We start from the raw sequence: 66,968 nt of genomic DNA on the forward strand, positions 1-66,968 counted from the left end.
GAGATGATTCAGAGCGCGGGCCGCTGCCCTGCCGGGTGCCTGCGGCAGGGACGCAATTAGATTTAATGGGACAGAGCCCTTTCTCCTGCGCGACTCGGCTCCCGCCCACCGCCTCCCTCAGGCGGCAGGAGGGGAGGCGAGGAGGTGGGAGGTGGGGGGCCCACAGGGGCCTTGACGTCAGCTCGGCCTATAAGAGGCCGCCTGGCGGAGGGCCGTGGAGGTGAGCCCCGGACGGACGCCCGCACCATGCCCACTCCCAACGCCGCCTCGCCGCAGGCCAAGGGCTTCCGCAGGGCCGTCTCCGAGCTGGACGCCAAGCAGGCCGAAGCCATCATGGTAAGAGGCCAGAACGGGCCGGAAGCGCAGGGGTGTCCCCCGAAGACCGGCAGGGGCCGCAGACTCAGGGTGCCCGCAACGCCGTGGCCCCGGGCGTGGTGCGCGTGTGACCGCGTCCCGGGCCCTGGCGGTGGCTTGTGGTGGGAGGTGCTGGGCCAACAGGCACGGACCCCGGTTCCGAGCCCCAGGGCGGTCGGGGCTCCAGGGCGATTTCCATCTGCCATGTCACCCGTCCCCCAGCCACGCGTCTGTGCCCGCGTGTGACCTCCTGTCTCGAATCCCACCTCCCCTGCCAGCAACCCCGGGCCCCCCTGGCCACCAGGACGGTCCCCAAGGCGTCAGCCACCACCCGAGGGCCCCCTGAGTTTGAGAGGTCTGTACTGGGGATTCTCACCGGGCCAGTACCTCCAGGACCCTCTCGGCCCGGAAGAGGGGCCTTCAGGGATGTCTCGGAACAGTCAGCTCCCCCAACGTTTCAAATAGGCTTTCGTGTTTCGACCTTCAAGGAAAATGGGCTTTGGGTTCTGGAAACGTGATTTGCAGGCGGCCACTGCACCCCCTCCCCCCGCCCCCTGCCCGGGTTCTCAGTGAGATGGCCTCCCCACCCAGGGAGGCCCGGGGACACCCCCAGCCCCCCCAGTTCTGTCCATCCCCCCGAGGTCAAGTGGGGACTCTCGAGGGGCTTCTCCTGCACCCTTACCATCACCATCCAAGACCCGATGGTACCAGAACCTTCCTGGAAGTTCAGCTCCAAGGGATGAGCCCCAGACATGCAGCCCCTCCCCCCCACAGGCCTGGGGGCTCTGGTCTTGGGGACAGGCTGCGGCCCCGGGCATCTGGGTCCAGACGAAGGGCTAACTTTGGCCACGTGTCCCCGTGCTGTGGGGAAGGGCCAGGAGGGGACCCTAAGGAGAGGTCATTCCGAGGGGCTGGCCTGGGGGGGGCCTCCCAGGAGCCAGACGTCCCTTCCCTGCCCTCCCCAGCGCTCTGGCCGCTGTCTACCTGAGTCACACCTCAGGTAGACACCTCCTGTCGCCTCATCCCGTTAGGGCCTGGGGACAGACGCAAGGCTGCCTGGGGGTGCCGTGGGCCCATCCTCCCGCCACTCTGTGGCCGCTCATCTTCCCGGCTGCCCCCCACTCCCCCCCTCCACCATCCGGTGGGGACATAGGCGAGGCCTGGCCTGCCGGTCCCTCCCAAGTGCACAGCCTGTGCTGTGGCACCAGCGGGTCAGAGCCTGGGACCGGGGGTGGCCCGAGGGCAGGGGGGTGGCCCGAGGGCAGGGGGAGCTGGCGCGCTCTCTGCCCGTAGTCCCCGCGCTTCATCGGGCGACGGCAGAGCCTCATCGAGGACGCTCGCAAGGAGCGAGAGAAGGCAGAGGCCGCGGGGGCCGCCTCCTCGGAGCCCGGGGACCCCCTGGAGACCGCAGTGTTCAAGGAGAAGGACGGAAAGGCCACGCTCAACTTGATCTTCACCCTGCGGGGCGCCAAAGCCTCACTGTCCCGGGCCGTGAAGGCGTTCGAGGTGAGGGCAGCAGGTGACTGGTGTGACCAGTGTGGCTGGTGTGGACCTGGCTGTTTCAGAGGCCAGCCCCGGCTGCCCAGGCCACTGAGGGCAGGGGGGAGAGGGGGCTTTGCTCCCCCAGAGCTCCGGGGACCCCGTGGCCCTCACGGTACCCACCGTGATCTCAGGAACTCCCTGAGCCTGAGCGCTTGGGCTGAGGCCACCAAGCCCCGCTGCCCCTCCCAGCCCCGCCCCCACCCCATCACACATGGGGTGAGCGGGTGTGGCTCCTGGCAGGGCGGCCTGGACAGTAGGGTCCCCTCATAGCCTGCCCCTGATGGGCTCTGGCTAACGTGACGGCCGATTGCATCAGGTGATGTGACCACAGCAGGCCGGGCGGGACGCTGGCCCTTGGCAGAAATGCCCAAATGATATTACAGCTGGCCTGTTCCAGCTCCTGGACGCCGTGTGGCCTGAGGGCCCGTCGAGACCCGTGTGCCCTCGTTGCTGGGCAACGGGAGGTGGCGGTGGTGAGCAAGCCTTCCTGCCAGACCCCCAAGCTCTCAGCGGGCTTAGTCTGAGAGGGGGGCTGAGCCTCCTGGTCCGGTCACAGTGGGATCTAGGCACCCCCACCCCCCCAGCCCCTGGGTGCGGCCGGTGGCCAGTGGGCCCAGATGAGACCACCAGGGATGGCGGGACCTTCTGACCAGCGGCTGGGGACTCAGGCTGCTTGGGTGTGGCCGAGGGACACATCACGTCACCCACAACACTGGGTTAAGGGGCCGCGGTGACGACTCCCATTACACACACTGGTCAAAATGCAATTCCCCAGCCACAAGCTCGGCCCAGGCCGCGGGTCCGACCTCAGTGTGGAGCACAGCATGGGCATCCCTGGTGGCAAAGGTCTAGGCGGGGCCTCCGGGCAGAGCCCGGGGCGGTTCCTCCTTCCCCTCTCCGCCTTCCTCTCCCTTCCTGCGTCCGTCTCTCCCCGTCTCTCTCTCGGTCTCTCTCCATATCTCTGTCTCTCCCCGTCTCTGTCTCTCTCTCCATCTCTCTCTCTCTTGTTCCCTAAGACGTTTGAGGCCCAAATCCGGCACCTGGAGACCCGGCCGGCCCAGAGGCCGCGCGCAGGGGGCCCCCACCTGGAATACTTTGTGTGCTGTGAGGTGCCCAGCGCGGACCTGCCCGCCCTGCTCAGCTCCGTGCGCCGGGTGGCTGAGGACGTGCGGGGCGCCAGGGAGAACAAGGGTAAGGCTGCTTCCACTGCCCTCGAGGGCTACCCGTGACCTCGAGGTGGGGGCAGAGAAGCTCCCGCAGGGGACCCCTGAGGTGACCGCACGTGCGGCCTGGGGGACCCCCTCCCCGCTGGCTCGGGCCTCCTGCCCCTCTGGGACCCCCGAGAAAGCCCCGAGGGAGGCCCGACGCTCACACAGGCCTGTGTCCCTTCCGTCCTCCTCGAAGTCTTCTGGTTCCCAAGGAAAGTTTCCGAGCTGGACAAGTGCCACCACCTGGTCACCAAGTTTGACCCTGACCTGGACTTGGGTCACCCGGTGAGCTGCCGCCTCCCGGGGCCTCCTGTGTCCCCATACTCGTGGCCAGGGTGGTGGGTGTGGGCCCCAGGCCGACCCTGGATGGGGAGTCTGTCTGCTGCCCAGCTCCTGGCCAAACCACCGAGGCCTGGCTAAGGGCGGCCGCCAGGCACCTCCCGGTGCCTCGGCCATAGCGGGGCTGGTGGGCAGGGAGGGGTGGTGAGCAGGGAAGGGGGCCAGCGAGCTGGGGGTGGTCGGTGGGCGGGGAGAGGGGTGACTGGTGGGGAGGGGCCCAGCTGGGCAAGAAGGTGCAGTGGGTGGGAAGGTGGGGAGAGGCGGGGCAGCAGGTGGGAGGGGGCGGTGGCAGGGAGGGAGGGGTCAGGTGGGGCGGGGCGGCGGGCGGCCTCCTGAGCGCGTCCACTGTGCGGGCAGGGTTTCTCCGACCAGGCGTACCGGCGGCGCAGGAAGCTGATCGCCGAGATAGCCTTCCAGTACAAGCAGTAAGGACCCCTGGGGCCTCAGCCCCAGGGACCCAGACCCTGTCCTGTAGCCTCACACTTGGCACACTGGGGGAGGGGTGTCTTTGTGTCTTTGACCAACACCGTCACTGTGGTCACTGGCCTGGGCCCCCAAGTCACGTCGAGGAAACCAGGCAGCTTGCTGAGGCCACACGGCCAGCTGGGCGTCCAGCCCCAAGCCCCTCCTGTCTGCTCTCCACACGCCCTTCGCGAGGGGGCCCCGTTGACCTCCCCACACGCCCCCGAGGGGGCCCCGCTGACTGCACACCCCCCTCTGCAGTGGTGACCCCATTCCCCGTGTGGAGTACACGGCCGAGGAGATCGCCACCTGGTAAGACCCCGGTGCCCATCCCAGGGTGGAGGGGCAAGGAGGGCCAGGGGAAGACCCCCCCCAAGTCCCCACGTGTGATGGCCAGGTGGGGAAAGGACTTCCCAAGGCCCTGATTGTCGGTCTAGAGGGACAGGCTGGTGGTGGGTCAGGCCGTCCCCACGGCCTCTGTCCCTTGGAACCCCCCACAGCCGTGGGCAAAGGCCCCTCCCAGTGGTCAGGGTCTCCAGGGTCCAGCGAGAGGCCTGCAGTGGGGACCTCCCCCGCCCCCACCATGGAGCCTGCCGAAGGCAGAGCACAGTGAGGAGGGGAGGGGCCGGCATCCAGGTCGGGGGCAGGCCTGGCTGCCTGGGGACGCGGGGCACCACAGCCAGGCCTGAGACCCCCGCCTGAGACCCCCGCCTGCAGGAAGGAGGTCTACACCACCCTCAAGGGCCTCTACGTCACTCACGCCTGCCGGGAATACCTGGAGGCTTTCCAGCTGCTGGAGCGTTTCAGCGGGTACCGGGAGGACAGCATCCCTCAGCTGGAAGACGTGTCCCGCTTCCTGAAGGGTGCGCGGGCCGCGGGGAGAGGCGCGGAGGAGGGAGGCGCCCACCCTGCCCGGCGCCCTGACCGGCCGGGGTCCTTGCAGAGCGGACAGGGTTCCAGCTGCGGCCCGTGGCCGGCCTGCTGTCCGCCCGGGACTTCCTGGCCAGCCTGGCCTTCCGAGTGTTCCAGTGCACCCAGTACATCCGACACGCCTCCTCGCCCATGCACTCCCCGGAGCCGTGAGTGTGCACCTGCACCGGGCCCTGCCCCTGCCGCCCAGCCTCCCCACGCGGGGCCGGCAGAGAGGGAGGGGGCCGGGGGCGGGCAGCCGGTCCCCTGGACCGCCCCCCCCCCCCAGCACCGCCCCTCTCCCCACCCCCACAGGGACTGCTGCCACGAGCTGCTGGGGCACGTGCCCATGCTGGCCGACCGCACCTTCGCTCAGTTCTCCCAGGTCTGTGCCCCAGGCCCCAGGCCGGGGACCCGCCGGGCTGAGGGCTGGGGGGCGTGCTGCCTGAGCCTCAGCGCCCTGCCCGAGTCCCTCTGTGGCTGGACGGTGCCCGCTTGGGCCCACGAGGCTTCAGGGAGAGGCATCGTCCTGGAAGAGAGGGGTGGGTGAGCCGCACTGGCTACACTTAGACCTGTTCTGGGCAAACCGCTTATAAAAATGAGGAGGCGTTGGCGGGCCTGGCGCAGCGGGCCGGTGGGCGGATTCCCACGGCCTGTGCTGCCACCTGCTGGCTGCTTCCTGAAGAGACGTCTTGGGCCCTCGATTGATCCTGGGAGGGTCCCTGCATCCCAGGAGGGCCCCCCACACCTGCATACCTGTGGGGTCCTCTCCATCTTGGGAGGGGCCCTGTATACCTGGAGGACCTTTGCATCTTGGGAAGATGCCCCATCCCAGGGGGCTCCCCGGAGCCTGGGAGGGTCCCCGAATCCCCAGACGGTCCTTGCGTCCTAGCTGGTGTCCAGGAGGCCCCTGGGGTGTCCTCGCCCCACGCAGGCGCCCGTGCAGTGTTGGGCCGAGCCTCTCCCCTCTCAGCCTCCCCTTTCCTCCACAGGACATCGGGCTCGCGTCCTTGGGGGCTTCCGACGAGGAGATTGAGAAGCTGTCCACGGTGGGCGCCTTCCCCTGCAGGGCCTTGGGGGGCTGGCCCCAGGGTGCCTGGCTTCAGGGCAGGGCCCCCCCGCCTGGGCCTGGGCCCCCACTTCTGTCCGGGGAGTGTCACCTTTACGCTGTGACCTCGCCAGGGTCTGGCCGGGCGCTGCCCTGGGTGGGGGGTGCCCCAGGCCCGAGGCTAGGTGGGCCGCGGTGTGGGCAGCGGCTACCGCTGCCAACGCTGTGCCCGCCCCGCCAGCTGTACTGGTTCACGGTGGAGTTTGGGCTGTGCAAGCAGAATGGGGAGGTGAAGGCCTACGGCGCTGGACTGCTGTCCTCCTATGGGGAGCTCCTGGTGAGGCCACCCCGCCGGGGGACCCTGCCCCACCCACATGGCCTCCAGGCCTCGGGAGGCCCCCCGGGGAGGGGGACGCGGCGGGCCAGGGTGGGGGGCCCGTGACCCTGCGGCCTCCCCCCAGCACTCCCTGTCTGAGGAGCCCGAGATCCGGGCCTTCGACCCGGATGCTGCAGCCGTACAGCCTTACCAGGACCAGACTTACCAGCCCGTCTACTTCGTGTCCGAGAGTTTCAGCGACGCCAAGGACAAACTCAGGTGCCCGGGCCCCCCAGGTGCCCCCAGACCGGGCGAGCCTGCAGCAGGCCCGGGCCTGGGAACCCACTGTGCACACCCTTCCCACAGTAGGACCCCCAACCAAAAAGTCCAGGGAGGGGGAGAACTGCTGGTGGCCGGGTCAAGGCCACGTGTTGGGAGGCAGAGTGTGACCTTTGGAAGAAGGATGCGTGGGGTCCTCCCCAGCCTCTAAGCAGCTGGTGCCATGGGGTGGGACAGAGGAGAGGGGCAGGGGCGGCCGAGGGCCGGTGTGGAAAGCCTGGGGGGCCTGGAGGGAGCAGGCACTTCCGGGGGGGGGGCCTGAGGGCGCGTGACCACCGGCGTCTGGGCAAGAGGGCAAAGCCTGAGATGCGTCCCACCTGCTCATCCTTGGAGAGGGTCTTATTTTCGAGTCAGGGGAAACTGAGGCCCAGGGGCGGTGTGTTCAGAGTGGAGGTGGGGGGAGGGCTGGATCCCACAAGCAAGCATAGGACCAGCAACAGAACTGGAGCTCTGCACAGCACACGGCCCGGGGAAGGCCGCCTGGAGGAGGTGTGGGGAGGGATGGGGGTCCGGCAGAGATCTGCCTGGAACAGGCCTGTCCCTCCTCCGTCCCTCCCCCTGCAGTAGGCTCGGTCCCCATCTTGTCCGAGCAGTTGGTCACACGGAGAGTTTTGGGGGGTGCAGGCAGCTCTCGCCCTGCGGGGATGAAGGAGGCCGTCTCCTGGAGGCCGCAGACCCTGCCCCTGCTCCTCCCCGTCTCCCCAGGGTCCCCTGAGTCCCCGCCAGGTGACCCAGGGTCCATACCCACTGCCCTCCCTAGGAACTATGCTTCCCGCATCCAGCGCCCCTTCTCCGTGAAGTTTGACCCGTACACGCTGGCCATCGACGTGCTGGACAGTCCCCATGCCATCCGGCGCTCCCTGCAGGGCGTCCAGGACGAGCTGCACACCCTCACCCATGCGCTGAGCGCCATCGGCTAGTACAGCGGGAGAGACCCTTCCCCCGCCTGCCCCGGCCCCTGCCCAAGCGAGGGGCTGGGTCCCCGGGCAGCCCCAGAGCCCGCTGGAGACCGTCCCTGCTGGAGGGCACCCCGCTGACCCCCGCCCCACTGCTTCCCCGCTCGGCCTGCGGGCGTCCTTGTCCCGCCCGTGACGCTGCGCGCTGCCCGCTCCCGATCTCAATAAAGGAGAGAACCCCTCTGAGCACCTCCCCGGCCTCCACGTCTGAGTGCTGGGCTCCGGGGCCGTGACAGTGTGCTGGGGACCTCACACCCCGCTCCTGGCCTTGCTCTAGGGTTTCACCTCTGTACTCCGCCTCCTCCGAGACCCCGCCAGGCAGCCCAGGCCAGGCAGGAGACCCCTCTGTGCCCGGATGCCCGGCTCACCCCAGAGGACCAGCCTGTGCTGAGCATCCCCCCCCCCACCCCGCCCCGGCAGCTCCGGAGGGCCGAGGGGGTCCTGGCTGAGCCTCCTCATCTCAGCACTGTGGCAGCATGGGGGTGGGGCCGGGGGGGCGGTCCCTGGGGTGGGGGCAGGGCTCACAGCTGTGCAGTCGGTGGGGGGGTGCGCTGTCCGAGGCAGGCCTGCAGGCCGGGCCTTCGCCACAAGCTTCGTGTCCCCCCTAGGAGGAGGACAGGGGCCCCACCCCCACAGAGCAGGGCCTGGGAATTGTCCCCAGAATGTATGTTGACGGAGTGCTCAGTTGAGCTGCTTCCCAGATGACCTCTCTGGGCCTGCGTCCCCGGCAACGCGCCTGGGGCTGGATTCCGAGCTCTGCAAGTTGCCCCTCCGCTCACTCGAGGGGTCCGGACATGACCTTCCGGCTCGGACCCCCAGCATTCCCCACGGCTGGCCCAGCCCAGGGTGACCCCTCCCACCCCTACCCCTGGTCCTCGGAGAGAGCGGCCTGGGGGCTTCCCGGGAGACACCAGCCAGTCTCCCCAGGCCCTACTCACTCCTGGCGGCCACTCACCACCACACACCTCCAGGGCCCTCCCTGGCTTTGAGCTGTCAGGACGGCAGGCCTGGCAAACCCCGACTCATCTGTCAAAGGCCTCGAGGCAAAGCCCTCTGCCCCAAGCCCTCCGTGGGGGTCTGTCCGTCCCTCATCTGTGGCTTAAGCACCTTGTCTGTGCCCAGGTCTCCCTTACCCCAGTGGGGCCATTTCTGACGGCCGTGAGCCCTGGGGAAGGGCTGAGGGCTAGCCCCGGCCCCCTCCAGCCCTACCGGCCCCTGGGCTGTGCCCTCTCACCTGGCTCTAGCTCCACCCAGCCCCCTGTCCTGCATGGTCCTCTCAAGAGACCCCCCCCCCCAGACCTTCCCTGCTGTGTGGCGGCCTTGGGGGTCATAGCGGGCACCGCCTCAGCATGGCCTGGGCGGAAGCGGCAGTGGGGAAGGTGCCCGTGAGAGCGGGCATCCAGCCTGCACAGAGTCCCGCATGGGGGGCGGGGCTGAGCTCGGAGCAGGCGGCCAGCCCCTTCGTGGTCCCGTGGCTGCTCCAGGGGTGCACAGTAGGACGTCCTGGGCAGGGGGTCTCGGTATTCCCTAGGCTGGAGAGTGGGGTCCATGCTGGGGGCGCGGGTGGGTGCAGGACACCCCCACCCCTCCCGTCCCTTTGGTCTGAGGCAAGAGGAGGAGGCAGGCTGAGTTCCTTTCTCAGCTGGAAAGGGCCCACAGACTCTGGGGTGCCCAGAGAGGGTTGCAGGTGGCCGGGGGAGGGGAGAGGGTCCTGGCCTCCCTCCTAGTCCTGGCTGGGGCGGGGGGGCTGGGGAGCACCAAGGGACCCAAACCGTGTGGCGGCCAACGGGGCTGATGGTCTGAAAAGGGTCAGCGTGGGGGAGACGGGCAGGGGCTCCAGAAACAGGGGTGGGCATCCAGAGGATACGTGGGTGGGTCATGTGGGGCCCCACACAGAGGCCTAGCCCCAGAGTCCACACGGTGGCTGGTCCCCAAGCTCAGCTCTCCCTGCGGCACCCCAGGGTGCTGGGGGGGGGTGGGTCTCAGCGAGGCTTCTATGCTGAGGTAGGGGTAGGGCCGTGAGCAGGGGGGGGATACTCCCCCGTGCACCACCCAAGGGGCCCAGGAGGAAGACTGGAAACTGTGGCACGGGCCCAGGGTCCAGGCAGAATCCCCCTCCCCGGGGCCCCCGCTCCCCTGGACTAATGTGGAAAATGTGGCTCAGGCGAGGCCTGGGGGGGGGGCTCTGCTCCTGGGGAGACGTTGGTCCCCAGCTGTGAGCAGCCATCGGGCCCCTCGTTAAGACTCTAATGACCCCGTGGCCTGAGAGGTGCTGACGACCGAGGAGCTGTTCCCGCGGACCCAGCACCGGGGAAATGGGCCAGAAATTGCAGCCTCAGCCCCGGGCCATCTGCCACTGTCACCGGGGGGGCTCCGATGGGCCAGGCGGTGGGGTCGGGAGCTATAAAGCCGGCGGGGCCCAGCAGCCAGCAGCCCCCCCCCCCGGGACCACCTGCACCCTGACACGGACGGCAAGCAGGTCTGTCCCCACGGGCTCCCCGTCAGCTGAGTCCAGGGTGTCACACGGGGCCCCGGGCCCGGGCTCTCGAGCCGGCGGGAGGACGAGGGCTCCCAGCACAGAGCATCTGGGGGGCGAGCGCAGGGCGGGGGTCCTGGGTGCGGCGCGTGCCTCTCGCCGGCCTCAACCCTGCCCGTCCCCCAGGTCGCTGTCCCCCGCCATGGCCCCGTGGACGCGCCTCCTGCCCCTGCTGGCGTTGCTGTCCCTCTGGATCCCTGCCCCGACCCGAGCCTTCGTCAACCAGCACCTGTGCGGCTCCCACCTGGTGGAGGCGCTGTACCTGGTGTGCGGGGAGCGCGGCTTCTTCTACACGCCCAAGGCCCGCCGGGAGGCGGAGGACCTCCAGGGTGAGCCCCCGCTGCCCCCGCTAACCCCACCCCGGCTTCCCGCCTGGCGCCCCGGGGGAATCGGGCCGGAGTTTTAAAAAAGAAAAACCACATTTCCCCTGGTGACATCCCGAAAGGCCCGCGTCGGGCACCGAGGGCCCCCGTGTGGGCTCCTGCCCTGGCCCGGCCCTGCGGCCCGGGAGCCTGCGGCGGGGTGGGCGCCCCACGGCCGGCACGCGGGCGGGCGGGCGGGCGGGCGGGAGGCGCGGTCTGTCCCTGAGCGGCCGTCCGCCTTGCTGCCCCGCAGGGAAGGACGCGGAGCTGGGGGAGGCGCCTGGCGCCGGCGGCCTGCAGCCCTCGGCCCTGGAGGCGCCCCTGCAGAAGCGGGGCATCGTGGAGCAATGCTGTGCCAGCGTCTGCTCGCTGTACCAGCTGGAGCATTACTGCAACTAGAGGGCGCCCGGAGCCCGCCGCCCCTGCGCCCCAACCCGTCCAATAAACCCTTGAACGAGCCCCGCTCGCGTGGTCTGTGTGGCACGGGGGCTGAGGTGTTGGCCGGGGGCCGGGGCGGGGGGGGGGCCCGCAGAGACCCCCTTCCTCCTCTGTCTACGCGGGTCCCTCCGCGCTTTCCCCACGCCCACCGGGCACGGGCAGGCTCCTGTCTGCCCGCCCCCCGCTGCCCTGGGCACCCTCCCCCGCCCCCCGCCCCCATCCCTGGCTGCTTCAAGACAAGACAGAGAAGGGTTTGGGGGGCCCTGGGGGCCGGCTGGGAGCTGAGTCCCTTAATTCAAAAGCCTTGAGCTCTCAGGGCCCCCAGAGAGCTTTCCAAGGAAAGAGACTGAGAACATTCCAGCCGCTTCTCCCCACCTGGCCGTGCGGGCTCTACGTTTAGTGTTTTTTCTGATGGAAGCCCTTGGAAAGGTGGGTGGGAGAGGGGGTCCTGCAGGGGCAGGGGACAGAGAAGGGCACAAGAGGCTGTCCGGGGCTGGCCTTTCTCAGGGCCCCTCCACCACCCGGCTCTGGGCCGGACCGGGGCAGCCTCAGCCCCAGCGCAGAGCGAGCCAGAGGAAGCCCTGGAGGAATCAGGAGGAGCCACACGGCAGCCCTTGAGCTGACGGGTGGACTCAGACCCCGCGGGCACTGGGCAGGGCCCTCAGACTTAGCGCGCAGCGGCACCCCGGCTGTGGCCCCCCAAGACTGCAGCCCACAGGGCCAGGGTCAGGGCCGGTCTCCCTGCCACCCTGTGGCCCTCTCCTCCTGCTCAGCAGCCCCAGACCCGGCGCTCAGTCCCAGCAGTGCCATCGGGCCTAAGGATGAGGTCACTTGGGGGTCGGGTCTTCAGGGGTTCACACCCCTCCTCCTCCGGTGTGGGTCCGTTGGGCACACCGCCCAAGCCGCCACCTGGAATGCCAGGGAGCCTGGGGGCTGTCTGGGCCGGCTGTGGCCGGGGAGGTCAGCGGGTGACCCTGGCTGCACAAAAGCCTGGCCGGCCTGCCGGCCGCCCAAGCCAAACCAATCTGCACCTTTCCTAAGGCTCCGCCCGGGCCGGAGCTTGGGATGGCTGGGCCCTGGGGCCGGGCGCCCGGGCCCCCCGAGGCTGCAGACCGCTCAGAGGTGGCCTCGGAGCCCGAAGTAGATCCTCCTGCTGGGACCTGGCTGTCCGGCCAGCCTGCCCGCAGCCCCGGGGCTCCCTGCAGGGCCGCCCCCTCCCCATGACAACATCAACACCCCCAGAGCTGTGGCAGTCCCCAGCTAGCCCCGCCCCTGGAGCGGACGGCTGGACACTGGACCCGGAAGAGGAGGGGGGGGACTGTGCATGGGAACAGCAGGTGGCCCCATCCACAGGGACAGAGGCAGGGGCGTCCTGCAGAAGTTGAGGTACGTAAGTACCCGTGGCCTGGGCTGGGAGCGGCTGGGACTGGAAGTAGGCTGGTGGGGTCAGGGTGTCCTGGAGGCAGCAGTTAGCTAAGCCTGTGTCCCCGCAAGACCCTGGAAAATGGCCCAGGTCTCCCCCCCCACCCCCCACCTGCGGCCCTCAGGTGCCGGAAAACTCTGTGGAGGGGAGCGCAGGAGCCCTTTGGGGCCCAGGGATACATGGGGCCATCCCAGCTGGGGGGGACTCCCAGCATAGCTGGTCTTGGGTGTAGCTGGGGCCACAGGGGAGGGTCCACGTTCACGGGGTGGGAAAGACCGCCCGCCCGTGAGACCCGGTCGTGGTCGGAGGCCACCCTCGGCCCTGCTACCGGGGCAGGGCCCTCCTGGTGAGCCTTTCCCCCCAGCCCCCAGCCGGCCATGGCTGTGATCTTGGGAAGGTGCATGGGACCCTCTCCAGAGCCCCTCCACAAACAGCTCATGGAGGCAGGGAGAAGGGAGGCAGGGAGATGCCCAAGGTCATCAGGGTCTCAGGTGGCAGAGGAGAGGTCAGACCCAGTCTCCTGCTTGGCACCACCCTGGGCACTGGACCTCAGATGCCCCTGCTCCTTGGGGACCCCAGGTCACCCCATGGCAGCCAAGCCCCAGGCCATGCCTCTGCCACCCCATCCGGGCCATGCTCCGCCCCTTCTGGGAAACGGGAGGACAATCGTCCTGTGTCCTCAGACCCTGCCTGCCCTTGGAACCCGGGCTTCCCTCACCCATGGGGCTGGCAGTGGTGTTGGCCACACCCAGCCCTGCGTGTCACCTGGCATGGGGGGCAGGAGTCCAAATGCCCCCGAGCCCGGGGCAGCGGGGTGTGGAGGAGCAGTCCCCTGACCCTGCCGGGTCCCCCAGCCCCCTCACTGGGGGGGCCAGGGCCTCCCGGGGACGTTGTAGCCCCCACACTTGCCGTCACGTCTGCTCTGTGTTTCGCCATCACAGTGCCATGTGGGGTGGGAGCTGTTGCGCCTGTGTTCTTGACGGGGAGACTGAGGCTGGAGCCAGGATGTCTGTCCCTCTGGTGCCCGCACGCTGAGGACATTCTGCCTCCGGCACCGATGAGCGGGCGCTTCCGCCTGGCCCTTGGGGCAGTATTTGCCTTCTCCTGTCGGCAGTAAATATTTACCGTCCTCACTGTTCTCCGGGCCTGAGCAGACCCTGAGGGGCAAGGGGGTGGGTGCAGGGATGCCAGGGTGGGTCCACTTGCTCTTGAAGGCCCGGTGCCTTGGGTGGGGGTGGGGGGGGTGGTGGTGCGGTCCAGGAGAGGGAGCGAGACTAGGAGCCAGTGACCTGAGCTCCTGGCAAGGCCCCCTGGCAGAGACCCGGCTGAGCCCTGGTGAGTCTCTGCATCCAGCGAGGCCGTGAGGGGAGATGCCTGTGTTCCCCTTGAGGGAGTCTGCCCTCGGGCCCGGGCACGGTGAGGCCCCCAGTGCAGGTGGCGTCCCTGGACGCCTAGGCACCTGTCCGAGCCAGGCAAGAGGGCCAGGGCGGCCATTCACAGATATGACCAGCAGAGGGCACCAAAGCCCCACTTTTGATGCATGCGACTCCCGCGGTCCAGGCCCATCGTGCTCTCTGAAAGGATCTGTGTCTCCCAATTCCTGCCATTGGGCACTCTCCGGGGCCTCGGGGAATGCCCGATGGGCTGGCCACCCAGGCTCTAGAGGCCTTGAGGTTTAGGAAGGAGACGGGCTGTGTAGTGTCTCAGGCCCCCAGTCTTTCCGGTCCAGGCTTCTCCGTGGGAGCAGCCGGACAAGGTACCAGGTCCCCAACATTCTGAGAAAGTCTCCAGGGTGATCCTGAGCCCCGATCCCCAGAAATGCAGAGCCCTGGGGTGGAAGGGAGGTCCTTGGGGGTGACCTCCTTCAGCCACCCCCTCACACACACACACACACACACACACAGTGTGGCTGAGCAAGCCGAGGTCAGCGGAGGGCCAGGCGCCCACCCAGCTGGAGCTCTTGCTGAGGGTCTGCAGGGCTCTGAGGGACTTGAGGCTGGGGGCTGGGGGGTGGCCGTCACTGTGAGGCCAGGTGGTCCCTCCCCGTGCTGGTACCACCTCAGTCCCCGTAGCCCGAAGGCTTAGGTGAGGCAGGGACTCGGGGACCCAGGGGGCCTCCGGAAGGGGTCCGGCCGGGCCAGGGTTCCCTCCTTCCTGTGCTACCCCCTCTCCCTGCCGGCTGCTGGCGGGAGAGGGGTCAGTGCCAGAAAGAACATTTTGGGGACGGAGGCAGACAGGGGTCTGGGAACCGCAGAGATAAACAGGGAGGCGGGGGCCTCCTGCCTCCCTCCCTCCACCCAGCACTCTTGTTTCTGGGTTCGTCACAGGGACAGGGAGGCAGATTCCTTCGAACGTGGAGGCCGACCGAAGCGTCTCCCCATGTCCCCTGCAGCCTAGTCAGGCTGTGGTGGTGCAAGCAGCCCCACCCTGCCTCAGCCCAGCCTTCCCACCTCCTGCCCGTGTGCAGTTGTGGGGGGACCGGTCCCAACGGTCTCCCTGGGGCTCCCCAGGAAGCTGGGCCTCGGGCCATATGACAAGGTCACCCCATAGTCCCCACCCTTCAAGGCACTGGGCTGACCACATGGGGTCCTGGGGGCACCGCTGGGTCTGTGGCTACGCTGCACTTGGGATCCATCAGGCCGGGAGTGGACATAAGTCCTGTTCCCCCCAGCTGCCTGTACCTGGAGGGGCTCAGAATTTCTAGACCCAAGAGCCCACCCCCGGACCAGCCACACTCAGGGCTCCCCATCTGTGACCCCACGAGGGGTCCTTCCCCACCGTGCCTGTCTCTGGGCCTTGACAGGGAGGACAGTAGGGCCCCCAGCCTGAGCGGGGCGCAGGGGGAAGGGGGGGAGGGCTGGCCCCGCCCCCTCCAGCCCCATGTGGAAGAGGCTGCTGAGCCATCAGAACCTGGGGGGGAGGGGGCCACATTCGCCGGCCTCACTCTGACCCCCTTCCCAGCCCATCTGTGTTTTTGGAAAACAGAGCCCGCGCCCCAGCAGCCCTGCCAGCTTGTGGCTGTTCACGCTGGGACTCAGAGCCCCCCCTTTGTTCTTCAAAGGCCATCCTCACTTCATAACTTGGCCCTGTTCCGGCCCAGCCTCCCGCGGGGCCACCTTGCCTGCCCCCCAACGCCCAAGGGGGGACCTTGGAAATTCTCTTCCTTCTTTAGACCTCAGGTTCTGAGCTGTGGCTCAGTCCCACGTGGATGCTCAGTGGGCAGCAAGAATGGGGCTGGGAGGAGTTGAATTTGGGAGGTCCTGGAGTAAAGCTGAGACTCTGAACCTGGATCTCTGGCTTGCCCTGTCCTCCCTGACACTCTCTGACCCTCTATGGCCCTCCCTAATCCTCCCTGGCCCTCTGTGACCCGCCATGACCCTCCCTGACCCTTCCTGGCCCCCCGTGGCCCTCCATGGCTCTCTGTTATCCCCATTCTGGCCCTCTCCAACCCTCCCTGGCCCTCCCTGACCATCCCTGGCCCTCCCTGGCCCTCCCTGGCCCTCCCTGACTCTCCATGGTCCTTCCTGGCCCTCCGTGGCCCTCTGTAACCCCCCTGGCCCTCTCCAACCCTCCATGACCTTCTCTGGCCCTACCTGCCTCTTCCTGGCCCTCTGTAGCTCTCTCTGGCCCTCCATGGCCCTCCCTGGCTCTCCATGGTACACTCCTGAGGTCTGCTTATCCTGTCTGAGGAGATCTTCAAGAGGCAGGGGTAGGGAAAAGGTGGAAAGGCCCTCTCCAGGGCCCAGAGGGTGGGTTGATCCTTGGTTGCTCACTGGGGGTGCTTCCTGGACCCCAGCCCAGCTGTGGGAAAGGAAGTGGCAGAGAGGTCAGGCTCTGGTGGAAGTTAGCTCTAGTCACACAATCAGCTCCTAACAGAAGGCAAGCTGGGAGGCTTCCTGGAGGAGGTGTCTTGTGCCCCTACAAAGGCATCTCAACCTTGAGGACAAGTCCATGTCAGGCTGTCGCTATGGGTGGAGCAAACCTAGGCCAGGGATGGCTGTGAGTCAGGTACAGCCCAAGCCACTCTCTCTGGAGTCACAGTGACAGCTGTGTTCACACAGAACTGATGTTCCCCGGGCCCTTCTCCATGGCTGGGCATGCACTGGTCCCGGTCAAAAAGGAGGGACAGGCTAAGGTCTGGAGGACATGTGGGCACCTCCCCTCCCCTCAAGCCTCAGCGTGTCGGGGCCAGCTGGAGTGTCGACCTGGGCTGGTGCAAGGCTGAGGGGAGAGAGCTGGGAGACCAGGCAGGGGTCGTAAGTCCTTGCTGTGCTGCTTGTGGCTGTGTGGCCTTGGGAAAGTTACCCTGAACGTCTCTGGGCCTCAGTTTCCTCATTTATCTGAGGGAAACCAGAGGAGACTGTCCCTGCCTTGGCTGCTGAAGGGTCCAGTGTGGTGGCAAGGCATGTGGTGGGGGTGGGGGGGGGGGGTGGCGGGGAACCGGTCCCGGGGCCTGCCGCAGCAGTGATCAGCAGGCCTGTCCCGGACACCATCGGTTCCTTCCCCAGCAGGACAGACTTCTTCCAGACCGTGTTGCCACATCATGCACTGTCCCCCATGGGCCAGGTGTGGGGGGGAGGGGCCACGGAAGGCCAAGGCAGGGCTTCAGGCTTAGCGATCTGTCCCGACTCTGCTGCTTGCTCCCAGTGTCCGGCAAACTGCTCGTCTCTCTGGGACTCGGTGGCCCAGACACAGCACCGTGGATCTGGTTCTCCTCCCAGGATGGTGGGCAAGAGGGAGCTGACGCAGTCCCCACATTGTGGTCCATGGGCATGTGAGGGCCCTTGCCAGGAGGGCAAGCTTCCCAAGGGAGGAGACTCAGGGCTGGGGTCCTGGGGGGCCTGCACGGAAAGGAGAATGAGGCCAGCTGAGAGCAATGGAGAAGGGAGAGCAAAGCCACCGTACAACCTGGGGACCTGTTGGCCCAAGACCCTCATGGGGGAGATACCTTTGCAGCTCCTGGGACTCCCCAGACTACCAGTCCTGCCCTGGCTGAGCTCCCTCTCCCCAAACTCCAGAGCCCTCTTGGGTAGTGACTTTTACCTGCAAGGGATAGACAGGCCTCTGGAGGCAGGTGTCCCAGCACTAGCCGGGCCCTGTGGCTTCGCTACCAATGGTCTAGGATGCATCTCCATACAGTCTCAAGAAAGAATATTCTAGTGCCAAGGGTTAGGGGAGTCAGGGACAAATACACATTCACGTCGGGAGAGCAGAATAACGAGTGTTTATTAGCATTTACCCTGCACCAGATGCTGGCGTCTGGGCCTCTGTGCACATGGGACCCATGAGGTTCAGAGGGTGAACCGACCTGCCCACATCCATTGGCAGAGCCAGGGCTTGAACTGGGTCAGCCTCCAAGCCTCCCCTACCCATCCCTCTCCCCCATGTGAACACATAGCTGTGTGAGCAGTGCAACGTGGCCCCTGGGCCCTGTCAGGCTGGCTCCCCCAGGGCCCTTGTGATGTGACCTTGGGACTTCAAGGCTGTGTGCAGCCCCCAGCAGCCTCCCCTGGCCTGTCAGACTACCTGCTGCATGGACACGGCAGAGCCATATGGTATCCGACGGTGCCAGGCTCCTGGGACAAAATCTAGCGTGTTCAGAATGGCGCTCCGGGTTGTCTCAGTTCTGAGGTTTGGTAAAGTGATGTAGTTGCCCAAAAGGCTATTACTGATTTAAGCAAAGGTGGGTTTTCTGAGGCTGCGGCTGCACTTCTACAAGTAGCCACAAGGTGTCAGGCTCGGGCCAGGTTTGGAAAGCCCTGCTGGGAAGAGAGCTCAGACAGCAAAATTCAGCCCATCCCTGCTCATCCCAGGGTCTCTGCCTCTGGACGGGGTCCCAACATTCTTCCTGGAGCTTCTCAGTAATCGATCTGATTTTATTCTGATACGAATGTAATACAGGGCCCTCTAGTTTTCAGAACACAACAATGCTTCTGGAAGGTGGTGCACCTGTGGCTTTGGGCATCCACCTTGCCACATCCTTTGGTGTTGGGGAGTCCCCCAAATGGGGGGAATTCCCTTATGCCTCCCTCCACCACCTGTTCTGTAATGCCAGGATGGAGGTGGATAAGAGCCTCAGATCTGAGCACAAAAGGGTAGAGATCACCTGTACCCTGATGCTGTAGGGGGCCCCCTCCATAGACAGAAATGTACCTTTGCTCCCCAGCTCTCTCCTCAGAGAGTCTCAAGTTGTAGTGTCTAAAACTGGTGGGCTCTTTCCGCTTTAATTCTAGAAGCGGCCGCCAGGTGTCAGCATGAGGCCGCTCAAGCAGCCCAGTGGAGGAAACCTGGCACTTGGGCTTCCTGGGGGTGCTCCAGGACTCTCTTGAATAAGTGAGGACCTGGCCAGAGACCCAGGATGGGATGATCTTCTCCCAGGCCTAAAGGCAGGAGGGGCAATGAGGTTATTATTATGAGGTGTCCCTTCCTCCCTGCACTCCAAATTTGTCCCTTGTGTGTTCCCTCCCACTACTCTCCTGTGCTCTCCCCATGTGCTCTCCTTCCACCAAAGAAAACAAGTGGAATGTAGGGTTGTGGGTCACAAGCCCCACACCCACTTCCCTGACCCCCAAAGCCTCTAGTCTTGTCTCAGTGGTGCCATGGCTTAGCTAGTCCTCCAGGGGTCCTCCCCACCCAAAACCCTTTCCTCTCTCCTTTCCTCTTGCTTGAGCATTCTGGGCTCCAAGATTTTGATAGGCTAAAATGACCCTGCATGACTCTTTTTTGGGCCAGGCCTGAGATGGGAATCCAGATCAAGGCAGAATTCAGATTCAAGATACCGTTTGGGAGCTGGGAGTTTCCACGTTTTCAGGAGTTTGATCTGTGGGTTTGAAAGGCCACTTCCCTTTCAGCCTTTTAGCTGCCCACCTTCTCAGTCTGGTGAGCCTCCCATGAAATCCTCACGTCTGGCTTGGGGTCAGCCCTTCACTCTCCCTAGCCCCACATGTGGCTTGGCAAGCCCTGGCTAAGTTTTCCCATAAGAACCTGGCAATAGCCCCTTGAAACATCTGGGCATCTTGCAGCAGATAGCAGGGGACAGCACAGGATGCAAAGCCTTCAAGCCACAGAGCCCAAAGCAGAGTCAGAGCCCATACAAGCAGGTGACTGCTGCACCACAGGAACTGTGGACTGCTTCACGCTGACTCCCTTCTATGTGCCCAGACCTGACTTAAGGCCCTTTAGCATCCCTTCGTCCCTCCCCATCCAAGAGCCCAGCAAAGAGTCCCTCCTGCCCTCTTCCCATGAGGTGGTGTGGCTCTGGGGCATCTGCATCCTTTGGGGCACAGCTGCCAGACCTGAGTACCCCCCTCAAGTCTCTCTTCCCCACCAAAAGTCTTATTCTCTCCATTGGATGTCCCTTCCCTTTGGCTAAGGAAGGGAGTTCAGGTGATGGCTTGAGAGAGAAAGGGAAAGGGAGAGTTAAACCCCAGCATGTGCCAGTAAGCTGGGTAAACTAGGGTGCAAGGGTACTGGGAGGATGGGAGTGGTGGCCTTCTGGGAAGTACAGACGTCTTTGCCTTTCAGCGAGTCTTTGCTCTGTGGTCTGCTCTCCCTGCAACCTTGGGAGAGAGGCTTAAATTCCCAGTGAGATTTAGTCCAGTCAGGTCAGCACACCTGCTGGGCCCTCCCCCAGCTGCTGATGGCTTTGAGGCCATGCTTCGATTGGAGTTTCAGCCAGACTCAGAGGCTGTGAACCCAGCATCCCACCCAGGGTGTCCGTGATCAAGCAGGACTGGTGCTCAGAGCTGTCATCTGCCATCATGCATGCAGTGCAGGGGGGCCAATCAGGAGTAACTGGTGAAGGGAGGAAACTCCCAGACGAGTCCCCTGCCCTTGAAAGAAGGAGGGACATGACGACGTTGCACTGCAGCTGCCTTGGGAGCACCTGGAGAGAGGTTTTTCTGATCACTCTCGAACCCTGCTTCATTCTGCATATGGCCCATCGCCATTTTACCCGTGCCACGCCCACTGGCATTCCAGGGTGTCAAGTGACTGCCAGGTGTCAATCTCGGGAGGCCCCGCCCACTCTCCACCCCTCCAGATAGTCCCACCTCCTAGCTAAAGGGAGTACTTCCGGTTAATGTCCACGCCCACACAAGCCTCTCCGAGGGGTTAGGGGGCTGGCCAAATCTCCACCCCCTAATGCATGTGCCCTGGCGTGAGAAGGTGCCACAGCCAGCTGCCCAGTGGCCTCAGCACCACTGAGTGGGCACAAAGCTACCCAATTTGGAGGGGCTCGAGGAAAGGCATGGAGGGGACGAGGAGGTGAGGGGCAAAACTGTAATTTCAGTTGGCATTTGAGCAGGTGCTGTGGTCAGCGGTGGAGACCCTCTCCCGCTTCTAGGGGCTGTTAATATGCACACTCTAAAAGTGCCCTTCATCGTCTCTCCAGCCTCAGCCTCGTCCCCCACCTCCTCCTCCCCGTCAACCCGGCTGGAGGGTTTGGGCACCACAGCCAGAGCACCCCCTGCTTTGGCGGCGACTGCTAATATTGACCCGACCAGCAGATCATCGGCCGGGCAGTTTCAGCAGAGAGCTTTGGGCACCAGTGACTCCCCCGTCCTCTTCATCCACCGCCCGGGAGCTTCGGGGACTACGCAGCGACTAGAGTACAGGTGACCGGGTTTCCCTCCCTCTTGCTGCAGCCTCTCAGTGTGAGAGAAAAGCTGTATTCTAAGTGTTGAGGCACGGGTGGGCTGGGGGCTTGAGGCAGCTAAAAGTATCCCCGTTTCGCAGGAGGGACACACCTCTGCTGCAGGAGGAAGGGTGAGGGCAAGCTTCCTAAGAACAGCCTCAACTTTGGAGGGTACAGGAAAGACAAGTGGGGAGGGGGCTTTTCCATAGGTCCCCACAGAGTCACAGAGGCTTTTGCAAGGAAAATAGGTTTTCCTTCACTAATCTGCCAGGCCAAGTGGGAGGGGCAGGAGTGGAGGGTAGGGCTGCCCTTCCCAGCAGGAGTGAACAGCTGTTTTTGCAAATGTAAAGGGCATGGCTTTTCTGTGTGAGAAATTTGTTCTTGCTGCACCACCACCGCCCCCACCCCCCTACCCCCCCCCCACCCCCCGCCTCCCAGTCCCAACCAAAGACAAACAGGACACTGTGCAGAGGGCCGGGGGCCCAAGATTTTGGAGCAGTTTTTTTATACCATTTTAAAAGCAAAGCACCCCCCTTCTCCCCACTCCCTACACCTCCTGACCATAACCAAAGAACCCCACTAAGTATTTGGAAAGGGGAGTGAGAAGGAAGAGGATGAAGGGCAATGCGGCTTGTACCCACGGCAGGATTAAAAGAGTAAAGCTTCTCTCTCCCTGCTGGCGGGCCCAGTTCTCCTGTTGCCTCTCTTGCCCACAGAACTGAGTGGTGGGGCAAGGGCAATTTCCCGGGGGAGTGCATGATTCTGTCCCCTCCATGTGGGGTCCCAGACTCCTCCATACACCCAGTGTGGTGTTTGTGGGGACAGATCTCATTTCCCCAGGGAAGCTCAGTGTCCCACTGTACCTCTCCAACCATCCAGGGGCTTTCTGAATACAGAGCTGTGCCCTTTGTTTTGTTCCTGACCCCCTCCTAGCTTCCACCCAATGTGGGAATGTTGGAGTTGGGGGGGGTCATATTGTGTATTGTGATCCCCCAAGGCATGCCTTTCGTGTGCAACCCCACCCCATGCCCAGGCACAAGTCCACACCAGCCAGGAAGGGGCAGGCCACCCAACAGAAGGGTCTCCTGCCTCTGTGGGCAAGCAACATTTTCAGGCTTGGCTGCTGGGAAGTCCAGCTTTAGGTGAACTGTGGGCCTCTTCCTCCTTCCCTTGTACTTTGAAAGAGGGGGAGCTAGGCAGCCATAAGGACAGGAAAGGAAGCTACTACCCAAAGCCCTGGCAAGGTGACTTTCAGGCCTCCTCACTGAACAGCCAGGGGAGGAGGAGAGGACGGGGCTCCGGCTGGCAGAGGACTTGTCTTAAAAGGGTTCATCTCAGGAACACCTTTGTGTTTCCCCTAGGGGCCGAAGAGTCACTGCTGAGCTCCTTGAGGAGGAGGTGGATCCCAAGACCCAGGGCCCGGCATCTCACCCAGCTGAGCCCCCAGCCCAGGCTGCCCCCCAGCTGGAGCCACAGCCCGAGTCACAGCCAGCCAGAGCTGCTGGAGAACCCAGCCCAGAGGTGAGCTGCTGTGGCCTGTGGCCCAGGCGGTCCCCTCGCGCTCAGAACTGAGGCCTGTGGCCAGCCCCAGCCCCACAGAGGTGAGTGTCTTCAGACCCCCAGGGCTGTGCAGAGGTGTCCACGGGTTCAGCCCTCCAAGTGTCAGGGTCTGTGCCAGGGCCTTGTTTCCTTCAGTTCATGGAGCCCCTCTCCCCTCAGGCCCAGGGAAGCTGGGGTGTATTCAGAGTCACACCACAGGCATCTGTGAGCCAGGGGGTCTGCTCCTGGTGCCTGCCTGTCCCTTGGTGGCTCAGGTGTGGGTGCAGCAAGCCCCTTGCCATCTGGGCTCCACAGCCGTCCTTGGAAGGGAGCTCCTGGAAGAAGGGCAAGGGAGGTGGACAGGGCAGTCCATGGGAGCGGGGTGGTGGGGGGGCAGACAAGGTGGGGACAGAATTGGAGGAAGGGGAAAGAAAACAGGGAGGGGAAGAGGGAAAACTCATCAGTTGTGAATCAGGAGACCCCAGGAAGGCTGGGCTCAGCTGGGGCACATGAGACCTAGGTCCTCCCTGCCCTGGGCTGCTGGGCTGTGGGACCTCACACGAGTGGCTTGACCTCTCTGGGTCCCTATTTGTCAAAGTGGGTGGCAGTCGCAGACCTCCTGACTGCTCAGTTGTGAGAAGAAAGGGAGGTAGTGGCCCAAGGACAGCAGGGGCACTGCAGTGAGGCGGAGGGCCTTAGAGCACCGGTGTCAGGATTCCATTGTGTTCAGCCGGAGGGGCTTCCTGTGTGTGTGTTCGAGTGGGGGTTGGTGGGGGGGGGACTAGAAAGCCCTGGGGCCAGAGTGCCTGGGACACTTCTGGAGCAAGCTCCGTGGTGGTGGCCACAGCGGTTCACAGTTCGCTGACAAGGTACTGGGGTGGGGGCACACGCTGAGCTGCCCTGGAGGGGTGCTCTGCGCCAGGGTCTTGGGGAGCTTTGGAAGTGGGGGTGGGGCGGGTGATTGTTCTTGCGCTGGACCCACAAGTCACAGAGGCCACCCTTCAGAGCCCGCAGGGAGGGACCCAGCAGGTGACCCCCTTCTAGGCCGGTTTACCCATCTGACAGAGAGGCCAAGAACATTCTTTTAAAGGGGTCTTTATTCCAGACGCTACATAAAACAGTACAATAGCGGCCTTGCCTGGGTCCTTCCCCAGTGTGCCAGTGCTCAGCCCCCTCCCCTGCGCCCCCCACTCGACCCCTACCTACTTTTCGGCTTTTGGTTTATTGATCTGTGGCCTGTGGTGTCTTGTGCCCTGGGTAGCTCGTGCTGTCGGGTCCTGGTGGTTCCGGGTGGACCTGCTGGGTCCCTGGTCCCTCACTTCCAGCTGGGGCTGTGCCGGCTGCGTCCCTCCCGGAGCTCAGAGCAGGGCCTGGGCCTTGGCGGCTGGCGGCGGGTGCCCTGCAGTGGGGGAGGGAGGGAGGGGTGCTCAGGGGACCCTCACAGAATGGAGCAGGGTTTGTAGATTGCTGGGCTCGGACCCAGGGAGCAGGAGCAGCCAGCCTGGAGCCAGAGCTGTGGGAGGGGGCCCGGGAAGGAGAAAGGCTGCCTTCTGGGAGCAGGGGAGCAGGGGAGCCGGGAGCCGGGGAGCCGGGGAGCCGGGAGGCGGGAGCGAGCGCAGCCCTGCCGCAGGCCTGGTGTGTAGAGGCCAGGATCAGTGGGTGAGTCCGAATCGTGGGGGATGATGATTCTCCGTGGAGCGTGGGTTTGCGATCTGCAGGGGAGGCTTGTGCTGCCCTGGTGCTGGAGCGGGGCAGCGGGGGGTGGGGGGGGTGGGGTAGGGCTGAAGTTCCGCCAGCCAAGCTCTGGGCAAAAGGGACCTACCGTGGAGGGCCGGAAGTCGGGGAGAGCCTGACGCTGGTCCTGGCCGGGGCGGCCAGTGCCTCTTTTGAGCCCTAGGGTGACCCGGATCTGCCCCCTTCAAGCCTGCCCCTCCAGCCACACTTTTGACTAAATAAGGCGAGGGTTCAGCAGGCAGCCCCGCGGGGGGAGGGAGAGCATGTGCGCTCCCCCCTTGCCCTGATGGCTCAGTCTGGCACCCCAAAGTGGCCTCAGCCGTCCTACCTCCAAGGTCCAGGCAGCAGCTGAAGGGCACGTCTCCGAACTTCTCCAAGCTTCTCCCGGCTTCTCCAGGGCCGGCGCCTGTGTGGGCAGAAAGCAGGGGGGGGACCCACTGGTCAGCCGCTGGCGTGATTGCCCCCCAGGCACCCCCAACCAGGGGGAAAGCCCACACTTTGAAAAGGGGCTCTCACCTCAGCACACGCCGCCCCCCACTCCCAGCCCCTGGGGAAGCAGGCCTGGAGGAAAGGTGGAGAACCCAGAGCAGAGCCAACGGGGGGTGGGGGCTAAATTCGTCCATAAGCAGAGGCCCTCCAAAGGATCCAAAATCTGTTCTGGGCTCCCAGGGACCCCGTTCCTCACCCCCCCCCCAATTTCACAGGTCTTTACGCAGTGGGGAGTGACTTCAAGGCACCTGAAGCTCCCTTCTCACCCTCCCTCCGTCCCCAGGCACACCCGCCCAGGCCAGAAAGCCGGGGACACGGGAGGCTGCGAAGGAAGGCTGGCGGAGAGGGGAGGGGGCGGTGATGGGTGGGGGGAGACAGGCCAGATGTTCTTGGAATGGGACACGGGGTGATTGATGTGGACTGGAATTTGAAGGGGGAACATTCCCCACGTGCCTGGGGCTCTGGGTGGAAAATGGACTGTTTTTCATGGGGGGGGGGTGTCCCTGTCCTGCCAAACTAATGTGGAGGACTGCCTCAGCCTTGACTGGGTCCCCACACCTGTCCAGTGGCGTTAACCCCTGCCCTCCCAGAATGTCAGGCTTTGAGCTGCTCCCCTCCAACTGGGGTCCTTCTGTGGGGTGACTTTGGGTACAAGCGATGCTGTCCCAGCCCCAGGATCCCCACCGTTCCTCTGTCCCCAGCAATGCCTTTCTCCTTGCAGCTCCTTACCCCTCAGGTACCCCCCCAGGGTCGCTGTCCCCCACCCTCAAGATCGCCCAGTTCCCAGGGGGTGGCCGTGTTCCTGCCGCCAGCGCCCTGCGCCTGCGTCGGGTTCAGTACTGGCTTTTAAGCAATTGACTTTCCCGGCAGGGAGAGAGAGCCTTCGCGTGAAAATGCTCTTTGAGAAAACGAAAGGACACCCCTGGCACCCTGGCCACCGTGCGGTCCTGCCCCGTCCCTCCTCCCCATGCCGGCTCTTCTCTTGTTTCTCATTCCCTCCCCTCTTTCGAGTTACCCAAGCGAATGGGCTTCGCCGTCGTTTGGGGACCGGGAAAGGCGGGAGCGGCGCTCGCGGAGCGCCCCGGCGCGCGGGGGGTGGCCGTCTGGGGTGCTCCAGGGCCCCCAAGCCGAGCCGGGGACGAGCCTGCCCGCGGCGGCGGCCCGGCCGCGGCTTCGCCTAGGCTCGCAGCGCGGGAGCGCGTGGGGCGCGGCGGCGACGGGGAGCGCGGGGCCGTCCTCGGAGGCGGCCGGGCAGGGAGCCCGGGGCCCCGGCCGCGCCGGGGAGCCGCGCCCGGGTTCCTCCCTTCCTCCCGACGCCCGCTCCGCCGGGCCGCTGCCGCAGGCGCGCTCACCGCGCCAGAAGGCAGAAGAGAGAGAAGCAACGCTCCTTCCGGGGCGCGCGCCCCGGGGGGCCCGGCGCTACCTGCCCGCGCCCGCGTCCCCCGGGGAGGGCGCCCCTGCTCCGCGCGCGAGTCCCCAGACGCGGGGGAGCGCCGGCGGCGCGCCGCCTGCCCGGCACCCGGGGCTCCGCCGCTGCGAGGCAGCCCTCCACCTCCGGGGTCCCCAGTCACCGAGCGACTTCCCTGCTCCCACCAAACGCGGGCATTATTATTTTTTTTTTTCCCTGGGATCCTCCAAATTTCAGGCTTCCTCCCAGGCCCTCCGAACGCATCCAGCATTTCCCCAGGTCACAAGAATTTTCTTGGACATCAATTTCCGGGGACCTGGAAACACGAGCCCCGGCTGCGTTCCCCCAGATTCACCTAGTGGCCTGGGTCCCCAAACTCATTGGGCATTTTCTCCCAGGCTCTTAACAGTTTTGTACACCCTGCTCCGATCCTACCGATCCGCACACCGCCAATGCAGATCGCCCCAAATTTAAACGTTACCCCCAGGTCCTGTGGTCTTGCTGACCCATTTGCCTGGCTCCCCAGAAGGTGGACAGTGTTTTTCGGGCACTTAGGCATCGTCTCCAAGACAAGTGAAGCCCTTCCCCTGTGTCTCCATAATTTTGCACGTGAAATTCGGGGTCTCCCAAGCATTCTGTCCCTGCTCTGCTCCCCGACACTGAAGCCCTGTTCTCCCGGTTCACCACAGTTTGGGATCTTATCCGCCGAGTTCCACAAATTAACTGGCACCAGCCTGGGTTCCCTACATTTTACACAAAGACTCCCAGGTTCCCCCAGCACCACGAGCCATCTTCCCAGAACCCTCAGAGTTTGAACGTGGTTTCCTACTCTTTCACTAAAATGTAGGCGTTACACCCAAAGGACACCAAGCCCTGTTCTGAACCACAGACAGTCTGCTCTTTTTTCGTGCCTTCCACAAAGTTCAGAGGTTGATTTCTGATCCCCAGAACTCTGACCAATTTGTGTGTGTGTTGGGGGGTGCCATGAAAGATGTGGGAGCGTTTGTTTACAGGGCTCTCCAAGCTCCCTGGCCACTAATCAGGTCCCTTACAGTTTAGACACTGTCACCCAGGCCCCGAAAGCACCCTGAGCAATTACCCGAGATGTGCTTCTTGGTGACTGTGGTTTATGCAGGTTCCCCTGGGTCCCACCGCGCACAAAACAGACGCTCGCACAAAGCCCATGTCTCCTTATACCGGGCTCTGTTGGGTGTTCCCAGGAACCAAATATTCTGAATATTTTCTCTGCATCATAAGATTTTGAGTATTAAAAAAAAAAATTCCCTGTATCCCACTGGCTCACTGACAAAAGTCCAGATTTTCTAAAATTCAGACAGTGGTCTCAAATCCCAGGATGACACTGGACCCGTTTCCTGTTCCCTTATATTTGGACATGCTGGGTTCTCCTCTCAAATATTACTTATTGCCTTCCAGGCCCGTAAACACAGGCCCCAAAATTTCTTGGGCCCCAAAGCATCTTGGGCACCCACAAAGTCACCCAAAATGTAAGCAATGTTTCCTGGGTCTCTCACACACTGAAAACTCCTCATAGGTCTCCAGTTTTGGACACTGATTTTTGAGTCCCCTGAATTTACGACCCTTGCCCCACGTCCCCGTAAATTTAGGCAGCTTCCCATGGGCTCCCCAAAATGAAAATGTCCAGGGATCAAAAAATATCCTAGAAATCCCAGGTCTCATGGGCCTGTGTCCTACAAGCTTCCTGGCTACTCACCAGGGTCCCTGAAATTTAGATCTCTGCCTCCATTGGATAATTCCCATGGATCCCCAAAACTTGGGCCATTGTAGACAGTGCCCAAGAAAACAGTATATTTTTTCCCTGTTCATCAGAAATAAACTAATTGAAATCAAATAGAAAATTAAAATATAAAGGGACATCGATTTTCTGGATTTCCCAGGTGTACTGATCACACCCCCGTTTCCCCCCACATTTAGACAGTATTTCTCGAGTCCCTACAGGACAGTGAGAATTCTCCTCAAAGCCAAGACAATTACGGAGTTCACCTCCTTGGCCTCGCAGGCATCCAGGCCACTAACCTGCATTCGTCAACTGTGGAAGCAATTCTGTATTTCCCGTCACCACACTGAGACTTCGCCTAGCCCCCCCAAAGTGTGTTCAGTGTTTCACTTCCCCCAATTTTAGATAACGTGCCTCTTTAGGTCCCCCCTGCGTTTCGCGTTGAGAATTTTCCCAGAGTCACCCCCAAACCTACCTCCCACAAATTAGCCTAGGGTTCCCCCTAAGCTTGCTGACCAAGACGCTAGGGCCCCCACATGTTTGACTCCGATTTCTTGGCCCCCCGCGAGCCCTGAGCAACTTCCCCTGATCCACCAGACTTGGACCCTGTATCTGGAGTCTCAAATTTAGTCATTGATTACAGCTCCCCACATCAAGGGAGCCTCCCTCGGGTCTCCTACGTCGGGGTACTGGGGCCTTCGGCCGCAAACCACACGGAGCTCTGACTTGCCTTCCGATATCTGGGCATTGTTCCCGGCCCGCCCGCAGCCCCTCGGCAGCTTTCTCGGCCCCGCTCGCGGCGGGGCACGAGTTTCAGGCCTCTCTTCGTCTCCTACGAAAGCCCCCGAGCTGCTCGGATTTGGGAGATTTCTCTCTGCGTTCCCCCAACACACTTGGCCCTGCAGCGTATCCGCCAGGACGTGGGCAGTGCTTCTCCCGCGTCCAGGAAAACGACTGGGCATTGCCCCCAGTTTCCCCCAAATTTGGGCATTGTCCCCGGGTCTTCCAACGGACTGGGCGTTGCCCCCGGACATTGGGGACTGCCCCCGGGGTCTCGCTCACCTTCAGCAGCGTCCACCGCCGCCTCAGAGCGCTCGCTTTGCTGCCTCAGCTCCTTCCGCGCCCGCGGACGCAGCCTCCAGCCTCCAGCCTCCAGCCTTGCGGTGAGCTCCCCGCCTCCTCCGCGGCCCCGGCCCGGCTCCCCTCCCGCCCCGCCACTGTCCCGCCGGGGCCGCCGCTCGCCGGGCGGGCGCAGGAGCCCGCTGAGGGCTTGCGGCTCGGCGGCCGCGCTTGCTGCTGGGGCCGCGCGCCCCGAAACCCGCGCCGCTTTCGTTTGCTTTTTGCAAAGCTCACGACCGTGGGGGGAAGGGGCCGTGGCGGCCCCCAGTTGGGGAGGGCCTGGCGCTGGGTCGCAGGGACGCCGTGGAGAGGCGCACCCCGCTCTGGCGGCGCGGCGCCTCCAAGTCCGCCAGGCAGGGGACTCGGGGAGGCGCGCGCGGAGCGCGGGCGAAGTGATTGATGGCGGAGCGAGGGGGCGAGCCGGCGCGGGCTTCCGCCGGCGGCGGCCCCTTCCCCTCGGAGAGGCGCGGGTGGCCGGGGGCGCCGAGGGGCGGGCGGGACGCCGGGGCTTGTGCGTGGTTTTGACTTGGTAAAAATCACGACTTCTTACGTCGTCCAAACTCTCCAGGAGATGGTTTCCCCAGACCCCCAAATTATCGTGGTGGCCCCCGGGGCCGAACCCGAGTCTACGCAAGTCCAACGCACTGAGGACGGGGGAACCATTCTCCGGATATTTTGGGTGGGCCCCAAAGGCGAGCTGCTTAGACGAACCCCGGTGAGCTCGGTCATGCAGGTAGGATTGGAGCGCCGCTTCCCGCCCTGCTCTTCCGTCCCCGGCCAGGCGCGGCCTCGGTCGGCCCCATCGGCCGGCGCTCCCCGGGAACCGCACCTGGCGGCCGCCGCAGCTGCACCCCGGCTCCCGCGCGGCACCGGGGGGCGCTCAGGCTCTGGCTGCTGCGACTCCAGGAGCCGCGCCTGCTCGGGCAGGTGGCGGCCGCGCGCCATGCCCAAGCCCCGGGCTTCCTCCCTCCCCTGCAGCTCCCCGCGGGACTCGGGGACCCCCCGACCGGGCGCCGCCAAACCACCTGCGTCCTCCTCACTCTGGACCGCGCGCGCCCGCCGCGTAGCCCCCGGCCGCCGCGAGGGCTCGGGACACCGCCCACCCCTCTCGCTTCGCGCCCCCCGCGTGCGCGAACCTAGAGACCCCTAGGAATCTAGAGATCCCGGGAACCCGAGCGTCCCCCCTCCCCCCGCCCCTCCCCCCCCCCCCCTTCAGAACGGGTGACTCGGGACTCGGGATTTCTTTCGCATTCTGCCGCTCCCCGCCCCCAGGCCAATCTGGCCCCGAGCACCCCACAGCACCCCCCCCCTACCGTCGCCCCCGGGCCGGGGGCCCCCAGCCCGCGGCCCACCCACCACCCCCCCCCACCCCACCCCACCCCCAGCTCGACTTGCGGGGGCGGTCCGGGGGGCGGGGCCAGCGCCCCTCGGGCGCCCATTGGCGCGGGCGCGGGGCCAGCGGGGCCCGAGCGGGCGCCGCGCCGCGGGGTGGCGCGGCTATAAGAGCCGGGCGTTGGCGCCCGCAGTTCGCCTGCTCTCCGGCGGAGCTGCGTGAGGCCAGGCCGGCCCCCGGCCCCCCCCTTCCGGCCGCCCCCGCCTCCTGGCCCACGCCCGCCCGCGCTCGGCCCGCCAGCGCCTCCACCCGGCCGGCGGCCCCGCGTCTTCGCCGCCCGCCGACACGCTGCTGACTCCCGCCTCGGGCGCCGTCGGCGGGGCCGCGCTCCGCCGGGCCTGCGGATCCCCGCCGCCTCCTCTTCCATCTACCTCAACGCCCGCCCCCGCTTCGCCCGAGGAGGCGGTCCCCCCCGCAGGCAGTCCGGCTCGCAGGCCGCCGGCGTTGTCACCCCCCCCGCGCTGTCCCCCAGCCCTCCCCGGCGCGCGGCCGGCCGCTCCCCCCTCCTCGCCGCGTCCCGAGCGGCTCGGCGCAGCCACCGCCACCGCCACCCCACCCCCGGGCCCGGGCTCGCGACGGCCGAGGGCTCCGTCGGCCCAATCCGAGCTGGGCGCCCGCGGCCCGGGCGCCCTTCCGCTCCGCCCCCCTCCGCACCTTCCCCGGCCCTCGACGTCGCGCCCTGCCCCGGCTTCTCTGTGCTCCCCGGCCCCCTCTCCGGCCTCTGGCCCCGGCGCCCGCTCTCCGCTCTCCCGCAGCCTGCCCTTCGCTCCCTCCCGTCCCCCCCGGCTCCTTGCCTCCGACTCCCTCCCCCTCCACGCCCGCCCTCTCGCCTCGCCGTCCCGAAGCGGATTAATTATACGCTTTCTGTTTCTCTCCGCGCTGTTCTCCCCCGCTGCGAGCCTGCCCGCCTCTCGCTGTCCTCTCTCCCTCTCTCGCCCTCTCTTCGGCCCCCCCCCTTTCACGTTCTCTCTGTGTCTCTCTCTATCTCTGCCCCCCTCTATCCTTGATACAACAGCTGACCTCATTTCCCGATACCCTTTCCCCCCCTAAAAGTACAACATCTGGCCCGCCCCAGCCCGCGGACAGCCCGCCCTCCCCAGACGATCAGACGAGTCCCCCCCCCAAAAAAAGCCATCCCCCCGTTCTGCCCCGTCGCACATTCGGCCCCCGCGACTCGGCCAGAGCGGCGCTGGCACAGGAGTGTCCGGCAGGAGGGCCAGCGCCCGCTGCTCGGTTTGCGATACGCAGCAGGGAGGTGGGCCGCAGCTGTGCCGGCTTCCAGGTAAGCGGCGTGCGGGCCGGCCGGGCGGGGACGGGGGGCCCCGGCGGGCCCCGGGCGGGGGTGGGGGGGAGGGGAGGAGGCCGCGGGTCCGGCTCCCCGTGGCGAAGCCCGCGCTCTCCCCGGCGCCGCGGAGGAGGGGCGGGGGTCGGGTGGGGTGGGGGGGGCTGGCTGGGGGCTTCGGGAAGTGCCCAGGGAGGTGCGAGCTGTCTGCAGAGGCGACTTCCTGGTCGGCTTGTGGGTGCAGCGGGGTGTTGCTGAAAGCCTGCGATTTGTGCCGTGCGGGGGCGGGCCGTGTCCCCCAGGGTGCCGGGTAACGAGGAGGGGCGCGAGCCTCAGAAACCCACCCTGGTATGTTGACGCCGAGCCAGCAAGACCGAAGGAGGAAAACGGGGTGGGCGGGGCCAGGATGGAACAGGGGGCGAGTTGGCAAAAGGCTCACACCCGGCGCCACATTTGCAGTTGACCCCCTCCTCCCCACGCGCGGGTGCACCCCCCCCCCACACACACACACAGCCCCCTCCCTGTCCCTGTCCCTGTCCCCAACGTTTCCACCAGGGAATCTGGGGAGAGGGGCCGGTGGGAGGCTCCGAGGGGCAGGAGTGTACAGCCTGGAGAGGGTAGCTGCCCCTGCCCAGTGGGGTAGATGGAACTTTCCATGCAAGGGGGTGTAGAGCAGCCCCCCTGCCTCCCCTTGCCCCCACTGCCTGGCGCCCAGAGGGGCTGGGGGTGCAGGAGGAGCCCCCCACCCCCACCCCCACCCCGGGGTACTTTGCTGAGGGATGGTCCGGAGCAAGTTGTTGGGGGCGCGGGAGAGAAGGGACTGGCTGGGAAGAGGGAGGGGGCGGGAGCAAAGGGGGCGGGGGGAGTGGTCAGCAGGGAGAGGGGTGGGGGGTAGGGTGGAGCCGGGGCTGGGAGGAGCCGGCTCAGACATAAAAGCCAAAGCACTGACCAGCCTGCAAACTGGACATTAGCTTCTCCTGTGAGGCAGTCCTTCCAGCCTCCTCCTCCTCCTCCTCCTCCAGCCCCAGCGAGCCTCCTGTCCAGCTGCAGGTAACCGGGGCTGTTGAGCGAGGACCCCCGCTGCCCTCTCGCTCCGGCCCGCCCTGCCCTGCCCGCCCCCGCTTAAGGGGGGGGGGCCTCGGGCCTCAGCCCCTCAGCCCCTCCTCTCCGCCTCTGCCCTCCTCGCCCCTGGCCTCCCTCCTCCGCGCCACCGCTGGCTCACCTGGCCCAGAGGGCACGCCTCTCACCCGGCCTCTGCTCTCCCCTGGTGCCGGCAGGGACCCCTCACTGGAGTGGCTGGCTTGCAGAGGGTGCAGCTGTGGCTCGCTCGGAAGGCGCCCAGTCACTAGCTGGCCAGATTGTTCTTAGAATTTGGAAGGGGGCAGTGGCGGGGGGCAGCTTGGGAGACTGGCTGGGGCCCGGTCCAAGGCGGGAGGAGGTGAGGGGGGGCGCACTTCACACCCCCCTGCGGAGCTGGCCTCTGCTCTTTAGCCGAGTTGAAGCGGGACTGTGCTCCCTTCTCGGTTGCCTCCTCTCCTGCACGATTTATGGCACCAGAAATTCCCTGGGCCTAGCGTGCAGCGGCCTCGCTCCAGGCTGGGAAGGGGCATGCTGCGTGGTGGCCCCCCCACCCCCCGCCCCGCCCCGGGCCCACCGGGTGTGGAGCCTGGGAGGGGCACATCCGGGCAGGCTGCCCAGCCCCCGGCTTGGGTAGCCTCAGGGTGCCAGTGGGCTCGGAGGCACTGGGCCGTGACTGTCGCCCCAGAAGGGGCTTGTACCTGGGCCTGTGGAGGGCTTCCAGGGGCTACCTGCCTGTGGTTGGGAGGGGGGGGCTTCCACTTTCTGGAGGAGGCAGGGGCAGCTTGCTGGGTCTACAAGAGAACCTGAGGCCCCCTCCCAAGCCCTCCCAAGCCTTAAGGGGCCTGGTTAACCCTGGCCCCGGGGCCTTGCGGCCACACAGCCCGTGCAGGGGGTGTGTCCCGAGACGTGCTTCTCGGTCCGGACTGGGCCCCAAGGACCTGGTGTCCAGCCTCCAGCTGGCCTGACTTGTTCTCTCCAGCTCCCTGGGTGGGGTTTGGTACCTCAGTGGGGAGAGGGTCTGATGAACCCACAGGGACCCTGAGGTGCCTGGCCCTGGAGGGTGGGTGTGATGCCAGGCCCGGAGAGGAGGCCTGGGGCCTTTTTGTGTGTTTCGGGGTGCCCAGGGCAGGCTGGAGTGGGGGACTGGGCGATTCAGGAGAATGAGGCCCCCGGAAGTGTGGCTGGCACTGCATAGTAACCACTGGATCCTCGACCTGAGCTTTGCTCGGTCCCCGGGGTGCGGGGGTGGGGGGGGTGGCTGGGAGGGTGGAAGAGGCTGTGGGGGAGGGGGAAGGGGTGGGATTGGCACAGCAGGACCCCTGCTGCTTGGGGGGGGGCGGTCCTCTGGGATGCACACAGCTCTGCGGTGGGGTGGGGCCGTCTGCCATCTTGGCTGATGCGGGGAGGCCCGCGGAGTGGCCACTGCCCTGCGCTGGTCCCGCCCCCCCATGACTTCATAGGACAGAGGCCAGGTTCAGTGTCCAGCCCTGTCCCCTGCGGCTCTGGGGTGTGGCTGAGCCCCTGCGGTGGTGACGGTGGGGACGATCATCCCCTCGTGTGAAACTTGGTGCCCATCAAAGACGTGCTTCACACACATCCGCTCAAACCTGGGGCGACTGCGCACCCCGCCTGGGCAGGAGAGCACGCGTTCTTTCTGTCATTAGAGCGGCCACGTTTAGGACATGGCGATCTAAAGCCGTAACCGAACTTGGAATCAGGAGGTGGCTGGGCTGGTGTCTCCCAGAGGCCCCGGCCTGGCGGGGCGGCGGGAGTGGCCTCCGGCCCTGGACTTGGCTCATGGCCTCCTCTCTCCGCCCCTAGATGCCGATGGGGGTCCCAATGGGGAAGTCGATGCTGGTGTTGCTCACCTTCTTGGCCTTGGCCTCGTGCTGCTTTGCTGCTTACCGCCCCAGTGAGACCCTGTGCGGCGGGGAGCTGGTGGACACCCTCCAGTTTGTCTGTGGGGACCGCGGCTTTTACTTCAGTAAGTAGCCCAGTGCGCGTTGGGGCGGGGGTGGGGGGGGCGCACCCAGCAGGTGCTCTATAAATGCTGGAGTCCTCCCTCCCGTCTCCCAGACGCCCATGGACACCTCCTGGGATACCTGGTGTGGGTGGCCAGGCACAGGGAAGCTACTGAGACTCCATGAGCACAGTTGGGACCCTGGAGTCCGCATTTATTGGGCACCTGCAGTGAGCCTGGGTGGTGCCCACACCCCTGACCTTCCTGTGACACGATGAGAAGTAGAATGCTCTCCTCCCAGGCAGGGTGGGATCTAGGTGGGGGCCAGGCCGTAGCAGGTGCGGGTGGGGTGCAGGGTGGGCTGGAGGCAGACCCCCGTCCTGGCAGGGAGGCGGATTTTCCCTCACTGCGTCTTCCTGACCTGCTCTTGGGCGGGCTGTGGGCACAAAAGGTTCCCACACATCTGGGCGGGGGGGGTGCGTCTGCCATGTAGGTGGTGGGCAGGTATTTGTGGATTACCTGATTCAGCGTTTGGTAGAACGGATCGGAGACCCCTAAAAACCAAAGCGTGTGTTGCATGCCCCATGGGCTGGGGGGGTGGTGCCGAGCTCCCCCCACCCCAGGCTTGCAGGAGAGGAGATGAGGCCCTGCCTACAAGACATTGGGGGGCGGGGTGGGGCATTGGCCTGAGGGGTGGGCCGCAGCGTGGGCTTTGGCTGTTTCTTGGGCTTCTCTCTTTCCATGTCCATCCTGGGGCTGGGTTTTCCCCTAGAGCGCTGCTTTTCCTTGCCCCGGGCCCTGGGTGGGCCCCCCCCCCCCCCCCCCCGTTGGAGGTGACCTCTTCCTCGGGGGCGTGGGCCATTGCCCTCCCCTCCCAGAAAGCTGGGCCTCAGGGGAGCATTTATCTGGATGGGGGAGGGACTGCGGAGCAGACCCAGGCTGACCCTGAAGGTGGGGAGCGCGAGCTCCCTGCTGCGGGCTCAGCCACCTCTGTTCCCAACAGGAGCCCAGACACGGGTGGGGGCGGGGGAGGTAAGATGGTGAGGACCCTGGTGGTCACACCTGGCCCTGCTGCTCCCCGAGCGGCAGCCCCCTCTGCAGCCTCTACTTACCCAGCGGTGAAACGGGCCGCACAGACGCCAGCCTTGGTCTCTGCAAGCTTCTCTTTGAAAAGCACCCCTGCTTCTCCACGCTTTGGGAGCCCAGTCCACCCTGGCCTTGCCTGTGCCCCCCCACCCCGCCCCGGCACCTGCCTCGTTTTGGGGGCAGGAAGTGGCGCTGCGTAGGGTCTGGTGCCCAGGGAGTGAGGCCCCTGCAAGGAGGGCTGGGCCGAGCCCCCACCCAGTGGGACCTCCTCCCCACTGGCGCCCGTCCTCCCCCCCCTCCCCCTCCCCCTCCAAGGCGAGGGCCCGGACTTTTCCTTGCAGCTGACCTTGGAGCCCAAGCAGCGGAGGGGCGGGGACGACGGGAGGAAAGGGGGGCGTGGTTTCATGCAGGTCCTCACTCCTCCCCTCCCGTCTTCCCCTTCTTCTCCCATGCCTGCCTCGGCGTCTCGAGGGCTACGGGCCACCCAGGGTCCTGCTCTGTTCAGGGAGGACACTTGCGTCCCAGCGTGGCCTTCAGGACGGGACCCTGCGCCCCGCATCGTGGGGGGGCGGCTGGGCCCCTGACGGGCTCACGCCTGCGCACTTTCCCCACCTCCCTGGGCAGCGGACCCTGGAGGCCGTGCCCACCGTCCGTGCGAGGAGGGAGGCACCGCGAGGCCAGGGGGATGGCGCCCTGCCTCCCCGGGGCCGGCGCCCCCTTGCCCGGCTGCGGTGCACTCGGTGCTCAAGGGTGGCTCTCGTTCCCCCTGTGGGACTTCCAGGCAGGCCGGCGAGCCGCGTGAACCGCCGCAGCAGCCGTGGCATCGTGGAAGAGTGTTGCTTCCGCAGCTGTGACCTGGCCCTTCTGGAGACCTACTGCGCCGCCCCCGCCAAGTCCGAGAGGGACGTGTCGACCCCTCCGACCGTGCTTCCGGTAGGCACGGGGCCGTTGCTGCTGGGGGGGGGGGTGGTGGTGGTGGGGACCCTGCTCTCCTGCCCTCCCTCTGGGGGCACCGGGGCTCAGCCAGCTCCTGGGCTCACGGGTCCCCCACGCCAAGGACCCCGGCCCAGAGCCGGCCGTCCAGCCGTTCCCCGTGGGCAGGCGAGCCCCCTCCCCGTGTGAGGCCGCTGAGGGGTCCACGGGGGAGGGCAGGGCGGCTGGGGGCAGGAGCCAGGGAGCGGGGGCCCCCTTTGACTGGTCCTCCCCTCCCCCCCACTCCCAGGACAACTTCCCCAGATACCCCGTGGGCAAGTTCTTCCAATATGACAGCTGGAAGCAATCGGCCCAGCGCCTGCGCAGGGGCCTGCCTGCCCTCCTGCGCGCCCGCCGGGGTCGCATGCTCGCCAAGGAGCTCGAGGCGTTCAGAGAGGCCAAGCGTCACCGTCCCCTGATCGCCCTGCCCACCCACGACCCCGCCGCCCACGGGGGCGCCTCTCCGGAGGCGTCCGCCAATCGGAAGTGAGCCAAACTGTCGTAATTCTGCAGAATGGCACCGCCCACCTGGTGCCCTCCTCCTGACCGGGGGCCGTGTTCCATCGGGTCCCGCCTCCGACATCTCCCGGTACCATTTTCCCTCCGCGGGCTCCCCCACCCCCAGCCCCCGTGCCCCAACCTCCCCATGTCAGGCTCTTCTCTCCTTGGCCTTCTCCATCCGGCCAAGGGGAATGGTAGTAACACCTCTAAAACTATGCAAACTCAATTGGCGTTACGTATCCCCCCAAATTATCCCCAAATCACACGACAAAATACTAAACTATGAACCCCTGAATGACACACGCACACGCATGCACATCAGTCCCCTTAAAACTAATTGGCTTTTTAGAAACACCAGAACGGTAATTTGGCTTAAAAAAAACACAAAAAACCTAAAAATATCAATTGGCTAAAAAAATGCGAAAACCAAATTGACTTAAAAATGATTGGCATCATGAAAGAATCAGGCACCCCCCTTCCCTCTCTTCCCCAGGGACCTCGAGTCAGATTGGCCGCGGCTCGGGCCCCTGACCGACCAGGAGAGAGGAAGGGACCCCAGATCTGCAGGCAGGCACGTCCTTGCTCTACAGCTAGCTCCGGCCCTCCGCAGGGAGCATTGGCCATCCTACGACAGCACAGCCCCTTCGCCCTGTTTTCCATTCCCGAAAATCACCGTGGAGCTGGTTGGGGGTTCCCAGGAAGACCGAAGGAGGGGAGAACAGAACATGAAAACCAAAATTTGTGAAAATAAGCTTTAATTGGCCCAAACCCCCATACACCCTAAAGTCAATCCTCCCCAAACCCACACACCCCCAATTCTCACATCTCAATCCCCGCTCTAAAAAACAGGCATCCCTGCAGACACCCCCCTACATGCACACACTCTCACACACGCACAGCCCTCACACACTCTCACGTACATGCACACATACACACACACTCTCACGCACACACAGCCCCTCACGCACGCACACCCTCACACGCACACACGCACACAGACGAGTGAACCCAGCACGGTGCAGGTCGGACCACGTTCTGCCTCGGCCCCTTCTCTAAGCCGTTTGGTGATGAGGTTTTCATGGGCTGCTCTCCCCTCTGGACCCCTGGGATGCACTCCTCGGGTGGGAGAGGGTGTGTCCCAGGCCTAGGTGGGCGACCCCTCTGTCTGAGGTGACGGAGGTGCCTTTGCCCACGACCCCCGTGGTGTGAGCCCCGAAGCCCCCCGGGCCCCACCGGCATCCATGCCCCTCCCACCGTGTGGCGCAAGGAACGGGTTTGGTGGGACTGGAGGTGGCTGTAGCTGAACGAGACGTGCCTTACAAAGTAGCCTGACCCCCTCGGTGTGCTCCGGTGAGAAAGACCTGGGGACCCCCCAGCACACCTAGGGACCATCTTTGCGGGTCCTCTGGGGGCCTCTCAGAAATGGGGGCTCCCGGGAGGCCGGCAACGATGGTGGGGAGTGTGGGAAGTCTGGCGGTTGGAGGGGCGGGTGGGGGGCAGTGGGGGCTGGGTGGGGGGACGCTCTGGAGCAGGAGGTGGTCCTGCGGGGTTTGGAGTAGCGGAGTCAGGAGTGACAAGGAGATTTGCAGAATTACGGATTGAATTAGGAGCCCAAATTGTCGCCAATTGATCTGTTACCCCCCTTTAATTGGTTTCTCCTGGGGCTTTTTTCCTTTTTTTTTTTTTTTTTTTGATCCCTCCTTAGCTTTTTACGCGCTCACACACCAAATTAATCTTACTCCCCATCCCACGTAACAGGGGGGCAGTGACCAAGCAACGACGCACGAAGCCACCACCACCACCTCTGCGGCTGAGCCGCACGTCCTGCTCCCCGCCATTTAACGCCCCGATTCGGTTTTTGTTTTAATCTGTCCCTGTCGCTTGGGTTGAGTGGAGAGAGTGGGCCTCCGTGGGGCGCTGGCCACTGCGCCCCACGGAGAAGCCGGAGGGGAAGGGAGCGGGCCGCTGCCCGGCCTGGCCTCTGGGGACGGTGGCTGGTCCCCTGAGGTCCTGAGGGGCGGAGGAGGGGCGGGGAGGTGTCTCCTCGGTGTCAGGAAGGTGCTCGGAGGCCACCAGGAAGAGGGGGCCCCTGGCTGGCTCAGGCCGGCTGGGGGGGAAGGGGTTGCAGGTGTGTGAGTCGAGGGGCTCCATCAGGCTGGAGCAGGTGGCCGCCTTCCTTGCACTTGGGGAGCCCTCCCCCCACCCCTCGGTGACACCTTGCCCACCTCCTCAGCGCCCTGTCTTGTCCCCAGGAGGCTCCGAGCTCTGCAGGGCATCCTAGGGGCCAGGCAGGGTGAGGCCGGGGAGCTGGGGAGGTCAGGAGGGTGCAGGCCCCGCAGAGCAGGAGAGCAGGCGGAAAGGTCCATCAGCCGGGGTCGCTTGGGCCCCGAGGCCCGCGGGTCTGGTGATACCGAAGCAGCCACCACCTCGGTGCCTAGGGCTGTGGCAGGGACCCGGGCGGCTGGGAGGCTTACCTCACCCCCGCTTCTGCCCCCAGTGCAGCCCCCCTGCACGACAGCCCGACTAGCATTCTAGAGGCCCGAGGCTTCTGGGCCCTGGCGACGGGGCTGGCACGACCCTGGGGGCGGTCCGTGCCAGTCCGCTCGAGGCACAGAGGGCCCTTTGGCAGGCGTCCGGGGACTGGGCCATTCGGACCATTGGATAGAAACCCAAAGAGCCAAATCGTCGTAACCGGGACCCAGATTGGCCTGAGATCCAAAAAGATGCGGAGGCACCCTAAATTGTCTGCCCATCCTGCCGGACGCCCAGCCCAGCCAGTGTTACACTCTGCCTCCTTTGGGACGGGTGCTCCGGGACGTCTGCCAACGCTCCTCTGTGTCCCCCTGTGAGCAGCTCTCCGAGGGTCCTCAGCCATCCTGACCCGGGCCCCCCTCTGACCTCCTGAGCCCCTGCTTGTGGCTGTCCATCTTTTCTCCCCCCCTCAACTGTCTTCAGCAGGACCCCCTCTTGGGTTCCCCCCCCCGTGCCATCACCTGAAGACCCCCACGTGCCGAGCACCGAATGTCATCTCGCCCGCTGCCCTGGTCCATCTGGCAGTGGCTGGTGCGGGCCTCCACTTGCCCCCTTTAACATGCTGATATTTCTGGCAAAACTCATTGCTTGGGTTTTGTCTTTAACGTTTACTGCTTGCAATCCCAATAAAGCATTCAAATTTATCTGGTTCTGAGTTCTCTGTTCTTTCACCGGCGCACGGGGTCCGGGGGTGGGGAGGGGCAGGGAGGGAGGCCCCTGGGGGTGCGGGCGCCCCTCTGCTCCCTCACGGCACAAACGTCGGGTCGGGGCGGCCTGGAAGCCTGTGCGCTTTCGGCGGGGACCAGGGCCATCTGCGTGGGGCCAGGGGCCTGGGACAATCTCAGGAGCCCGGTCCTCGAAGACGGGGTGCCCCTGCTGCAAAAAGGGGCTCTGAGGGGAGGGTTTCCAGGAGCCACTGAGGAGAAGGGAAGTGTCTTCAGTGCCAGCCCCAGGGGCCTCTTCCAGCCTAGGGGTGGGTGCTGGGGGCCCACTGGGTTCCAAAAAGTTCTGGAAACTAGCTGTTGCCGGAGAGGGGGTTTCATGTCACCTGCCCGGCCAGCTGCACGCACACGGGCAGGCTCACACTCTCCCTGAGACAGAGGCCACAGCAGGAGCTCCTCCTCAGACCTGCACCATGTCCCCGATTGCCCTGGCCACTGGCCTTTAGGGTCCCTGGGCTGGAGAGAAGGTGGCAGAGCTGGCATCCGTGATGCTCGAGGCCTCAGCTGGTCGCCTCCCTGCCCGCCCCCCAAGCCCTGGGTCCAAAGGTGCGCCATTGTGGGCAGTGGGGCCAGGAAGCATTCCGCCGGCAGACCCGGGGCTCTCGGGCCTGTCTGGGTGGGGGGAAGGCCTCCCGCCCTGAACCCCACCCTTCTTCCCGTCTCTGGTGTTTCCTGGCCTGGTGCTGGGCCGTAACAGGCTCAAAGCTAGTCCTCCAAGGTCTCGAGTGGCATCCACACAGGCGGCTGTGGTGCCCACGCTCACTGAGAGCTCCAAGCAGGGGGACCCGGGGGCCGCCTGGAGGAGGCAGGACCGGCCTCCAAGGATGAGGAAAAGAGCAAGTTGGATGGGGACACCGGGCCCACCTTGGGGGCTGACGGAGGTGAGGCTGGGGGACCAGGTGAGCAGAGGGCCCAGGGCCCAGCAGTACAGGCACACCCTGCAGTGAACGGCCCTGCCCAGTTCCGCCCACTCCCGAGACCAGGTCAGAGCCCGGCTCCCACCCGCCCCCGAAGATTCACTCCGACCCTGCCCGGTTCCCCTCCTGGGACCCTCGGGGCGCTGGGCTCAGGGTCTCTCCTCCTCCCAGCTCTGGCAGCCCGCACCCTCTCCAGCTGCCCCCCCCCCCACCGCCGCCACACCCCAGGCCCTGCCTTGCTGCCTCCTGTCCCTCACTGCAGCCCAGCCCACCTGCACCCCTCCCTGCACTGGCTTTCCCCGAGACCCCCGTGACCTCCCCTGAGCTCCCGGCAGCTCTCCTGGGTTAGCCCGGACCCCGCTCCGGGCTTGGCCCGCTGAGCCCCAGGCGTTCTGGGCTGCGCAGTTCTGCTTCTCTCCCCTCCCTCTGCTCTGTCAACTCTCCGCTCATCCCTGGGGCCTCATTCATTCATTCATTCGTTCACACACGAGGGTGAGCACTCCCGTTTGCGGGGCTCCCCGAGGCTCAGGGTCATGGAGAGAGACGTTGGGGTCTCATGGAGAAAGTTATTTTGGAGTGCAGGCCTGGAGGAGGTGGGGAGCCTGGGGTTCTTCTGGAAGAAGGGGTGGAGGGGGGCCTGGGGAGTCCGGGGTTAGGGACGGAGGCCAGGCTGCCGCAGGAAGAGGGGTCAGTGTGAGAGACGAGGTCAGGGCCAGAGCCAGGGCACCGCAGGCCATTGTCACCCGTTCAGCAAACGTTGCGCTGAACACAGCACAGTGGTGCGCTGAATGCTGTTCCCCCCAAGAGACCACGTGTCTACATCCTGAGCCCTGGAGCCCATGAATGCGACCTTATTTGGAAAGAGGGTCTTTGCAGGTGTCAGCGGAGGATGAGCTCCCCCGGGACTCAGGGTGAGCCTCAGTCCAACCACAGGTGTCCGTGTGGGAGAAGACAGGGGTGGACAGGCGGCGAGGGCGGCCCCGGGAGCCCGGGAGCTGGGGGGGGGGGGTCTCGGCCCTGAGACACTGACCGGAGAAGCTGACTTGGGACTCTGGCCTCCAGAATCGGGAGAGAGCGGATTCTGTCCTTCGAGCTGCCCGGTTTGTGGTCACTTAGGAAAATTACATGAGGAGACACCTGCCCGACTGGGTCCCTGTCCCAAGTGCTGAGGACGCTGCGGTGAGCGGAGTGGTGGCCGGGCCCGTCCCAGAGGCGCCCCCAGCCCGCGGCCCCGGCGCCCCAGGCCGTGCCCGAGCGCCTCCCTCCAGACGGCTGGCGCTCAGCTCCGCTCCCCACCTCCGTGGAGCCCAGGTGGTCCTTTACAACACGGGGCCGGGCCCGCGGAGGCCAACAGATCCCCGTGACGGCCTCTGCATCTGGGCGAACTCACCGGCGTGCTCCCGCCTCGGGGCCCTGGCACACGCTCCCTGCGGACACCTGCCCGGTCACTCTTCTCACGCTAAGCTCTGTGGCATCGCGCCCACCCAGGGAAGCCTGTCCTCAGCACCCTCTCACGAGGGCCATCCTTGCTTGGTGTCCCCCAACTGCACCCCGGATGCAGAGGGTGACGCCGGGCCCCGGCCCTCAGGGTCGGAAGGAGGGGTGCCGTTTGCTAAGCTGGACACACGGACTTCCTTTCTGGGCTGCCGACACCCACTCGGGTCTCCGTCTGGCATTCTCCCCGAGCTGCAAAATGGCTCCTGCCGGGGCCTGTTCAGCTCCCTCTATGTCCTGCGGCCCCCTGACCCCGTGCGCTCGTGGCCACCGCTCACCCAGTCCGGGGTCCCCTGCCCTCCTCCTGACCCCGTATCCGGTCGGGGGACAAGGCCCACGGCTCCACCAGCCTCTGGACACCACTGCCGTCCAGCTCTAGTGTCCTGTGCGGCCACTCTCCCCTTAGCACCCCGCATGGCTCCCGTGGGCCACTGGGTAGAGTGCACACCCCAGGCCAAGCTTCAGTTCCCCAGAAGCCCCCTCCCGGGCTTCTCCTGTACACGTGCTAGCTGCTCTCTCCTGGGCCCTCTGGTATCTGCTCTTACCCTGGTAACCACACCCCTACAGCACACCCTCCGTTGCTCGGTGCAGCCCCCCCACCTCCACCGCCCCAGATGAGCAGGGAGGCAGGTGCACTGTCGTGCTCGCCCGCGGCGGGGGGGTGGGGGGGGGGTCCTCCTGAGCTCGCCCGCCCGCCAGGCGGCCTCAGCGCCGAGCTGGCCAGCAGGGCCCCGGATCATGCCACGAAAGGCTCCATCACCGCCGCCTTTGGGGGCCCCTTGCCCGGCTGCTCTCCCTCTCCTTCCTGGAGGCCTCCTCGCCTTGGACCGCCTGCCTGGCTCTGGCCCCTGGGCCTCATCCCCAACAACCTGTGTCCGCCCGCGCGGCTGGTCTCGGCTCCCAGGGTCCCCGCTCCTCCCTGCCTGGGCCCGGCACACAACTGGTGCTCCCTCACAGGTGTGCCCGGGTCAGGGGGCCACAGAGCCAGCCACGCGGGCCCTGGTGGGCGGCGGCCTCAGGCTTCCTCGCGCAGCCCCCAGCCTCTCTCCCTGCTCCCAGCCCCAGCCAGCCCAGGCCTCAGCCGGCCAGGAACCAAAGAGAAAATGCCTGTTTATGCCAGTTACGCCGAAAGCAAAACAGTTTGTGGTTTGTGACCCAAATTTTTTGCCTTTTTTTTCATAACATAACAAAGCTCAAGACAACTCCCTCCCCCCCCACCCCCCCACCCCCCCCCCCAGGCAGACAGAAACGATCTGTTTACACTGGCCGCAAAACATTCCTGGCCCGCCAGCCCGGCCCTCTCCCCCAGGCCGTGCCCTCAGCACTGAGCGGTTGAAGGGGTGCAGGGGCCTGCTGAGGGGGAGGCAGGAGGGGGCCGCGGGCTGTGGCGGGTCAGGGTGCTTGTCCGTGTAGCTGGACCGGGGAGGAGGCCTACATGTATCACCACACCGTCCCCTCCAAGGCTCCCCTACCCGCGTCTGCCCTGAGCCCCCTGGTCCCTGGGTCGCCACCCGCTTGCCTGCCTGCCTTCCAACCCATTCCTTCCTGTCCCAGTGCCCCAGGCCCACATCCCCTGGCCCGGCTCGGCCACGAAGCCCCCGAGGGGTGGGCACATGCCCTGCCCAGGGAGCTGGCATCCCACCCTGGTGTAGGTGGGGCAGGTGTAGACCCTGTGATCCCAGCCCAGAGTCAGGGAGAGCAAGGTGGGGCGCCTTCCCCGCCCCCCAGGACTCGGCGGGGCCAGGCTCACGCCGGATCCCAGGAGTGGTAGCCAGGCGGGACTTCGAGGTACCCTGGCCAGGAGGAGGGACCGGGCCCCTTTCCCATTCAGACCGTCCCCGGGCCTGTCATGGTTCTCTGGGGACCCGCACCCTCCCTGCAGCCTCACTGCCCCTCCTCTTGCCCACTCGTCTTCCCACCACCGCTCCTTTCTGTCTTGGCTCCTTGCTGCACCCCTGCACCGGCTCCTGCCTCATGCGGGGTGCTGTGGAGCCAGAGCCTAAGAAGAGGGAATCCCTGGGCCAGGGGCACCAGTGTTCTAGGGGGGCACGCACACAGACTCACTAGTGGGGGCGAGGCGAAGGTGCCCCAGGGACGCCCACACCTGAGGAAGACCACCAGACTGCCTCGAAGGGTACGTAGGAGCTGGAAGGGCATTGTGGGTGGAGGGAACAGCATGGACAGTTTGGGAACTAGCTGCCCTTCTGAGAGAACAAGGCACAGGCGTAGGTGCATGGAGAGGGACACGAAGGTGCGTGGTGCGGCCACGCTCCGAGGGCCCTGAATGCCGAGCCAAGAAGATGAACTTGACCTTGAGAGAGCTGTGGGCAGCAGGGAAGGCTTTTCAAGGGCAGAGTGAGCCACTCAGATGCGCATTCTAGAAAGATGGACCAAGCGTGGGGCGAACTGAAGCCCGAGGGTTAGCAGGGGGCAGAGGGGGCAGAGCAGGGTGGGGAGCCACGTCAGCCGGGAAGGCCCTGCACGGTGCGCCCTGGCGGTGGTAGGTCGGGGGCGGGCAGCTCACCCATCCCACCCCTCCCCCAACCCCAGTGGGCAGGTCCCAGCTCCCCAGTGTGGGGGCGGGGGTGGAGGCAGGGGACGCATCCTGCCGCAGGCCCTGGGCGCAATCCCGTTCGGCTCTTATGGGGCTGGCGGCCCCCACCCCCTCGCCTGGCCAGAGCATCATTTTGGAAGGTCTGTACCTCTGTCTCCCTCTCCCCTCGATCAGGAACAGATGTGTCTCTGGAGCAGGAATTCTAGCTATTTGGTTAACCAGTCACTCAAAGGAGTTTCTGATAAGGAGATCTGGTTCTCAGCAGAGCCAGCGAGGGGGAGGAGCCAGGACAAGGGCTCCCCCACCTTCCTTGCCCCAGGGGCCTGGGATGCTCCCAGCCAGGGTGTCCCCGCCAGCTGGGCAGCTCTGGGGAACACTGGCTGCTCCTGTGGGGCTGACGTGTCCCGGCAGGTGGGGTGGGCTGAGGCTGCCTCGACATCTCCCACCCCACCCCCAACCTGGGTGCAGCCAAGCTCCACCCTCCACGGCACCAGCACGAGAGCCCCGCTGCCTCCCTGCCCTCCATCTTTCCTTCATCGTTTCCCCCGCAAACAAGGCCCCAGAGCCATGGAGATGAGGCAGGGTCCCTGCCTGCCCTCAGGACAATCAGACCGTCACAGTGAAGAGGAGCACTGAGGACAAAGGTGGTGCCTTTTCAAAGTCCTTAAAGACGCAGGCTGGGGAACCACCACTGGGGGCTCCTCTCCTGGGGCCCTGGTCCTCCTCCCCTCTAGGCTGCCCCCAAAACAGCAGCTGACTCCCTGCTTAGGCAGGCCCTAAAGCGGACCATCCCTGCTTGGACCTTGGGGGTGGCACCCCCCAGAATTATTCACTCAGATCTGCCACTTTGGGTCCCTGGTTCCCCAGAACCCAGCACAGCATCTGATCTTGTTCTATTCCATTCACAGCCGCAGACTGCTGGGGCCACTCTGATCCCTTATTTGGTCTTCTAGCACTTAAGCAATGGGGTCTTATCTCCCAGCCATGGACCCCAGTATCTAGCCCAGTACCTGGTACAGAATAGAGACTCAGAATAGGGTTCCATGAGTGCAGAGATGGATGAAAGGGTAGATGGGTAGATGTATGGATGGGTGTATGTATGTGTGTATGGATGGATGGATGGGCTGATGGAGGGGTAAGTAGCGGTATAGAAGGCTATACATATGGATGGATATGTAGATGGGGACAAGACAAGTGCAGGGAAACAAATATCTACCTGTGTTGTCGCTTGAGATTGTCCTAGCGGGGAATAAGGGAGGAGAACAGAGAGACTGAAATTTATTGAATGCGTATCCTCATAGAAACTCTATGTGCTGATTCCGATCGTAATATATCCTGCTTTTGAAGTCTGGAACGTAATGTGGGTTGAAAGATATTTGTTGATTGAATGGAATTTGAAGGTCTTGTTTAAGCAAACACATATCTGGAAATTGTCTCTAGAGGATCTAAAAAATCTGAACACGTAGAGAAACAGATCGCCGACTGAAAGTCACAAAATCTTACCCTAGGAAAAGGCACAGGGCCCAGAGAGTTTTATAGGCAAGTTTATTTTTTATGCTCAAGATCATTCTTATACAAGATGTTTCTAGAAGGGTAGATGGACACAATTCCAATTCGTCCTCTGTGTCCGTATAATCCTGATGCCAAGGTCTGATCATGATAGCTCAAAAAGAGGAAACACCACAGACCAAGCTCACATGTGAAGATGGATGCAAAATTGTAAATAAAAGAATCAGCAAATTAAACCCAGCAGTGTATTGAATTAAAGTAATAATACACCATGACCAACCAGAGTTTACTTCCAAGAACGCAAGGCTGACTCAACATTAAGAAATCCACTAATATCATCCTGCTAATAGGCCAAAAGAAGAAAAACCATATGATAAGATTGATAGGCGCCAAAAACATATTTCATAAAATCTAACATGCATTCCCAGTTATAAAATGTGTTTAATAGGCTAGGAATAAAAAGAAACTTCCTTAAGATGAAAGTATATTTATTGCCACCCTGCCACCCTCTATCTCGCCCTGCGTCCCGTCATCCTCTGAGATGACTGTCTTCGTCAACCTCTAACATTCCTGCAGCAGAATTCAATAGACGCTTCCTTCTTCCTTGGATGTGGGCCCTCAAGAGCATCTGCTGCTGCGGACCCTTCCCCCACCCCCATCCTGAAACTCCTCTTGGTTCCAAGTAGGGAGTATGTTTCCCATATGGACTGTTTCTAACAAATCAGCCCTCCTGCAGATAACAACCTTAAACTCTGGACAACAAACAAACAAACAAACAAACAACAAAACTACCCAATGGCTCTAGAGAGTTACCAAAAGTAGTCGTTTGGGGAAGGGTGGTCATAATGTGGTGTAGACATCTCAAGCCCCAGTAGAAATCCTGCCATCTTTCTGGATGGAGGGGCCAGGAGAAGGAGCCTGGGGCCATTGAGGTCACTGGAGACTGAGATGGGAATTCCCAAAACAATCAGACAAGGGAACATCTCAAATTCTGCCCAGGTTGCTGGCATGGGGCAGACTCAAAGCAGTCTGGATTGAGATTTGAGCCACCTCTTACCGCGAGTGAGACAGAGTTTGCAGACGGAGCCCCTTCAAGCCAATAACTGACACGCATACATCGGCACTCTTCGGAGAAACGCCACACACCCACGGTCTGCACAGCAAGACGTTCACAGATCCCAGGGCACAGCCCAGAATTACACGGCATACGTGAGGGTCAGCAGCATGTACTTCCCTCCCGGAGGAAAAGGCAATTAACCAAGGCCAAGTCTGAGGACCGGAGGTCAGAATTATCAGACAGAGACTTGCAAGGAGGTGTCAGAACTGTACCCAGGAAGACAAAGTGAAACACAGTCACAATGAATGAAAAGACAGGAGATTTTGAGAGACAAAGAGCAGATACTAAAAATATCCCAATGGATGATGAGGGCTGAAAAATACAATCTCCGATATAAAGAAAAACTACCAGATGAGATTAGTATCGGAACAGAGATGACCACAGAAAAAGCCTGTGAACTTGAAGAAAGGTCAGTAGAAGTCTCTTAACATGAAGAAGAGAGAAGAAACATGAGAACACAGAACAGAGACTCGAGGTCATATGGATGGTGTCAAACATCTAACACAAGGTCACTGGGGTCTCAGAAGGGCAGGGGTGGGAGAATGGGAAGAAAAAATATTGAAGAAATAAAGACTAAAAATTTCCTACATCGATTAAAAACTCAACACATTTGGGGCACCTGGGTAGCTCAGTTCATGACCTTGCAGTTCATGGGTTCAAGCCCCGCATCTGGCTCTGTGCTGACAGCTCAAAGCTTGGAGCCTGCTTCAGGGTCTGTGTCTCCCTCTCTCTCTGTCCCTGCTCTGCCTACTCTCTGTCTCTCTCTCTCTCTCTCGCAAAAATAAATAAACATTAAACAAAATTAAAAAAAAAAACACATTCAAAAAGTTCAGTGAAACCGGGGGTGCCTGGGTGGCTCAGTCGGTTGAGTGTCTGACTCTTGATTTTGGCTCAGGTCATGATCTCATGGATTTGTGAGTTCGAGCCCTGAGTCAGGCTCGGAGCTGGCCGTGCAGAGCCTGCTTGGGATTCTCTCCCTCTCTGCCCCTCCCCTGCTCACATGCTTTCTCTCTCTTTCAAAATAAATAAATAGACTTAAAAAAGCAAATTGAAAAAAAAGAGGTTCAGTGAAAACCAACTTGGATCAATTGGAAGAAAATCAGGTTTAGGCATGTCTATGTCAAGTTGATGGAGATGTAAATTAAATTGTTTTGTTTTTTTTTTTTTTAATTTGAGAGAGAAAGAGAGAGAGCGGGGGCTCGAACCCATGAACCGTGAGATCATGACCTGAGCCCAAACCAAGAGTCAGAGGCTTAACTGACTGAGCCCCCCAGGCACCCCGATGGGGATGGAAATTAAGAAGGGAAATCTTGAAAGGAGAAAACAAGTCTTTGTCCCATAGGAACCAAAGAACCGAATATCAACTACTTCTCACCGGAAACCACGGGGCCCCACAGACAACGGAAGACATTCTTTACTCCACATGCTTTCCCCTCGGCTCCTGTGGCCACGGGTCCAGTTTCCTTGTCTTTTTGCTGTTTTGGTGTTTGTTCTGTTCTGTTTTGTTTTGTTGTCTCCCTTTCCTCCAGTGTTGCTGTGTTTTTTCCCGACCTGGGTATCTTCTCCCCTCCCTTCCTTCCTTCCTTGGGCTCCTGCACTGGGCCGAGGGCCTCCGGGCCACAGCTCCAGTGATCACACCCATCCCCAAAACCCCCGAACGTGGACCCCTGACTCCACTGGCCCGTGGTTGGGAGCATGGATCCCACGTCTGCCGGGTTCCAGGTGTGGGCTTCCCCCCAGGCTCCCCATCTCAAGGAATGACTGTCCCTGCCGTGTGGCTGCTCCAGCCAGAGCTCTGGGCGTTGGAAACCCCCACCTCTCTGACCTCACGCCTCCCGACGTCCGTCGTGTGGTCAGTCTTACTCAGTACGTGGCAGCCTTCACCCAGAAGTTTCTACCGGTTGGGGGCCACTCCGTGCCCCCTGAGGACATCTGTGCTAGCATTCACCCCCCAGACGAGGAGACCCTGTCCTCATCTTACAGATGGTCACCCGAGAAGGGCAGACACCCATCGACGGCCGTCAGTGGCTCCCCAGTGCCCTGCATCAGGCATGCGCTGGGCATCGCCGTGCACGTTGGCAAGCTGCCTGTCCCCGGGAGCTCACCGTCTGCAGGGAGAGACTGACAGCTAACAAGGCGTTTAATGAGCCGATTACATAATTACGGGCTGCAGAGAATAACAGGGCTCACGGGCCGCCGCGACTACCCTCCCCACGCCCCTGAGGCTGAGGGGCGGGCTCGGTCCTCCTGACACCCTGGGCCGAGGCGAGACATGTTTGTGGGCCCGTCTCTCCGGGCCAGCCCCGGACTCGGCTCGGACCCGGGACAGGTGCAGGAGGCAGCTTCACTCCCTTCCTACCCCCGGCTGGGCAGCCTCAGAGATGGACCCCCAGTCGCAAGTCCAGGGTCAGCAAGTCTCCTCTGGTGTTGTCCTGAGGCCAGGGGACAGCTGTCCCCAAGCCAGGCCCCCCAGGCACCAGCCCTGCACCCCTCCGTGGGCCAACCTGCAATTCCAGGGCAGGCCTGCGGGCCTCTGTGATTGGGGGATGAGTTCAGCTCTCCAGCCCCCACCGGGCGAGCCTCACTTCCAAACCTGGGCGACATCCTGCCATGGGCACAGAGGTGAACAGAACCCGGTTCTCCTGGGTCCTCCCGGACCCCTCTCGTGCCGAGTGAGAATTACCATCACATTTCCCCAGCTCATGGCGTAGAGGGGGCCGGGGGCTGCTCCCGCAGCCCTCTGGGCACACCCTCCTGGATAATCTCAACCTCCTGGGACGCAGGCTCTGCGAGGTCCAGAGGAGACCAAGTCAGGAGCAGGAGAGCCGGGAAACTCCGGGTCACTCAAGGCGCCCGGCTGGGAGACGCTCTGGCCCCTCCACCCCCGGGAAATGGCGCCCCCAGCTCGGAGGCGGTGGGAGGGAGGTGCGTGTCCCCGCGCCCAGGCTCCCCTCTCCTCTGTGTCACGGGGCAGGCAGGTCTCCGCCTGAGTCGTGGAGGTGACGCCTGGACCAGGCCGGCCCTCCCGCGTGGCTGCGGGCCGAGGCAGGGCCATGTCTGTTCCCGGGGCTGGACCAGGGCCCTCCCACCGGGGCTGGGCCCCATCTGCTTGCATCACACAGGTCGGGGCCTGCGTGTCTGGGAGGTGCCCTGCAGCTCGGTGACGAGGGACGAGCCCTCTGCGTGTTCCCGTCCTGCGGGTGGCGGACGTCGGCCGGCACTGCCTGGCGAGAACCGCTTCCAGGCCCGGCTGGACGCCAGCTCCCCGGACCAGAAGGGGGCTGCCGTGGGGTGGAGCCTTCGACCCCTCTCCAGGCCTGGGGGCTCCCCGCTGGAGAGCACCACCCTGGGGCCTCCCAGTAAGACCCCTGGGGGGCTCAGGACCCTTAATCCTGGTAATTCCTGCCCACTGTGAGCTCCATGGAAACTCCTCCTGCCAGCCTGGGATTTGAGGTCTAATTCCCAGTGACATTTTAGGAAGCCGGTGACGGCACGCTGGGCATGGGCAGCAGCCTGGGGCGGGTCCATCGCCACACGGAGCCACCCCCCACCCCCCCCCACCCCGCCTGTAATTAGCAGAGAGACGAAGGCTTTGCTCTCAGCGGTTCACCAGGGGGTCAGGAGAGTTCCCGGAACCCACGGGGTCCCACTGCTGCCAGGGCTGAGGTATGGGGCTTATGGGACAGCAACAGGCCCGCGAGGGGGACCTCAGGAGGCACTGCCAGCCCCGATAACGAGGAGATAGGCGACTGGCAAAGCTGAGGGAGTTCTGGGGCCGGGGGGGGGCTCCCGGGGGACACTCACACCCTAGTTGGGGGCACCCGGGACTGTTCGGGCTGCTGAAGGAGCTCTAGGTTCCTCTAGGCCAGGCCGGTCAGGGAGGACTCCTTGGAAGAGGAGAGACCCAGAAGGAGACTTGAATTGGGAGGAGGTGCGGTGGGGACAGAGAAGGAGGCAGCTCTCCCACCGGGACGGCTTACACAGGGAGGTCTGCTGGGCTGGGTTCAGGGCCGGGGCTGGAGCGGGGTCCCCCCAGGCCGTGGGGTGTGCTCGGAGCAGGAGCCCCGGGGCTAGGGCCTAGGCCGCACCCGGTTGCACTTGGGATTGTCCTTGAGGAAGCTCAGGCCTTACGGTTCCACGAGCTCTCCCTGGGCCAGCAGGACGCCTTCCGTGTCCTGCGCGGGATGCACGCACTGGCCACACGGGACAGATACTAGCCCGCCGCAGCCTCGGCGGAGAGCGGCGATCCCACGGCCTGGAGGAAAGCGGCTGGCGGACTTTGTCGTCAGGGGTCACACTGCAGCTGCCAAGCGAAAAGCAGGACTTCGGGGAGCCGGTGCCTTGGAACCAGAAGACGGCCCAGCGCGTTTCCCTGCATTAAGCCCTTCCTGTGGAATGCTTCCAGATTGGCAGACAGGTTGCAAAGGTGGCGGGGCGGGGGGTGGGGGTGGGTGCTCCTGAACCCCGGTGCCCCCTGCCGACACCTCCGGCCATCATGGGCCTGGCGCGGGTCCGCGATCCAGCTTCCGCCCCGCTGGGATGTCACCGCGTATTCGTTCTCGGGCTCCTTCTGTTCCAGTCCTGGGCACCACGCTGCGCTCGCCTGTCCTCACAGCGCCCGGGGGCGGGGGGCCCCGTCGTGGGGCCACATGTCCCAGGTTGCATGTCTCCCTAAAGGAACCGCCACGTGTGGAGGTTTGGTGTCGCATCAGAGACATAAAATCCGTGCGCATCTGAGAAGGCCGTGGCAATGCATACGCCTGCTCCGGCAGCCGCAGGCTCGGACTCTCGGTGCGCGGGGACCGCAGGCTGCGGCGCCGATGCTGGGCCGGGGTCGGTCTCCGGTTTGCCACAGAGATTTGCAAAGTGTGGAGCAATGCCACTCTTCCCACCAAGTTGCTTTTGTTTTGGAAACTGTAGTTGTTTTGTGTAAAAAAAAATAATTTATGCAGTTTATGATTATTGTTGTGACTTTTAACGTATTTAAAATGGTTTTTGTAGCTTCTAAAATGTAACTATGAACAGTCAAGCCCGTGTCTTAGTTTTAACTTCTTCGTGGTGATTCCGAGTAGCGACAACCCTACAACCCACAAGCTCTTTGGGGTCCCCAATAATGCTGAGGGACGTAAAGGGGTCCCAAGGCAAGGATGACGGAGAACAGACGTCACAGAGCCTGGGCTTGGGTGCAGCCAGGTCTGAGTTCAATCCCTGGCGTGTCGCTTAGCTTTTCTGTGCCTCGGTTTCCCTGGGTGCTAGGCAGACACGGTAGGAGCGGGGTTCACACGGGGTGGGGATTGTAAACAGTGGGCGCTCCATAAAAGGAGCTGGTGGCAAGTGCATCACAGAACGGTCACAAAGAGCCCTCGGACGAGGATGAGACCGGCTTAGGTTTCTAGGAGCATCGTAGGGCATTTACGGAGAATTTCCTTAAACCCCTCCCCCGCCACGCGGGCACAGTCCCCTGTTATTAACATCCTTCACTAGCTGCGAGTGAGGAAGAAGGGTGATACACATTCACCAAAGTCCACCGCTGATGTCCAGGGTCCCTCTCCGTACTGTCTCCTCCGACTGGCTTCTCTCACTTAGTAACACACGTTTACATCTCCTCCGTGACTTTTCATGGCTCGGTAGCCCACTTCTTACCGACGTGGAGCCCTGTCCCGTCCCCCCGATGCCCCACACTTTATCCGTCTACCTACAGAAGGGCGTCTCCGTTGTTTGCAAGTTCTGGCAGTTGTGAGTAAAGCTGCCGGAAACATCCGTGTGCAGGGTTCCGTGTGGACATACGTTTTCCCTCTAACCTCCTTTCTCATTACCGACGGGCTACCCCAGAATGGTTTTTAAGGTGTTCCCTCTTTGTCCCTTTGTCGAAAGGGCTTCTTGGGTCATAGGCTGTTGTTTTAGATTCATCATGTTCTCTTCTTTGAAGTTTTAGGCTATTTGCACAAACCGCTGGGTCCATTTTACCAGATTTCGTTTCCCGCCCCCTCCCGTGCTAGACCTCAGCCCTCTGTCAGCGCCGTGGGGCTTTCGTAGGGTGTCCCTAGGACATGCTCTCACATCTGACTGGCTACACCCCTTTCTGTCCTTCTGTTTGAGAACATTCCTGTTAGTTGACCCTGGTTTTAAAGACCCTCGTCGGGGCGCCTGGATGGTTCGGTCGGTTAAGCGTCCGACTTCAGCTCAGGTCGTGATCTCACGGTTTGTGGGTTTGAGCCTCGAGTCAGGCTCTGTGCTGACAGCTTAGAGCCTGGAGCTTGCTTCAGATTCTGGGTCTCCCCGCCGTCCCTCTGCCCCTCCCCAGCTCCCTCTCCCTCTCTCTCTCTCTCTCTCTCTCAAAAATAAATAAACATTAAAAAATAAAAATAAGTAAAATAATAAAGACCCCTGTCTCCGGAATCTGACTGAGAGAGATTCCTCTTCCCCCAGTATCACCAGGGTGGAATCAGGGTCCCCAGCCCAGGGAGATTTAGGGTGCCCCACCAGGCTCTGACCCTGAGATTTGAGAAGGGGGTCGGGCATCTAACTAACGGGTGGCCAGGTGCTCTGGGGACAGCCTGGTGAGGGCACAGGGGCCATTGTACCCCTCAGCCCGTTAGCAGATCCAGAAGCCCTGCTCCCCGGCTCAGGGCCTTCTGGAAGCCGCAGGAAACCCTCTCTCCACAAGTGAGCCTGGAGGTCCCAGTGGCTCACCAGCCTTGCCTGGGCCTGGAGGGGACCCTGGCTCTCAGGCCCCCACAGGACTTGCCCTGAGCCGCGGGGTCTATGAGCCTCAAGGCCGAATCTCTCGTCGGAATGGCCTCGTTTGTGTTTGAACTTTTGAATTGAGGGGTAACAGACATCTGGAGATGCGCCCGGCCTCACGCTCGTGTGGCACCAGCTCCTGACCCAGATTCAGAACCTCCCCCAAGGGCTGCGATGGCGCATCTATTCGGTTGTCCCCACTCGGCCGCTTCAGAACCACCTGGTCCTCCACGTCGGAGCTCCTGCCACACACTGAGCCTTGAGCGAGGTGCGTCCGACAGGCCCCGGCACCTCCGCCTGGCATGCTGTCCCTGCCACGGGGACCCCAGCCCATGTTTCCACGGGGCTTTGAGAGGGGCTGCGGAGACAGTCAGCCTTTCGGGGACCTATGCTGGCTCTGCAGACCGCAAATCCTGCCACACTTGCCCGCACGAGGAGCCCCTGCGTAAACTCACCAGCTCTGGGGCGGGAGGCGGCTGAGCCCCCGCAGCAGCCCGTGGGCCGTGTGCCAAGAGCCCACCTTCGTCGGACACAGCGGGGTGCCCCCCCCCCCGCCAGGCCCGAGGCCGGGGCCCCACTGCCGGCTTCCTTCAAAACCTGGGCAGCCCACCCAGCCGCACGGGGACCCCAGCCCAGCCCCTGCTCGTGGGCAGAACCAGCTGTTTCCTGTTTGTGTCCGCCATCCGGCTGTTTTCTTGCTCGGCGGTCGCGGGTCGAAGCGCCCAGTGAGCGGGGCGCCCCCCGTCCTTGTGGGGCCGGCTGTTCCGACCAGAAACTAATCGCTTTGTTTTCTCAGTTTGGGTTTTGCAGTTTAATAAAAAGAGAAAGAAGGAAAGAAAGAAGGAAGGAAAGAAAGAAGGAAAGAAAGAAAGAAAGAAAGAAAGAAAGAAAGAAAGAAAGAGAAAGGAAGGAAGGAAGGAAGGAAGGAAGGAAGAAAGAAAGAAAGAAAGAAAGAAAGAAAAAGGAAGGAAGGAAGGAAAGAAGGAAGGAAGGAAGGAAGGAAGGAAGAAAGAAAGAAAGAAAGAAAGAAAGAAAGAAAGAAAGAAAGAAAGAAAATGATCCCGCTCAGCTCCGGCCCCCCAGCCCTGAAGGTGTCGCTTTCGAATGCTCTGCAGTGCCAGCCAGGGGCTCCTGGGGGAGGGCAGTGGGGCCATGGTGGCCGGCTGTGCCCGGGTGGCTGGCATCGCCCCTCGGGGAAGCTCGCTCAGGACAAGGCCAGGAGGAGCCGCCCCTCGGTCCTGCTGCATGGCCAGCAGGGCCCCAAGCCACAGGTCAGCACTGGGGAGCAGGGCCCCCATGCCAGGCCAACCGAGGGAGGGGTAGACCCCCACGGCCCTCAGCAGGGGCGGGAGCGACCTCGGGATGCCCTTCCCCCATCACCTCTCCCTTCCTCCCCGGGCGCTCCTTCCCTCCCTCTCCCAGGGGATTGAGCCCAGGAAGGCTGGGGGATGGACCCCTGGTGCCCCCGCTCTTCCCCAGCATGCATCTCTCAGAGGCCTTGGCCTCTGGGCCTGGGGTCGTGTGGTCCTCGCTGAGGGGCTTCTCGTGGCTGGGAAGCAGGGGAGGGGCTGCACAGAGGCCTTTCTCCACCTTCCACTGATGTCGCGGCCTCCCACCCGAGGACCCCGGTCTCACCTGTCCTTGTGATTGGTGCATCTGTATCCTAGTGGGGCTGGGGGAAGAGCGGGCAGGTGGCAGCGAGTGTAGACTTCTCATCCAAGACAGGGGGCACCTAGCGCCCCCGAAGCCGGCCTAACTGTGCTCCCAGCACGGGCTCGCCCTGAGGTGGGGGGAAGTGAGCCCCTCTCTGGCACAGAGGTGGGGTGGGAGGGGTGCTAGTGGAGGGGGGTCAGGAGGAATCAGAAGACGGGGGTTGGGATGCGGGGGGCTTAGACAAGAGAGCGAGGAAAGAGGGGCCCGAGGAGTCCTGGAGCCCTGGCCGCAGGCCAGACAAGCTCCCTGGGTGCCAGGAGCAGGGGCGGCTGGCCTAGCTGCATGGCATACCGCTACCCTCACCAACACGCCCACACCTCTGGGTACCCCATGTGGCCTCGCTCTCTCTCATCGCCGGACACCCAGCTGGGGACCCCATGCACATGCAGTGTAACTGGGCGGGGGCGGGGAGGGCAATGCCAAGAGGCCAGAAGGCATGTGACGGGGACCCAGCCCTGTGCTGGCCATTTACTGAGCCAATGAGGAGGTGCGGTGCAGCCCAGGGATACTTGGGCTGAGCTCTGTCAGGAAAGAGCAGGTGGGGAGCACTGAGGTGGGACTCAGAGGATAAGGGGGTCCTGTGAGCTCAGGGGTGGAGGCCCTGTCTCCATGAAGGTCTGGCTGTTTATCTTAGAAGCAGACTGTGGAATGCCGGTGGGGCAGGATGTGGAGTTTGGGGAATGACACACAGGACGGATCTCCATCATTTGAAGGGTTGGGTCTATCCATGTGGGTGAGAGTGGAACGCTCAGAAAGAGAGTGTTCTGAGTCGCCAACCATGGGCAGCTTCTGGAGGCTCAGAAGCCAGGGGTGGGTGTGCGGCCAGAGACAAGGGAGCTGAGTTGATGGCAGTGGGAGGTCAGGGCCAAGAGGCTGGAGTAAGATGCACCCATGCACCCCTCCCTCCACCCACCCATCATCCATCCATCCATCCATCACCATCTATCCATCACTCTATCCATCATCCATCCAACCATCCATCCATCCATCATCCATCCAACCATCCATCCAACCATCCATCCATCCATCCATCCATCCATCTCTTCTTCCATCCATCCATCCATCTGTCATCCATCCAACCATCCATCCATCCACCCTTTCACAACTTCATCCATCTGTCTCTCTGTCTATCCATCATCCACCCCATCCACCCCATCCACCCATCCCTCCAACTCTAACCAGGTACCCCCACGGACTTCTAGGGTGAGAGCGTGCACGCCAGCAGCGTGGCGTCTCCGGCCAGTGGTGAGGAGCCAGTGTGGTGAGGAGGCAGCATGGGCGAGGAAGGGTGGCCTGGAATACAGTCAGGGATGGCAGGGGGACTGGACCGGTGAGGTTCCAGGAAGGTCTGGAAGGATGTGGCTTTTTCTTTGAGGCAAGGGCTTAGTGGAGGGTCTGGCTTAGGGGCTGAAGGACTCTCTGGTTGCTCTGTGAACAGACTGAAGGTGTCCAGGGTGGAAGCTGGGAGAAGTGGGGTGCCGAGGAGGGAGGTGGCGGCTGGATCCCGAAGCGGGGCTGATGGTGGAGCCGAGAGCACTTGCCGAGGACCACAGGAGCCCAGGGCGGCTCCCAGGTCGGCGCCGAGCACCTGCCGGGATGGAGGGGGGACGGCAGCGGGCACAGCCCGCCCAGCAGGGCGCAGGTGGGGCTCAGGGCGGGACTCGGCATGGCTGTGACGGACTGGGACATCTGTGAAGGGGCTGTAGGCACACCTGCTGCTGAGAGGGCCCCCAGATAGGTGCTGGGTCCCGCCTGGGGAAGGGCCGGGGCCCTGCCTGCTGCCCCCACCCCCACCGTGGGCACCCCTTCCTCGGCCAGCCTGTTGGTGTAGGAGGGAACTCCCGGGCCTCCCCCGCCCCGATGGCCCGGTGTCCCGGCTGCCTCAGCGGCGTGGCCCAGGGCGGAGGCAGGCCGGGAGAGGGGGCGGGACGAGGGGCTTCGAGGAGGCAGCCCTTGGCCGGGCCTGGGGCAGGCCTCGTCCCCGCACCCCGGGCCCTTTGGGAGAGGGGCCGAGGCTCGGGCTTGCAGGAAAGACCCCACCCGGGAGCCCGCCCTGCCCGCCGAGTGCAGCCAGGTTTCTATGGCACCCGGGAACCCGACACGCGGGGTTCTGGAAACTTGGTGGGCTAATCCGGGCCCTAATCCTAGCAACGGGCTGTGCCTGCAGCCGCATGATGGTCTGGGGGACGCCGGGCAGACGCCGAGACTCTCCCGTGCGGGGCCTCCCGCGACACTGCCCGGGCTCTCCGGGTCCCGGCATTGGGTGCGGTGGCCCAGGGAGTGAGGGCTGTCTCGGGCCCCTTTCTGGGCACCCTCTGGGCTGCCCGAGGTCCCCATGTCTGTCCTTGCCTTGGGGTTGTCAGGATCAGAGGAGATTAGCAGGTACAGGAGGCTGTGTCCCTGTGGGCGGCGTGGCTCCCTGCTGGGGGCGGGCAGAAACCCCTTGGCCACTGGGGCAGGCTCAGGGACCCTGGCCGGCTCACTCGGGGCCGGACCTTCCCCGGTCACGGCAGCCCTGAGGAAGGACAGCTCTGGAGGCCCCACTGCACACGTGCGTGTGTGCGTGTGTGCACAAGCACAGGAGGGAAGGTACGGAGGGCGTGTCCCCCACGTGCCCACCAGGACACGTCCGCCCTCTCACTCACACACTCCACCACGGTCAGGAAGCATCGCTGTCTGTGCCTGAGTAGGGCCTGTGGCTCTGCTGTGTCCCCGGCAGGGTGCATCCAAAGGATACCTCTGTTGTGACCCTCAGTCCCCTGGGCCCCCTCTGGGCCAGGTTGGTGGCAAAGGGGCTGCCGCCCTTGGGCTCCTCACTGCCACTCTCCAGGACCCCGCCAGGCCCGCTGACCGCCCACACCCGGCCCCCCACCCTGCGGGAGGCTTCGCCTCGCCCAGCTTGGGATGGGGTCCTATGTCCCACACTCACTGGGGCAGGGTCCCCTCTCCCGAGCAGCAGAGCCCCGGCCCAGGCCCAGGAGATAGCCAGCAGGGTGATTCGACCCGAGGAGCCATGCACGGGACACTGACTCGGTTTCCCCTCCCCACCCTCCATGCTTCCCTGGCATCTGGGTAGGGCTGGTGGGAACTCACTCTACCCGACCGGCCGGCCTCCTGCCAACTGGTGGTCTGTGGGAGGAAACCAGTGCAGCCTGGCCGTGGTGGGGGCCGGGAGCGGGTGGCCACAGGAGAATTCCCAGAAGGCCTCCCCTGCCTCTCCCGTCCCCCCTGCAGGAAGACCAGTCTCTGCAGGGAGCCTGGGAGGTGGCCGGGGCCAGGCTGGAGCCCCGGGCCAGAAGGATGGCATCTTTCCCCGGCCAGTGCTCTGCAAGCCACCCAGGGCCCCGGCCCCTCCTGCCCGCCCGCTGCCCCCACCCCGGCTCCCGGGCCCTGAGCTCCGAGGGCCCCCGCACCCTGTCAGAGGTGGAGGCGGCTTGGGTGGAGCAGGCAGGGGAGGACAAGGATCAGGCCAGGCCCATTGTTCAGAAAAGAAGGAACTGACTTCAGCCCCGGGGGCAGGGCCCCCCACCCCACCCGGCTTCCTGCTCCCTGGGCCGCCGGAGGGGACTTTGTCCACCTTATTTGGGGATTGAGAAGCCACCCTGCGTGTGTGGCTCTGGACTCACGGCGCAGAGCCACAGGCTCACAGGGAGAAGGGCGCCTTTGCAGCCTCCCTCCATGACTCAGAGCCACAGCCCTCAGGCGAAGAAAGGGCCATTCGGGGACCCATCCCTCCTCCTGCGTCCCCACACTCTCCTCCTTTACCCTCCTCCCCCTCCTGCGTCCACACCTGCCCTCATGTCTGCACCCATCCACTCCCTCCAGCCGGGCCCTCGCCCACCCACCCCTCCCTCTCTCGGTACTCCCATCCGTCTGTCTGTCCGCTCACCCATCCGCCCATCTATTCATCCGTCCATCTGCCATCCACCCATCACGATCTTGTAACATCTTGGTTCGATAATGGGAAGTTCGCTACCAAAAGGAACTGCTTGAATAAATTCCTCAGCCAAGAAAAAAAAATGCTCCTTCATTTCAGGGGCTTGTAGATTTTGAACCATCACGGCTGACACCAGGCCAGGACATGGGACTGTCCCATCCAGGCTTTCCATCTTCCACGATGCAGATGCCAGAAACACTCGTGGGACACCCAGGAGGCTGGGGTCTCGGTGGGGAGGGTCTCTCCTGGCTCCATGTGACCTTGGGAAAGCATGTCACTCCCTGGTCTCAACCTGCCCCTCTGAACAATGGGTCGTGGAGGTCGTTGTGAAGGTCAGTGCGGAGAGGGCATCTGTCGGATTCAGTATTTCCTGCTCCTTGTCGCCAGCTTCCGTGGCCGGTGCCCCCAGCCTCTGCTTGGTGGTCCCAGGCATCAGAAGGACATCTTCCCTGTAGCCCAAGGCCTATTGCCGCCCCCGCCCCCAAAACCTAGACTCTGGAGCTCAGCAGAGCCCGCAGGGCGGCAGCTGTCCCAGGCTATGACTTGGCCCGTGGGTGGGGGGGAGGTGGAGGGGAGCCAGGCAGGTGGGACCTGCTGTGCCACGGGACTCACTGTCCTGAGGGGGCTGGGAGATGAGCCTGGGGCCCCTCCCTCCGGGCGCTGGGCGGGCTTCCTGTCTGGCCGCCCCCAGCAGACGGTGACATCAGCAGGCCACCTTGGCTCGGGGAGGGCTGTTCTCTAATCAGGAAGACACGTTTGCAGGCGCTGGGTGGGGTGGGCTGCTTGGGTCCCTTGGCTCTGGGTCAGGACAGAGCTGCCATGAGCGCACGGGACCTGGAGCCCGGCACACAGCAGGTGCCCGATAAGTGTGTGGATGAGTCATTGCAGCCTGACCAAATTCAGCGGGTCCTGGTTTACGGAGAAGCAGGACGCTTTAGAGGCTGGGATGGGCAAGAAGGGAATCTGGGGTCTGGGCCTCTCTGCCGAGGGCAGGCTGGTGACACCCCAGGGCACCGGGGCCCGGGGAGTGAGCACCCCGAGCGGGAGGCAGGCTGCCCCCCCCCCCCCCCCCCCCCCCCCCCCCCCCCCCCCCCCCCCCGGTCAGGCCAGCATCGGGCAGGTGTTCCAGGTGTGGCCAGGCCCGCAGACTGTCCTGTGGCCCAGACCCTCCTTCCCCGGGGCCCCCCCTCCCCCTTCAAGTTGGCCACCCCCCGCTCCGGCGCTGGCTGGGAGCAAGGGCAGAGGCGAGCGGGGCAGGCACCTGCCGGTGCTGGAGTCAAGCCGGCCGTCTGGCGCCAGCCTCGGGTAAGGTCGCGTGTGGTTCCGGCCCGGCGCTGCGTCCAGGTGCTGTGGTGAGGGGCGTGGCCGGCAAGTGGGCGGGCACAGGAGCGGGCCGGGGGTGCGCCCAGACAGCAGCCTGGTGCCGGAGGAGAGGCCACGCCCCACGAGGGAGCCCTGTGCCAGCGGGCAGGGCAGCGAGGGATGGTGTCATTGCATCTGGCTGCTGACGAAAGCAGCCGGTATGGGAGCCATTCCTGGAGGGCCAACTCCAGGCAGAGGCAGGGCCCCCCCTGGCGGTGCCCCCAGGTGAGCGGGTGCAGAGCGGGGGCCGGGCGGGCGGCGGGCAGAGCTTTGGCTCTGAGAAGGGTGGGCCAGGCCTAGCCGAACCGCTTCCCAGGCTCTGGGGAGCTCATAGAGAGTGGGGCTCGTCTGACACGTTAGACGGCAAACCGGGCACGGACAGCGAGGCTGGGGATACAGCAGATTGCGGCCCAGGGCTGTGGGCGGGGTGGGACAGGGGACAACGGGGAGCTGGGCTCTGAGCCCGAGGGTGTCTGGGCTCACGGGGGTGGGGCGCTCTGGGTTCAGGTAAAGCTCGAGGGCTCAGGGGAGGGGAGTGGAGGGGAGGGGTCCCTGCCACCAGCGGGGTCTGGATGTCTGGCCGCCGTGTCCACATGCCTTGTGGTCCGTCCGCCTCCATCGTCCCCCCCGGCGGGAGGCTCAGACGCCCCGTCATTGACACCAGTGGTCCTGAACTGAGTTTACTTGGCCCTGCCCAAAAGGTGCTCAGTCCAGAAAGGAGAAGAGGCAGAGGCAGGCAAGGGCCCTGGCAAACACAGCCGTGCGAGGAGAGGGCAGCTGGGGGCACAGGGGAGGCACCCCTGTCTGGGAGATGGAGAGCTTCTTGGGGGACCCCGCTGGCACATGGGGTCCTGCCCGATGCGAATGCTCACGTGTCACAGGGGGGTGTGGGAGGGACAGGAGGCCTAAAGGAGGTGACTGTGAGGGTGAGCAGGACCCTCCCCAGCTTGGCTGTTTGGTAAGGCACTCACTGGGGCGGGGTGGGGGGTGGGCGTCCCAGGCCCCGAGCCTTCTGCCCAGGCTTTGGCACTGAGCTCTTCCAAGCACTCTCGTCTGATGGTTGATTAATTCCCAACGCGAGCGTCCGGCCGTGCAGGGGCCTTCCCACTTCCCAGACGGGGAGCAGCCTTCCCAGGGACCCCCATCCCCCACCGTGGTCTGGCTGGGCCTGCTTCCTGACCCTCCACCCCGAGGCTGTGTAGGAGGCAGGCTTACCTGGGAGAAGGTGGCATTTAGGCTGAGCCGGGGAGGGGGCTGATGGTGGTGCCCCTGGAAGGACCAGGACGGGGGTTTCCGAGGGGGGAGGGTGGCGGTGGAGAACCCGGGGGCAGAGCAGCCGAGGCCCGAGTGAGATTCGGCTCTGGCTGAGCCGGGGGCCAGCCGAAGGTGTGCGGCAGGTGAGGGGGGAGTTCACGTCTGCGGGTCTTGGCGGCTTCCGGGAGGAGACCTGATTGGAAGGGGGGGCATGTCCACATGAGGGTCAGATCTGCTCCAGGAGGACGAGGGGCCGGCTAAGCTCTGGGGACCCGGGCGGGGGTGGAACTGGGCATGGGGCAGGGTTGGGGGGGCAGGCAGCAGGCGGGGCAGGGGCAGGGCCCGTGCAGGGGGCGGTCACTCAACAGGAAGACATAAGAGGGGCCCTGTGCTCTCGCTAAGGACGAGCCCCTTTGGCCAACCACGGAGACCCACGTGAATCCACGTGTGGCCTTGCCACGTGTGTGTGACGTGGGCCGGGCTTGCAGGGCAGGTGTATCCCACCGGCATCGCCCCCTTCCTTCGCTGGCAAATGACTCTCTAGGGACCCAGATGTTTCATGGGGCTGCCCAGGCTGGCCTGCCCCACATCTGGGGCCCTGGGCCCGTGGGGGCAGTGGACAGGGCCGTGGCCACTGTCCGGGGCTTTGGAACGTGTCTGGATCTTGTGGTTGCTTCCTGAGCTGCCTGAGCAGAGTGGGGGAGGCTCGGGCTGTCTGGAGGGCATGCGCGAAAGATCCGGGGGGGGGGGCCGCTGGGCTGTGGCCTGGAGCCAGCCTCGGGCAGCAGCCTCACACAGCAGCTCGGACCCCCGGCCACTTGCTCATATGGCTCAGCCCCGTGGGGTCACAGTTGGGTGCAGCCACACGCAGGCACAGGAGAGGGCAGAGCCGTCTGCCCCGTGGGTGCCTCCCGCTCAGCCGGCCCGGCCCAGCGCTCTGCTCTCCGATAGCCAAGTCGACCCTGAGGGCTAATTCCTCCTCAGCATCCACGCAAGCCACCTCCACTCTCCCGAAGCCAGGACAGGGCGGCATAGGAGTCCAGCAGGGCAGGGCTCGGCGGGCCAGTCGCTGGTGCAGGCACGGGGCTGGGCTGTGTCCTCCATGCTGAGGTGAACTGGAGCCTGAGAGGGGACCGACAGCCCACCGCTCGCCAGCTGAGGGGGGCCACTCTGGCCAGCACTCGAATGTAGCAGGATCCCGTACCCGTACCTGGCTGGCAGGACGGAGAACTTGGGGACGGGGGGGCCTCTCTTGGGAAAGCTAATGGCCCTGTGTACTCCAAGGAGGCGTGAGTACCCCCCAAGTGTCCCTGAGCCTTCGGGGCCCGGACCAGACACCTGCCCCTCTCCACCCAGCCTTGAGCCTTTGGTGTGTGGTTTCTTTCCGCCACGGCTGGCTGGGCGTGACCGCGGTGGGCGGGACCGATGCCAGCTGGCTGGCCTGCCCTGTGCACCCACGGCCAGCACGATCCTCTCTCTGTCGCTGTCCTGCTGTGAAGACAGCAGGGACCCCTCCCATCAGCTCAGCGCTGGTCCTTCCCCGCCGGCCCTGAGCACCTCTTGAGGCTGTGACGGGCAAGGCCAGGGCCGTGCCGAACCCAGGCCTAGAGCCGTGCGCGTTCCCCAATGGCGGTACCTGCGTCCACACTAAGACCACAAGGACTCGATGCCCGCAGCGTGGGGAGGGCACCTCTCTGGCGTCCACAGCGGGTCTGTGCTGGCCGAGCGGATGGTGTGAGTGGTCTCTGCCCTGGGGCTCACAGTTTAGGGGAGAAGAGGGACCTGAGAGGGGCAGCGCCTGGCGGGCGGGACATGGGGAAGCCCCCGAGGCCAGCTGTCAGCAGGGAGGGATCACGATGGGCACAGTTCTTCAGAAAGCTGGTGCTGCTGGACGTGGGGAGGCGTCTCGGGGAGCATGGGAGGCAGGCTCCTGAACGAGGGTGTGGGGCGGGGGGGAGAGCAGGGGCGTGGCCAGACGGGGTGGGGGGTGGGGGTGGGGGGCTGGGGGGGGAGCAGGGGCGTGGCCCGAACCGGCAGGCGGCTGGGCGTCTCCAGCCGCAGACCTTCGGGAGTGAATTCCCCTCTCGGCGCCTTGGCGTCCCCACCTGCATGGCGGCATCCCCCCGTCTGTCCCTCTCAGGGCGGCCGCAAGCATGTGGAACACGGACCCCAAGGCCCCGGGAACGCTGTGCCCGAGGAGGCAGCCAGGGGCTGGGTGGGAAGGGCGTGCGTGCAGGCACGGGGGACAGGCAGGGGGCACGGAGGGGTCCGGTGCCAAGTCGGCGGGAGGGGAGAGGAGGGCCGAGGTCTTGCTCTGAGCGGTCCTGGCAGCCCCAGCAGGTGGTGTGAGGTTATCCCACTTTACAGATGAGCAGCTGGCTGGGGCCCTGCCAGAGGCGGAGGCGGGCGCTCTGATGGCGGCCGCCGGGGGCAGAAGGGAGGCCGCGCTGCCCTTCCCTCGGCGCGTCTCCCCTTTATCCGCACTGCCCTTTGGCTCAGGCCCCGCTTCGGGGCCCTGCCTGGAACCTCTGCCCCGTCAGCACCCACGCCCCGGCTCCTGGGCCGGTTCGGGGCCCGCCTGGGCCGGGCCGGGGCGAGAGCGGGTACCCCGGACGCCGGCCGTGCGCCTCCAGCGGGGCTGGCCTGTCCCTGCAGCGGCCGCCCCATCCCCCAGGCTCCGTACGGCACATTCCTGAGCCTGCGGGTCAGCGGCCCCCCTTGGTGGGGCATTAATGAAGAAATAGTCTGGGGTTGTGTAACGGTGACAGCTCTGAGCAGGCGGGCGGCTCCGGTGGGGGCCGGGCCCTGGAGGGCGGGGTGGGCCGAGGCCCTGCCCGCGGCCCCCGCCCGACCCCCAGCTCCTGGTCTGTGACCGTGGCGGGCCGAGCCCTCCCACCCGCCCTGGCTAGGCAGCGGCTGAGCCTGGGCTCAATTTGTCCCGAGTGAGTGTGTGTGTGTGTGTGTGTGTGTGTTTATTCTTCGTCACCAAAGCCCGTGCGTAGTGAATTAATTTCCTGATGTAGTAAACATTTCGGAAGGCCAAGATCCTCTCCTTCCTGTCTCAGGGCCAGCAAAACCCCAGGACCGGCCTGTCTTGGGCCGAGCCACGCTGCTCATCCCTCCCGAGGTGCGGCCTCAGGCCTGAGACCCTCTGTCGGCCCCCAAAGTCTCCCCCGTACCGCAACCCCCCACCTGGTGCTGCTTCCTTTGGGCTGAGTGGTACCATAGTCCAGGGGGCAGGAGGACTCCCCGGATGCCCCTCGGAGCACGGAGTTGTGGGGGCTGGTTGTCCGGCCTGCAGGGCAGTGACTGGGGACGTTGTGGGGCAGGAAGGCCCGAGTCAGAGGACCAGCTTAAACCTGTGCGTCCTCCGCCAAAGGAACTGGACATCTCTGGGGAGGCTCCTGGCTGTTGAGGCCGGTGGGACCAGCTAACTGTGGCAGGATGGGGAAGCTCCTGGGTGCAGCTGGGGCCTTCTCAGTGATGCACGCTCTGACGCTGTAGCCTGAAAGGGGGTGCAGCCTGTGGGGGGCACAGACTCAGGGGTGCAGTCTGGGGGTGCAGCCCATATGACTCTAAAGGCAGGCTGTGTGGCCAGTCCTTGGAGTCGTCCCCCGCCGCCATCCCCTCCCAACACTGTGAGTCCCAGCGGCTGGCTGGGACTCCGTCAGGGTGGGACTGCTGTGGCCGAGGGGTGCCCACCTTACCCCGGAGCGGCCCCGGAGCCTCGGCTGTCAGCAACTCTGGGGCCAAATGTCACATGGCTGTACCTGCTGAGTTGCAGAGCCTGCCATGCCTGGCCCCCTGGATTCTGCAAAGGACCTTGGAAGGTGTGGGGGGAGGTGAAGGGGAAACTGAGGCACAGGGGCTGAAGAACTGCTGGCAGGGATGGTGGGGGTGGACTGGGCCCAGCCGACTGACCCTCAC

At 64.2% G+C, this 66,968-nt stretch overlaps 3 protein-coding genes across 6 annotated transcripts; all 3 read left to right on the forward strand.

Moving 5' to 3' along the window:
- The first annotated feature begins 234 nt into the window (after window positions 1–234).
- Window positions 235–7,666, forward strand: TH (tyrosine hydroxylase). The gene is made up of 13 exons (XM_003993778.4): window positions 235–336; window positions 1,648–1,860; window positions 2,913–3,087; window positions 3,301–3,389; window positions 3,801–3,868; window positions 4,167–4,217; window positions 4,623–4,768; window positions 4,849–4,984; window positions 5,130–5,199; window positions 5,807–5,863; window positions 6,104–6,199; window positions 6,324–6,457; window positions 7,278–7,666. Exons 1-13 carry the CDS (start codon window positions 247–249, stop codon window positions 7,435–7,437), a joined length of 1,485 nt encoding a protein of 494 aa, XP_003993827.2. The 5' UTR covers window positions 235–246; the 3' UTR covers window positions 7,438–7,666.
- Window positions 7,667–9,881: 2,215 nt separating this feature from the next.
- INS (insulin) lies at window positions 9,882–10,830 on the forward strand. 2 transcript variants are annotated; one of them, XM_019811180.2, is made up of 3 exons: window positions 9,882–9,952; window positions 10,136–10,338; window positions 10,625–10,830. In XM_019811180.2, exons 2-3 carry the CDS (start codon window positions 10,152–10,154, stop codon window positions 10,768–10,770), a joined length of 333 nt encoding a protein of 110 aa, XP_019666739.1. In that variant the 5' UTR covers window positions 9,882–9,952; window positions 10,136–10,151; the 3' UTR covers window positions 10,771–10,830.
- A 12,422-nt stretch (window positions 10,831–23,252) lies between these two features.
- Window positions 23,253–40,362, forward strand: IGF2 (insulin like growth factor 2). 3 transcript variants are annotated; one of them, XM_019812848.2, is made up of 4 exons: window positions 23,253–23,275; window positions 34,489–34,651; window positions 36,486–36,646; window positions 36,936–40,362. In XM_019812848.2, the coding sequence occupies exons 2-4, from the start codon at window positions 34,489–34,491 to the stop codon at window positions 37,173–37,175; spliced, it is 564 nt and encodes a 187-aa protein (XP_019668407.1). In that variant the 5' UTR covers window positions 23,253–23,275; the 3' UTR covers window positions 37,176–40,362. The 3 variants fall into 3 exon arrangements, with proteins under 3 accessions (XP_019668407.1, XP_023095960.1, XP_023095961.1); XM_023240192.2 differs by lacking the exon at window positions 23,253–23,275 and adding an exon at window positions 29,448–29,645; XM_023240193.2 differs by lacking the exon at window positions 23,253–23,275 and adding an exon at window positions 29,481–29,645 and having other exon boundaries at window positions 36,495–36,646.
- The last annotated feature ends 26,606 nt before the right edge of the window (window positions 40,363–66,968 follow it).

This window comes from Felis catus, chromosome D1 (assembly GCF_018350175.1).
Source record: "Felis catus isolate Fca126 chromosome D1, F.catus_Fca126_mat1.0, whole genome shotgun sequence".
NCBI classification, from domain to species: Eukaryota; Metazoa; Chordata; class Mammalia; order Carnivora; family Felidae; genus Felis; species Felis catus.

Excerpts from the sequence above, each read along its gene's own strand:
- TH (XM_003993778.4), top strand. The coding sequence starts at position 247 with ATGCCCACTCCCAACGCCGCCTCGCCGCAGGCCAAGGGCTTCCGCAGG. Across the intron at positions 4,985-5,129 it reads CCCATGCACTCCCCGGAGCC|GGACTGCTGCCACGAGCTGC; the intron begins GTGAGTGTGCAC and ends CCACCCCCACAG. Across the intron at positions 5,864-6,103 it reads AGATTGAGAAGCTGTCCACG|CTGTACTGGTTCACGGTGGA; the intron begins GTGGGCGCCTTC and ends CCGCCCCGCCAG.
- INS (XM_019811180.2), top strand. The coding sequence starts at position 10,152 with ATGGCCCCGTGGACGCGCCTCCTGCCCCTGCTGGCGTTGCTGTCCCTC. Across the intron at positions 10,339-10,624 it reads GGAGGCGGAGGACCTCCAGG|GGAAGGACGCGGAGCTGGGG; the intron begins GTGAGCCCCCGC and ends GCTGCCCCGCAG.
- IGF2 (XM_023240192.2), top strand. The coding sequence starts at position 29,484 with ATGGTTTCCCCAGACCCCCAAATTATCGTGGTGGCCCCCGGGGCCGAA. Across the intron at positions 34,652-36,485 it reads GGACCGCGGCTTTTACTTCA|GACTTCCAGGCAGGCCGGCG; the intron begins GTAAGTAGCCCA and ends TTCCCCCTGTGG. Across the intron at positions 36,647-36,935 it reads CCCCTCCGACCGTGCTTCCG|GACAACTTCCCCAGATACCC; the intron begins GTAGGCACGGGG and ends CCCCACTCCCAG.